This window comes from Gambusia affinis, linkage group LG02, assembly GCF_019740435.1.
Source record: "Gambusia affinis linkage group LG02, SWU_Gaff_1.0, whole genome shotgun sequence".
In the NCBI taxonomy this organism is placed as follows: domain Eukaryota; kingdom Metazoa; phylum Chordata; class Actinopteri; order Cyprinodontiformes; family Poeciliidae; genus Gambusia; species Gambusia affinis.
Genome location: NC_057869.1, coordinates 16,330,089 through 16,386,898, shown reverse-complemented (window position 1 = coordinate 16,386,898; position 56,810 = coordinate 16,330,089). Strand labels below are relative to the sequence as shown.

General features: G+C 37.5%; 1 long non-coding RNA gene across 3 annotated transcripts; it reads right to left on the bottom strand.

Moving 5' to 3' along the window:
- Positions 1 to 529: 529 nt before the first annotated feature.
- On the bottom strand, positions 530 to 54,469 carry LOC122843924. Of its 3 annotated transcripts, none has more exons than XR_006372797.1 (9): positions 54,080 to 54,469; positions 53,134 to 53,299; positions 46,949 to 47,007; positions 25,440 to 25,540; positions 21,255 to 21,544; positions 20,716 to 20,895; positions 19,883 to 19,972; positions 1,641 to 1,712; positions 530 to 1,106 (listed from the first exon to the last, which is right to left on the bottom strand). It is a non-coding gene; the product is annotated as an uncharacterized LOC122843924 (long non-coding RNA). The 3 variants fall into 3 exon arrangements; XR_006372799.1 differs by having other exon boundaries at positions 530 to 1,006; XR_006372798.1 differs by having other exon boundaries at positions 19,883 to 19,969.
- Between the last annotated feature and the right edge of the window lie 2,341 nt (positions 54,470 to 56,810).

The window sequence follows — 56,810 nt, the reverse complement described above, 5'->3', positions numbered from 1 at the left end:
GTTTTAAAATTTAATTTATGTTTTCAACAATCTTCTCCTGCAGGTCTGCTGCTGGTAGAAAGCAACACTTACGAACTTGTTGGGAAAACTGTGCAACATTACATAGTTGAACACTTTTATTGTAAAAATTAAGGGGGTAACTTTGTTTTACTCATGTCAGTTTTAAAACAACAAAGATACATTTGCAGAGAAGCAAATGGCAAGAAATGGGGGAGCGTTGTGGCATCCAGTCCTGCTTTCAAAGGTCCATTGTCTTATCCCAAACCAGCACTTTGTGTGTACTGTTCTACCAAGCTTGATCTACTTCCCCATGGAGTGCATAGTTACTAACAGCTCATCCACTATTGCTTAGGGGTCTTATTTTGTTCTAGAAGAAAGACTTTATACTGTCAAACTCAGACATCCCAAGTGATTGAAGGCCGATGGGCATGGAACTCTCAGAGCTGCCCTCAGAGCTGCAGCGATGCCTGCTTGTGGTGGGTGGAGTGGAAGAACAAAGGCAGACTTGTTAAGGGTTTGATACCTTTATTATTCTTTTATTTTGCAGAAATTCCCTTTCTATCTGGCCAGACTCATTAAGATTTTGGCTGTTTTGACTTGTGGGCATTTTACTTTAGGAGTAGTTGCTGGGTGCTGCTTAAGCATATCTTCTTTTGTAGATGTCAACATACAGAAATGCAATAATCACAATAAAGATCAATATATAAAAGATAAAAGTACAACAAAGTGCTTTAAAGTACTCCGACAGCAATTAGAAAAAACTAAAAGCCTACACAGAACAATTAGCAATGACTGTGATTTTACAGCCTTTATGCACTGTTCATTGTATGTATTTTTTATATCACACCGCTTGAACATGTTTTAGTTCTCTTCACTGATGACTGAAGGTTGTTATAATACTAAAAGTAGAATCTTCTCAATCGGAGTAATTTCCAAAATGTTAGAAATGTCTGTAAAGGGCAGGCTCCCCTCAGGGATAAGATCTTCAGAAGAAAGTCTTCCAACTCTGCAACCATAATAGCAGATGAAAAACAAAGGCTATGAGATTTTGATTCATCTGCTGCCTCTCTCCTCTTGTAATCAGCATTCCTCTTGTAGTCAAATACCTGCAAAAGAACAAGAAACATTCCAGTAACTGGATGATCAAAGATCACAAAAGGATGTTAGAAACAAAAGATGTTCATCGGTATTTACAGATTATGAAGGCCGGGACTCTGTTTTCTTTTACTTGCTGTTGTCGAAACTCAATCTTGCAATTTAAGCAGTACTACCAGTTTTTGTTCTGGTTGTAAGTGGATCCTCTCCCTCCAATTTTTTTTTTTATTATTAAATATGTAATTTTAACAACTTTCTTGAAATACCACAAATCAAAAGAAAAGTCACATTGTCTTAACCACTGCAGAAAAACTTTTCTCAGTCTGTTGTAAATATTGTGCAAAATTTAAGTTAATGAATCCACTTATTTGCAAAACATAATTAGTGAAGTGAAAATCCTTCAAAGACAGGTTAAAGTACTGTATTATGACTTGGTGTGTTTACAGAGGTTCAATATCATTTTAGTCAATTTTTAGAGGAATACAAACTGTTTAACAATTATTCATGCCTGGTACAGTCTTTCTCATTGCACACAAACACATCACCTGAAATTTCCAGCAGGTGTCGTGTCACTGAGGCCTGGTCGATATTCAGACACTTCAGGGAGGAAACACTGACTGTCAACAGGGGAAAAAAAGGAAAATCACAAAAATGAATAATCTTGCCAAAGTCCCTTGACTGCAGAAGGTTGTTAGGCTCCTTTTTTGTCCAAACATTCCCTTATTACATGATTGGTTGATGGCGTTTTCATTTGGAAAACAGGTCTGTAAGGAGACAGAAATTTTAACAGAATGCAAATTTGCTCTGCTTATTCTGGCTAAGCTTCAACAGCGTCCCAATCCCACTTAAGCTTCTTGTTGACCGCGTCTGCCAGCTTGCTGTACACAATTGGCTCCTCAACCATTCTGACTGCATTGTTAATGTCTAGCCTATTGTATGGCTCAGTTCCACCGGAAAGAAAACATCACACGTGCAAAATTATTCCACAACTTAGGTAATTAGCTGAAGAAACAAACCCGATTGTGAACTGCAATATGCCTCGGTAACATTAGAACTTTTAAGCATCACGAGAGCAAGGATTTGAATGCCAAGAGAAATGAGCTTATCAAATAAAGCTTGAAAATGTGCAGTGAATGAAATGAGTCAATCATTTTAATGTGGGATGGAAGCCCTGGGGAGAATAAATAAGCAATAGTCACATCATGCAGGGAGAACAAATGAGCATGGTACACAATTAGGCAGGGTCACATTCTGCCAGAGCTGTGAGCGTGGGATGAGCTAATAAGCTGTGTGAGGGAGTCTGTCGGCTTGTGTAAATGTACAGGAAGATAAACAGGAAGCACAAGATAAAAACGGGGGATCCGCAGCCCTCAATATTCGGATGCACAAACCAAGACAGCCAGACACACAGGCTGTAAGTCAGGTGGGACACATAGATAAAAGTCCGAGGGGCTGGTGCAGAGGAGGTGGGCTAACAGTCGACTTGCCATCGGGGGCAAGCAGACATGCAGACAGACAGATCAGCGAGAAAGTATAACAACCAAGCAAACAAAAAGACAAGCAGTGCCTCAGAAGGATGGAGGCACAAAGCTTTCAAAGGCGACTTATAGTTATTAACTATTCAATCACATAAAGGAGAGCTGAAGGCGTGAAAGGTTGCGGACCGAAGCACTTTTGCTTCAGTGCATTAAGAGCCTGGTCCGGCACTCGGGGCTGCGTGAAAGAGAAATGGATTGCCTCCCAGGAAGATGACTGCTCAAAGGGGTATGCTTTTTCTCCTTAATAACAGCAATCTGCTGTGAAAATCTAATCCCAAGTACCATTTACACCGAATCTCGATAACTTCTGCTCGAAAAAGCATACAATATGAATTTTTCAGACCCCGATATACAAATAAACATAACAAGCTCAGCCATCAATCAAGAGACAACCTCAAAGCAACAGAACAACAATAGCAAATTGCTAATGAATACGGTGCTGCTCGACTTTCACAATTTAAAATAGCATAGATATTTTAAACTGGCTGAAACGAAAATACAATTCCTCGCAAGAACATTAAATACATTTGCTCAGTCAGAAATGGGTGTAAATAACCCATATGGTCATGAAAATTAAAGTAAATAAAATAAAAATCTATGGTGATAATGTGAGTGACATTCTGAAAACGGCAAGCGCAGCATGAAAACTGACCATGAGATGAATTAATAGCTTCATCTTTCCCATAACAGTCAGATATGGATGCCGCCCTTAAGCTCTGTCCTCTGCCTTTTGCTGCCTTAATTCCCCCTCCTCAGTGGTGGATAAGAGGGATCAGAAATGCATCCATATGCATGGACAACTATCTGCAGAAGGGATGTAAGGTCTCAGCCTGGCCAGCTTTTTGGAAAGTACTGGTAATGACACTTAATGAAAGCTGGGAGTCGGACGCTGAGGGCAATAGGCTGGCTGCGTTATTTCCCCAGCCCCCGCCACGCATCCAAACCAGACCGGGCCTTTAGATATTATAAATAAGCAAACATGCTGCGTGAAAATAGATGTGCTGTTTTCCTAGCTTCTCTTTTTGTATTCCACCCATCATTTATCCGTGCATAATTCCTTGTGTCTCTAGTTTGCTTCTAAGGCCAATGCTCCAATTACTGCTCCCCGAAGATTTTCAAAATGTTGCAAAACATTAGCTAAACATTGTTCCAGTACCCGTAATCGGATGGGTTTCCAGCTGGATTTATCTAATGTGGAACACTGGCTTATAAAGAATGTGGGAGGTTTCGCTACATTTTACTACTCTCCTTATATTACTAAATATGGCTTATGGCCCCTCTGCAATGAAAACACTAACTTGCTCATTCTAGCCCAAGTTACGGTGTCATCTTCTTAATTGGTCTGAATGGCATACAAAGACATGTGCCTCCTGTGATGCAGGTGATCCAGCTGAGGGTGAGATGAGAAGGGTGTTTGTGTTTAAAGGAGTTGTGAGGTTCAAAGTAAACAGAAGGAATGAGGGGATAGAGAGGCTCTTCTTAGCACAAGCCCCTAATCAGTACAGTCAACACACGGCAGATTGGGTTCACAGCTTTCTCTTCGTACTCTTACGCCGCTTCTGTCCTTCCATCACCAAAACCGAATCCCTTCAATCAGCTCCAATTTCCCTGCTTTCAATTTAAGAGGATGTGGGATAAGAATGTATGGCAACAAAATGCCAGGTAACACAAGCTGGGCTTACTCTGAGGCAAGGAGATTCTGGCTGAGGAAAATTACTTTTTTTTTTGGCCGTAAGATATGATTCCATCAATACGCAACCCTTTCAAAAGCAACACATTGAATTCATATTTTATTTAGAAAGAGTTGAAAGTTTCTGTTCTGCCGTAGGTCGGGAGATGTGTCCTGTGGGCTGTCAGTGACCAGTAACAGAGACCCTTATGGAGAGTCCTAGGGTCTTCAGTGTGGAAAGTTTGTAAACTCTGGAGGACCAAACTGCCCCAGGGAGTAGATACATTTTTCTCCAGTGCCTTTCATTGTCCTTTGATTATAGATTCTCTTTGTCAGTCTCAACATTTCCCAGCAGAAAAGTGTCTTCAGTGTTAACAAGCTTTTGCCATCAGTCATTAATGGAGCACACAGGTTGGCTGCAGCCGAGCAGACTAAAGAGAAGGTCATTGTGGGTGAAGAACAAGAAATGTGCTAAATGTGTTTGTATGTAAAGGAGAACCTCTGCTCTAGCAGGGATGTTGTACCACTCCTTCATTAGCGACAGGATCCAGAGGTTTCACTAGAGAGGATGGTGGCATTTCAAACACCGTTTTGGCTTTCCAAGACTCCTGGGCTGCTGATTTTACAGCCACAAAACATTGACCATTAGTCAAACAAACACATCAAATGCTATACTAATCCCAGGGCAAGAAAGAAATTCTCCACCATGACAGACAATAGAGTCCTCAGAGTTATGAAGCATCTTTGTTTTTCAGTGTCTGTGATGTGTTGCTGAGTGTTTCTATTGACCTGTGTTTTAGATGAGCCACTCCAGGAACATTCCTACTCTGCCTGAAAGCTTTCTTCTTTGTCACTGAGGTCTCTGGAGTCGGCCAAAGTAAAAACAGGGAACATGTAGTCACAGACGGATTGTACAGGCTTGCTGTCTCTCTTTTGGGAGAGGAGCAAAGCCAGGAGTGTCACAGTAACGAGATGATGGACTCCATACCTTGACTGAATTTCAGCCCTTCGAGCAACTTTTTTTCTCAAAAAAGAAGAAAATTATTCTTTGGTACTAGTAAAACATCAAAATAATCTAAAACATATACTGTTCTCATTCTCTGTTTCATTAAACAGCAGTTGGACTGTAGAAATCTGTTGGATAACTTTTCATGTTTTACAACTGCATTATAACTGCACTTTCCAAAACAAAAAGGAAACAAGTACTGACAAGTTATCATTCTGTGACCAGCAAGATATCAAGATTGTTTAAAAATATTCAATATTCTTGAATTTGTAAGTCAAAATATCCTTAGATACAGTGATTGAAAACACTGCACATTTTTTCCCACATCAAAATGTGAGGAAAATTATGAAATTTATTATTGAGCTACAGAAAGTGAGGAAAGGGTTAATAATAGATGGTTTGAAAATTGTAGTGTCTGCATTTGTGCTTCATAAACTTGACAGAAAATGCTTGAAAATGTAGCTTCTCTTTGAATATCTGGGCTAATATTTAGATGGAAATATGTCGAATAGTGGGGACATTATGATGATGGGAAAGAAATAAAATTGTCAGGAAAATGTGAATTATTCCAATCAATATCTAGAGCTGTAATATCAAAATGAGATTTTCCTGATGTCATATAGTGAGCAACTCTTCCAGCCTAGGGCAAAATGAACAACAATTTCACAAATTGTCTGTTTTTCTTGGTTTTACCTCAGAAACAGCATGTTTGATGTCCTGCCACGAGTTCTTTGCTGTATTAAAGTCCAGAGACGGGAATGGTCACTTTTTAACATGCTCGTTTGGTTCCGAGATGCTGCTTGTCTACCGGTGTGTTTTGGGTTGATCTTTTGTTGAAACACAAATTTCAAGGGCATTTACTTTTTGGCATGAGACAACATGACCTCTTCAGGTATTCTGATATATTCAGACTTATCCATGACCCCTGGTACGTGAATTGGCCTGACACCATAGTGTGAGAAACATTCCCATAACATAATGGTTCATGTATTGTGGTTTGAATTCAGCTGGTATGCTGTCTGATAAACTGTCTACACCTGCAACATTGCTTCCATTGGTCCAAAAAAGGGTCACCATTTCTCTTCAAACCATTCAATGTTTTCTGGAAAATTGTAATGTTTTCAGCACATTAGGTTATTTTTTCAATGATAGGATTTAACATGGGCTTATTGCCAATAGCTTGGCTAAACTTTGATCAATTTGAATAGACGTTTTCAGTTTTCTTCTATGCGTTTCTGGTTTTGATTTTCACTTATGAGTTTTGAGATCCATTAAGCACAGCCTCCTTTTAGTTTTCTGCAATACTTCACTTTTGCAACCACCTGCTTATTTAAAGTAAGCAGCTCCTCAGAAAAATGTGTAGCGTTTACTTAGATTTTTAAAGGAATGCACTGCCTTTGTCTTAAAATAAGAACAACCAGTTTGACTTCTGTTGTCAAAATAAGCTCTTAAATTTTAAATGGAACCAATATGAACAGGCAAAAGGTTCTGTGTCAGCTAATTCTGTGTCAACTATACAAAATAACGAACACGTCATGACTGTTGTGTCTGTTTTCTATTACACCTGTTTTAATATAGTTGTGCAGAAATAACATTTCTGCCGAAAACAGTGGTTCAGGTAGTGATGATGTACAACTTAAATGATACAGTATTGTGACATCAAATCTTTTTAGTCACAGTTCAGTGTTGAGCACTGTAATAAACTAAACTAAGCAAAAATATTCATTGACGTTTATACCTAAAATAAAGCTGGAAGAGATGTGAATGACATGGTGACAACTCTATGTTTTTATCATATACCTTTTTTGTTTCCTTCAAGCTCAGACTTGAGACCAATGATCTCAATTTGATGAGCTCGAGCTTTGGAAAAAACTGCACACTGAAACTGTGCATTAAAATCTCCTGTGCATCACAGAGTAACAGTCACTACCACACTCAAGCCATTATTTTATTTTCAATTTTTAAGAGTTTGGTGCTAAGAGGGAATAATGTGTAGTTTATGATGTAGATTAAAGTGGTCTGTTTGAGAGAGTAAAACAACCTTGGGGGCACAGCTGTTGCTGTGAGACATGATCATAGCCTTTATTAAAATAAAATAACCCTCCCACACTGCCACCAATGTCTACACCATCCATGGTCTCATTGTATGCTGAACACACACAACAGCCAGTAAGGAAATAAAACCTAATGAAAAAAAACATATGAGCAAAACAAAAAGCAAAAAAGCTAAGCTAAAAATAAAACACATTTGCAAATAATTGGGACTTCAGAGATTTATGTGGAATCATATTGGTTAGATCGGAGATATTGTGTAAAAACAACTTTTGAGCTTAATATATATTTTTAATGCCATCAAAAACATACCTGGAGGATTACTTTGATTATTTCATGTATGTTTGAGAAATCCTTTGAATTCCCGTGGCAACCATTCGGGGTGCCTAAACGCTTGCTCGTACAATGGGCCGCCTACTTACCAACAGCTCCTCCTGGAGCTGCAGTCTCTCGCCAAGTTTCTGCCTCACAGAGCAGAACTCCCAAACACGTTTCACTCGCCGCTCAAAGAATCTAATCTTTTATAACTAAAGCCTCAGCCTAAAAGTTAAAAAGTGATACACTTTTCCAAATTACACAGTCTGGAATAATTTTGTCAAAGCGCAGCACAAAAACATGAAAGTCAGAGAAGTTTTAGAATAAATAAATGGAAATCCAAAGTTATTGTGTCTTTTATAAGTCACATTTGTCTCTTACTCATTGATTAACTCACAAACTTTTATGGGAGACAGAATTACAAGGACGATAAATAGTCTGTGCTTGTATTGCACTTTATCAAGCCCAGAGGACACCAAATTCACCCATTCATGTGCATATTCAGACACTTATGGTGGTAAGCTACTACATTGTAGCCACAACCGGCCTGGGCCAGCCTATCACCTACTGAATAACACCTTACGTATTCTGCTGAATATGCCCTCCTTGAAAGTACAAGTTCCAAAAACTCTTAGTGCCAATAAGAAAACTTGTGGTTGAAATACATAATGAAAATATTTCTCTGTGGTAAGTGGATACAGTCATATTCAATAAGTTTGAGTATGTGTTCCAGTGAGGCTCATTTGGCAGATTAAAAACTCCTTCTGGAAATGCCAACCTTTAAGTAGGTAGTAACCATAATTTTCATTGAGTTGACATTACTGTATTTATTTACTTTATTGGTCTGATGTAATACTCTAAACTTTAATATTGTGTTTTCATTTAGTAAGTAAAAAGTCATCATAAATATTACAAATATTTTTGAGCGTGTGTAATCTATAAATTTTGTTTCACTTATTAAATTACTGAAATAAGCAATTCAGTAAATTTATTTGTGGGTCTGTAAGATGATCATCTTACATACCAATCTGTATGACACAAGTGTATCTTTTCATATCTTATCAGAATTCTTATCGTATTTAACCACTTTACCATTGAATCTAATTTCATATTATTTTATAGATAACTCATTGCATGCTAGGTTGATTACAATCAAAAATATTCTTTTAGCTTATAGAGCACACGCCATTAAAGACCATAACAAAACATTTGTGGTTAAGAGGTTGAACCATAAGTTGAACTTTATTGTATTATAATTTAAGCTATCAGTCACTGGGGACTTTTGTCAGAGCCGATGCGCCTTTTTAATTCAGTATTGTGAGCAGGAGATGCAAGACAACACTAAAATGTCATTTATCTGAGGGCTGTCACCTTCTTAATACTTATTGGAAGAGCCATTAGTTCTCAAACAACGCCCAGTTTTTCCTCAGAGGATGAAGGTAGTCATTTTTAAGAATGATAATGCATTTCCATCTTCATTTTTCTTTTTAATAATACTGTTTGCATACAGGTCTTCAGACTTGTTATGTTTTGTATATTTCAAAAGGGAATCCATCTTGCTGTCGAGATTATACGCTGGCACACGCTTACTTCACAGATTTACTTAAAAAATATTTGCTATATAATTTGTAAAGACAGTCCATACTCATTGTGGGTCTCTATTTCCCTGAAAGCTTCAGCCCCACAGCCATTTTCTACTCGTCAGAGAGGGTGGCTGTGAGTACACCACTGCCATCACAATGACCTTTCCACAAGCCCGGGGAGCAAGCAATGCAGAGGAGAGGCAATAAAAGTAATGAAAGAAGCAAAGGCAATTAAAGTGGTGTGTGAGGGGAGCATGGCGGAGATGAGCCTAACTGGAGGCAGCCCTGGAATGCTGTATAGCTCCATATCCCCCATAATCCCTGTGTGATCGCAGATCAGCCCCAGTCTGCTCCCAGTCTGATCATCCACCTGCAGCATCCACCAGCTAAGCCATTAAAAAAAAGCTCGACCATGCACATACTTTACACACAAACACACACACACACACACACACATTAAAGTGATCAGAAAAACACAGGAAATTTAATTACAATAGATGCCACACAATATCCACTGCAAAACAAAGGGAGGAAACAGCTAAAAATATATTATCAAACACATTCAGGCAGAAACACTAACATGCCATCTCTCACACATATTCGACACTCGAATAGTAAATGAGTGCTCTTTCCAGCCCACCGCAGTGCAATTCCTCCATGCAGCCAGCAAGAATCATTAATGCCCTTCTTCTGATGCTCCCACACAACCAACAGCAATTATTTCTAAAAGCAAAAGTGAAAACAGAAATCACAAAAAACATACATGGCACATAATCATTATCATTATTATTTTGTCAGGTTGGTTGTGTGGGGTATAGAGAAGGGGGAAGAATCTTGGACTTCATCTTCTCTAGCGCAGTTTACTTTCCACAAAACGACAATAATGCTTTTCCTAAACCAATTAAGAGGCTGCAGCATTGTTGTTTCCATGTGACATTGACAGTCCTTAAGAAAGCTGATGGTAGGCTTTACAGTTCAGCCTGAAATCTGCTCTTGACTCAAGAGTCAGCCAGCAGTGCAGTCTAAGAGACACATGTCTAAGCAATCATACAAATGCTGTCACTCATGTCAGTAAAGGAAATGGCACTGCAGAGCAAAGATCGAGTAGAAATATGTACATAAGGACGTGCAAACTGGAACAAAGATCTAACAAACAAAAGACGAAACAAGCACTTAGGCTTCCCAATTGTCTAAATTAACAATACTTGCCACTCAGGCTGGTGGAGAAAGACTTCATTATCTAATCAGCTTTTGGAAAGCACAGAAGGTCACAGCTTTATGAAACAAAACAAGTTACAATTTAACCAATAAAATCTGTATAGAAATTTTCAATCATGTCAACATGACTGTTTTTCTGGTTACTGTTAGGAATATTGTATCTGCAGTTCATAATCAAACACACTTAGTGTTTTTACAATATTTTAATTACATAACATAATATATTGCAGAAAGTGTTTACACCATGTAGTTACATGGTTTACTGTGTAGCATTCAGTAGTCCTTGCAGTAAGGGAACTCTATGAAATAGATATTTTAGATCTACAGTATTTTGAGCTGCACTGTTCAGTTACTTAATGAAGAACATAGAGAGTAATCAAATAATTTATATGTTTTCGTGTGAGGTTCCCCATCCATCTACTAACTCAGAGCACACAAAGTACCACTGTATTATACCAAACATAAAAACATTCACCTTTCACCCAATAACACCCCAAATAACTACTGGTGTGTGACAGTACTATTCAAAGCATTACTTATTATGTTAGTTCAGTTGAATTGACTTAACATAACACCAAGTTAAACCAAATGCTACTTCAAGGCTTTTTACAAGACAAACAAGCTCATTTCAAATTTAGATTTATATACAGACAAATGAACTAAATTGACTCAAATCTTTCTTTTTACACATTGAACTAGTGGCTAATTAATCAAATATAACCCAATCAGTTTATGTATGTCATGCTGCAGAGAATATAAAGCAAGTAATCAAGCTTTGCACAATAATGCAAGAAATAAATATAAAGAAGCAAGAAATGAGAAAAAAATAATCAACTACCATATGGGCATTTGATGTGGGCCAGAACATCAAACTGTTGTAAAGCTGCTTAGGCATCAGTCATTACCTTAAAACTGGTTTTAATAACTTTTGTACACATGGTAAGCAATGGGCAAATTTTGAGTGTAAATGAGTATTGGAAAATAAAGTATGTTTCATAACCAGAATCTGTATTAGGAACAAAAAATCTGGATTGGCATTTCCATGCTGTGATCAAAATATACGTTGTGCCCCTCTGTTCACTGTGACAATCTAAACAAAAACCATCACTGTCATAGGAAAATGTACTAATTTTCTTAGCCTTAATGTTCTCAGTAGAGTTGTATTTGGAGCCTGCAGTACTGTTTCCAAGTGCTGCTTAAAGCATGATCCTGGCCAAATGTCTAGCCAAGTGAATTAACTGGTCCACTATTTCAGTCTTTGTTGCTAATGAGTGGCTTAATTATCATTTCAGTTTCAAGCTGAGTCTTTTCCTGCTGGCTTCTTCTGCCAGCTGGTCATTTGGACAAAATGAGACATCACATAGACAGCTAGTCAACCCACAACTCCTCCTGGTCACAGACAATTAAATATGGACTATATGCTAAATGGATCTTCTTTTAATACAAAATAAAAAGTCCAGGGAATATTTGCACAAGTGCATATCCTTTTGTTTCTGACTAACTGGCAAAAAGCTACACCATAAACAAAAGATATTTCTAGTCACAAAAAAAAAGTCAGGCAATGACAAAACAAAACATCTTCAAGGTATACATCTAATAGAAATTAATTGTTGGTTCTTATTCTGTGAAGCATAGTCCTAATAGCGTTGTATGTTTAGATTGGCACTTAAATGGACCAAAAATTGACCAAACTGCAAAGATACTCTATGATGCTAAAGCTGAGGTACACATATGTTAACAGCTGAACTTTGCTCTGGTTAAAAAGTACAATTCTTTGTTAAATATTTTTAAAACAAAGTTGTGAAAAGCTGATTTGGTAATGTAAACTTCAAGACATTGCCTGTAGTCCGATATTCAGAAACAATGTAACCCATTCTTACACACAAATTGTTTTCAAATGTTGAGGTTGTAGAGCTCCTTTCTAGGCACTTTGATGTTAATTGCTGCATCAATACTTTTCGCAAAATTCCATGTATTACAATTGTTCTTTTCTTGGTAATGTTTTAACCAAGACAATGTGATAATTAGTTTGAATTTAATACAACATGATTCAATCCTTTAAGTGTTCACTAGTTTGCATTCACCTTCTGTCGATAGGCGCAGCTGTTTTAGATTCTTCTCCAGACGCATCTAAAATCATATTTTATGTGAAATACAGTTAGTTTGAACTTATTTTTTGACTAATATTTTAGGCTAACAGCTGACTTGAGCTTTCATTAAAGGAACTTAAACTTGAGAGAAAATACTTTTATTTTCCATAAGATAAACCCCGGTAGCTCATAACTGTTCTGGCTACATTTGTCCAACGTCTGAGGAAACAGTAATGGAGAGTGGAATCTCCTCACTTCCTGTAATCAGTTCTTTCATCTAAATGGAGCTGCATGTGTGTTGGAGTCATCTGCGGTTTAAGAGTTCGTTCACCTTTCGTTGACTTTTTGTGACAAATTTAAGGACACAGACAAAAGATACAACTTTTTCGCAAGAGCAAATTGGGATTAAGGAGATTAATTTGAGCAGAAAAGTTTTTCCATCAGATTTATCTAATTTTCTGAAAGATGTTAAATGTGGTGTGATTGAATCGGATAACAGATGAATGGTTGGTAAATTGCAACGCTTCGGGCTCCTGTCCCTTTGGTTGGTGTTAAATCATAGACCATCGAATTTCACCACTGGTGAAGATGTGACTCATTTCTCTTGGCTTCCTCTGGGGTTAAAAAAATAATTACGAGATTGAAAACACAAATTCAGACAAAATTAATTCAATTTGTGAGCATGGCTGGAGGGTAACTGAGTGCTGTATAAACGGCTGCAGCTTGACTTCAATCAGAAGACAAGCATGGAGGGACAATCACCATTCAGAAATGTCTAAAAGACTTTGTAAGTCAAACAGTTTAAATGTTCTAGTTCTTTCAGAACATATGGCTTTGTTCACAAACTCATAGTGTTAAATACTAGTAACTAAAACTCAAGCAAGTTTGTATTTTGCAATATCTAAAGAACAACTAATTACAGAAGATAAATAACAGGCTTATTATTTTAGAAATCCTACCAGAAGCCAAATATTATATTTAAATATGATAAGAATGAGAGAAACATTATACAAAATACTTTTTCTTTTCTTCATCCTTTGGATTATATATTATTGAAAACAAAAAACTCAACATTTTAAAGTTAAGTTGCCTGCATGTCTGAAAAAGTAAATATTGACACAAAACAGAAAAGTTACACAATTTCAACACAAAAGCATTTGTAATGGAGAATGTCAGAGAAGTTAAATATATTCAGGAATTTCATAAATACATTTTGACCTTACTGAGATATGTCAAGACTTCTCTGAGGTTATTGAGCCTTTTTCCTTCTTTTATTCTGTTGACCTGGTGATCGAGCATCTTGGCCTATTTCTGCTGAACAAGGTATGCTAACATGCTGCATCCATTTGTACAGAAAGAGTCCGTGAACATTTCAATACAGAGAACAAACTATTATATAAAATTATATAAGAAACATAAACATAAAATATTTAACTAAATTTAAAACAAATGTAGAATTCTCAGGCCGTTACACAAATAAAAGGCGCTGTGATCCAAATATGAAGCTGTAAAGCCAAAACTGCAATAATAGAGTGCTGAAGATAAAAAGATTTGAGTCCAGATAAGATTCAAGCAGATAAAACATGCTCAATGAAACCAGCAGTGTGTTTACAGAGCAGCACATTGAGACACTTACTTCCATCAATATATTGATGTTTTGTAATAGGCTCTAAATGACTCAGGCTAGTGACTGCTGGCCAACAAACCTTAATGCTGCTGTTTCTGCAGCTCATTGCAGCACAAATGTGGAAAGACAACCTGAGAGTGCTCTCATAAACTTCTGCTTTATCAAGTTTTAATCACAGAGATATGATACAGCTAACTGTCAGTGACACTTTCTCTGTTTTCTATGACATTTACCTAAACCTATATTATTCATTTCATAACAAAATATAATTACATAAAAAATATAACCATATATAACTTACTTTTTTAAAAAATCAGAAAACAAACTTTTCATTTTATATATGAACATTGTAAATACAACCTCTCTGATCGCTGAAAGATCTGACAAATCATCTAAAAAAAATTAAAAACAGTTGAAAGGACAGTCAGTGGCATCTGTTAGTCTAGAGAGGATTACAAAGCCTTTCCTAAGACTTTGGGACACCAGTGAACAAAAGAAGAGCTACAATCTACAGATGGAGAACACCTAGAGTAGTGGTGAACTTCCCAGCAGTGGCCAGTCAACCAAAATAACTCTAAGAAAGCATCACCAATTCAACCAAGTCGTCACAAAACAGCCTAGAAAAACATCTAAAGTGCTGTAGATCTCCGTTAAGGTCAATCTGCAAAATTTAACAATTAAAAAGAGACTAACTAACATAAAGTCCCGTCTCATGTTAGCTAAAACATGAATTGATGATCCCCCAGACAGAAAACATATTCTGTGGACTAAACTCACATAGCATTTGCTAAACAGACCATGATACTGACAGATAGAGTCATAAAATTTGTTGTCCATCAGAAAATCCTGCAGGAGAATGTCCAGCTGTGAGTGCAGGACCTTAAGTCTAGTAACACTTCGTAATGCAACAGAGCGATGATCCGAAGCAGATTAGGAAAGACTCGTAAAACCCAAACAAACAATTTTTGAGCAACCTAACTAAAGTCTGGACATAAATTCAATTCAGATTAACTTTTTAAACTTTCCCTGCTTATTTTAAAATACTAGTATAACTTGTTGGGCAATCTAGTATATTTAAGCATAAATAAAAAATAAATAAATAAATCTGTAGGGGAATTACTGTATTTCTGAAATTGTGTCTGAGCTTAGGAATGAGAGAGAAATCTACTAGAATTCATGTAATTTCTTTATCATGTGCTGTCAAGGCTAAAGCAGCAGCAGCTGACTCCAAACTTTACATTTGGATTTCAGACTGTCTTTTCTTTTTCTTCTGCACCCAAAGTTGTTTTTTTTTTTCACATTATAGGGAAAAAGTACAATAGCAACGTTCAATTCAACTGGCAGCATATTCCCAAAATCAACATCCCAAAATCAAACCCCTCTCTTAATTGTTTGTCATTATATGATATTGACAAGAATCCAACTTGCCTTCGATTTTATCCAAGGCAAATTGGATAAAATCTCCTTTATTACAACCAACTGTGCGAAGGCTTTGAAATTTAGCTTAGAAGCGATCTAAAAATCTTAACTGATGTTTTTATGTTTTTTTCTTCGAGGTGCTAATGAATAACAGTAGAGCAAACAACAAGTTCAGAGTCAAAGAAGAAGGCTCTAAAGCACAGAAAGAAAAGTTTCCTTAGGTGAATTAACTAATCAACTATCAAAGGACATGCAAATTTAGAGTCCCATTTCAATTCATTAACTAAGAACAATATAACAATCCTAAAAACTCATGGAGACCAGTTCTATGGCAGAAAAAAAGCTGTGCATGTACAGATTTACTTTGAACACATGCATGCTCATCCATTCCCTCACTTGCACAACCACTTTACTGGTCTCAATGTCTACTGGTCTCATTTATAGAGTCACCTATGTGAAAATAAAGTTGGTTCTCAGATATGCAATTGATATGCAGTAACTCTGCATATCAATGCAGTAATTCTACAGAAGCATGCTGTGTCACAGGCTCCGATAGTGTTTGGATGCGTGTCAGATGCTGCTGGTGGTGAAGGATACTGTGGGAAAAGCCTGGAGGTTTTCCAATGCTCACCTCTCTCCTCCATTGACAAGTGAGGTGTAGTAACAGCTAATCGATGGCTAGTGAATTCCCTGCGTGCCCCCCTCGCCCGTCTGATCAATATTCCTGGCAATTAGAATCCCCTATCTGCATGGCTAAAGGGACCTTGGGGTGGCTTGCCAGCCCACAAACACCCAATTTAGTCCTCACCCTATCACTTAATTACTAAATCCGCACTAATGCCTATTGGCAGGTGGCGCGTTTACTCACAGCAGTCCCAGAGGCTGAGTGAACATCAGACCTTTGGCAATGTGCTGGTTAAGATGCTCCTGTCCCACTTTAGCAGGCCAGTTAAACACCTGATTGCACAAGAGGACTCTGACCTGGAATGATCTGCCTATTGAGCCACAGCCCCACACGCCCACAAAGCTGCTGAGAAATGCAGGAAATGGGATGGGAGAGAGACAACTGAAGACTCAAACAGCCAAGAAAAAACTGGTCAACTCAGACATTTAAAAACTTTTATCATTAAATCAACAGTCCAATGACTATTATTTATGCTGGTGATCAATTGAACAGGACAGCAAACTGACAAACTTTGCTAAATGATCTAAATGTTGGCATCTCCACTCTTATTCATAAAGGGTCAACTGGACTTTTGACATAAATACAAAAGATTTGCATTCAGTCAATTACAGTACAACAATCTTTGTTGCAGTATAACAACAGGAGCCATCCTGAAATTTGTGGTCTCCACCTGACAAATCCAAAGGGTCATAATAAATAAAGACCAAAGTTCAAGTATTTCCCCAAGTGCTGTGAAAAAGGATAAATGCTTACTTTCGAAACAGTTTGTATTATTGTTGCTTGGATTTGTTTATTGCACAAAGAGCAGAAGTTGAGGTGATTAAAGTTCAAAGGACACTTGTGAGTCCCCCTTTTAGAGGTTTTAAGGTGAACGTCTCACAAACAGGGCACCAGAGTAGATCACAATATACACAACCTTGACACTGTCTTTCATATTTCTCCACCAAACTAATATGATTTCAATCATCATCTTTCCTTTTCATTCCATGATTTAATCCATTTTGAACCACATTAGATGAAGAGTGACTGATGGGATGTGAGAGTAAGGCAAAAACAACAGAAAATAAATTGAGATATTATAGTTTGACAGAAAATAATAAAAGACTTAAGACATCATACCTTAAATACACTGAATTTGGGTAATAAGCATTTAGAACTGCAGTCATTTCTACTTACTGTATGATAATTTCTCCGACTGAATGCAGATATCTTACATCGTTCCAGGCCATTCAGTTAGTCTGAATGGTAGCCTGCTGGGCCTTTACATGTTATATTGATGACATAATGCAATCAAGCTGCATGATACTGTTTTCTCTATATAGATTTCTAGATTTTCAACAGATTTGTCTATGCTCAGTGTAGTAATCCATATATTCGACTACAGTGGAGAGAAATGCATCAGAGTGCATGTGAGTGAGTGAGCCGACTGCTCATTTAATTTGCAGAAAACTGGTATTGGTTCCATTTGCTGTGAGCTCCATTTCAGTGGTATGGCTGTGAGCTGCCTCCAGGTCTCACTCAACTGTGGAAAACCATCTCTAACCACAACTGTTATCTCTGTCTGACTATATTGGCCACTGATGGGACCAGTGCCTGCAGTCAACTGTCTGTCTGCTAAAATCTAAAATCTCTTAAAAAGAATTGCTCAGCAAAGACACATACAGCTGCAAAATGTTCTTAAGAGTCACTACAGTAAGTGTCACTTACTAAACAATTAACTTTCTGCAATCAGCAGCATAAATGCCTGACAAATCTTTTCTGAGATGGAAGGATCTCACCATGATGTATATTCCACTCCTGGATGCCTTGGGCTGGGAGTGAGCCAGGTGAAGTGAGCACATGCACGCACGCACACACACACACACACACACACACACACACACACACGCACACACGCACACGCACACACACAAGGCATTGTCACTGTCCTGTCACATCACCATGGAAATGCCCCGAGGTTAAATAAGGATAGGTGCTCCAAGCTTTACATATTGTCTTGAAGGACAGAGCACAGAAGTGCCTGCCTTTTTCCAGCCTCCAGCTATCTGGACACCTGCTGCACTGCACTCACTCAGTGGCATGCCGCTAATTTGGGATTTCCTCAAAGATGACATATGTATCAGGCAGAGCAGGAAATGTCCTGGGTCGGTAGGGATCGACTCCCTGACAGGTGTCACCTCCAGTCTGTGCAGGCCTGCCTCAGATGTGTTAACTATTCAATTAACCAGCACATCGCACTGAGTGGGTGCCACCACCTAATTACCTCTGAGACCTTGGCTGTGAATGGAGTAAAATACGTTCATCTGTGCGCCTGCATGACAGGTCACACGTCACAACCACCTTGACATTCACATAGAAAGAGTGTTTTTTTTTTTTTTTGGTGACTGAGACAAAGAGAGAGCAGTAAAAAGGCTCATTGTGTTCTATTCCATGGTTAGTTACATCTCTGCCTCATCCTAAACCCGACTCTGGGTGCAAACCAAATGCAGTGAAAACAAAATCCTACTGCTGGGAGTAAAATATGACTCAAAATATTAAATGAAAACAAAAACAGTATCATTTAGCAACGCTTGAAAATGACTCCCCGCCATGGAGCCTCTTCATCTTACACCATTAAAATAATGAGGTGTCACCGTGCTCCAGCTGCATAGCTACGATGTTGACACCCATCAAGACAAATCTATATTTCATGGCCACTTGCGGATGTATAAATAGTCAAATGAGGTGCACTAACCATCTATAAAACGGCACTAAAAGGTTGCCAGAAGATGACGAGTGTCATGAGCCAGTTGCTCAGGTAATCAATCTGGTGTGAGAAGAGAAGACAGGGAGGAAGAGGAGAAGAGTGGGCTTCAGTGCAAGGCTGGAGGGAAAGGCACAAGGCAGCACAAGAAGCCGGGCACTAAATCACACATCTACGGTGCAGTCGCCCCACTGACACACAACCACTTCAGCTGACATCAGGCTACCTCGACAGGCTGATGGATCACCGCACCACACTCCATTAAAGGCAAACAGGCCCGACGAGCCCTGACATAACAAACAATTAGTCACTGCTGTGGGTACAGATTTTAAATGCAAGGGCCTTTCTCAGTGGGCACCTTTATTTGGCTATAGGGAAATGTTAGGTTCACAGTTCTGTTGATTACAACAAAGTCTACCTGCAGATTTTATAACTGCTTACCATATTAGACAACCACAAAATATCCCATGAGATTAATCTCAAAATCAAAGGATGAGCATAATGTTGTATTTCTAGAATTAGAAACCAAAGATTTTCTCTCTGGATGTTCTGAAAGCATCAAATATCTTTTTCAACTCCAACAAAGCAGATTATCTTAAACCAAATAGATTTTATCATTGCCAAAAGCTTACATAATAAATAACTAATCAAATGTGCTTTGTAAAACATTTTTGTATATAAAAAATAAGCAGCAGATACTTAGTGGGACAGGTTCTATGATTGCAATGCTCAAAATTATTCCAATTTGACGTTTTAGCACTAATGAAGACTTCAAAATAAAACTCAGAAGAAGAATTTGCAACAGCTTTACGAAAAGCAAAAAAACTTTCTGAAGGTTGTACCTTAGTCAGCTGCACTCCAAAAGGCTTGAATATGGCTGAGAGGAACAGGAGCCGATCAGTCCAGAGCTGTGCACACTGTATCTTGCTCTGCTAAAGACAGGAGCATTAACGTTATGAGGTTAGCAGTGCATTGACAACCTGCAACCTGGATGATCTGCAATATTTCAGATCAAGTTTCCATCTTCTTGGCTTTGTTGTCAGGTTAGAATATTGTTTTCTTTCGCACATTTGATCTCAAAAGCTTTTGTTGTGGGTCCAAGGAAAATCAAATCTACATGCTCCCTTTCTACAAAACAGAAGAGTGTACATTGAACTTTTGGTTCAACAAACAATTGCTGTCTGCCTGTTAACACACATCTTTCAACACTTCAAACTCTCTACTTATTCAGCCATGTAGCTACAAATTTTCAGCCAATCCAAAGGATCCTAGAAGTCTAGAGAGCTGCAGAAACAGGTTTTCTTTTTTAAACAAAATAATTTTATTGTGTAAGTAAAAGTTTGCAATTACCAAGAGGAAGATGGCATTGGGTCATGATTTGCCCAATTGTTTTGCTCACCTGAAACAACAATTTTTAAGGGAAAATGTACAGTGTAAAAGATGGGGGCAGCGGGTTAATCAACACAAATACAAGATTACAGCTGGCAGACAGCTGAACAAATTTATGAAGGTAAAGAAAAAGCTAATATGCTTTAGTCTGTGCAAAAGAAAAATGATGTTGCTTGGTTTACAAAAATGGAAAGAGACACTTCTGACCTATAGAAACAGAAGGCTACTGTCACTTGAGATGGATAAATAATGGAGCTCAACGTCGGCTTCGTGTATTGCCCTTCACCTTGCAGACCTCGCTTGAATATTCAGGTGGATCACTGGCTCCTTTCTCCTTAATAAGAACTAAAGCATGCTCGTAGTCAGGCAGGGCCGCCACTTCATGTCCATGGAGAGATTGTTGATTAGCATCAATGTCTCCTGTCTGTCTCCTACCAGCCTCCACACAGCTTTTCTACCTGAATCACTTGAAAAGAAAGAGTAAGTCCACTTTATTTAGTTGGCATAGTAAAATAAAGATGTATTGCTCTGAAGTTTGCAATCTGAGTGAGAGTGATGTATTTTCCTTTATCAGTGACCTAATAGACTGTATTTTAAATAACCGAATGACCCTAATCTCAAAACAAAGTGTGATATTATTGACCCCTAATCGTTCCAGCATTCCTGGAGCTCAGTGTCAATTCACTTTCTGTAAGACAAAGACATCATTAGCAGACATACCCAGGTGTTGCATGTGGAAATCTGAGGTTGTCTAATAATTTGTGTGTGAGCAGGACAAAACACAAATATTGGTGGGAATTCAGAGACAGAAAGATGTGTACTTACCCAGCATCTTCCAACAGCTCCACTGGCAATTTAATGACAACAGCCCTAGTATACATTAGATTATTAGACTCCAGAGTGCAATATCCCAGGCTGGATAATATTACTTTTCCTCTGGCTGATGATGCATTACAAAAACAGGGAATGGTGTAACAGATGTCTCTTAGGGTAAAAATAATAAATCACGCTGGCTCGCAACACGGTTAAGAAAAAAATGGCACCAAAAACACCCGCATGCCCATGAAACAATTCAGTGATTCATCTACTCTCTTCATTCCTGCTGAGCTGCAAGCCTGCAGAGGAAATGAGACAGAGAAGTGGGAGAAAGCGATTAGTTTGCATTTAAATTGAAAACATCATTAAGGCCATAGTCCTAATTGTGTTGTTTTAAAACCAGTAAAATCTAATAATGACTTCATTAGTGAGTAACCGTAATGGTAAGTCTGAGGGTAAAGGGAGAATAAGGACTGAATATGCAGAGAGTCTGTGTGTGTAAAGTGGAAGATGTGACGAGACAGAGGAAAGAGTAAACCAACAAAGGCTGAATCACCATTTCTATACAAAGCTAACTGCACACAAAAGGATGCACCACCAAGGGCTAAACAAGGTAAATAGAATATGAGCAAAACTCAGTTGGTTTTTAAGAAGTGTGTGTGTTTGTGTGTATGGATCCATGGCTAAATATGTATTTCCTGTCATGCAGGAGGGGACTGTTGGAAAAGGGAAGCTCTAATCCATAATACGGCAGCTCCCTGCATGGCTGCATACGTTGCTGCATACATTACTGCATCAATCAGTGCTAAGCTGCAGTGTAATTTTCTGACTCCCCATTTCTCTCCCCACCCCATCACAAAGACAACACCCCATGGCTATTTCTGATGAGATTCAGAGCTGAGGAGAGGGAGGGAGGGAGGGAGAGGAGGGTGAAGGGTGTTTATGGAGTAACCTATCTCCTCCCCTCTTTTCTCCTCTCTTCTCCTCCCGTCTTCTCCATCCAGCCCCCTGATTAATTTTCAACTAGATTGCTGGGCAAGCAGTACTATTAGCATAAAATTTCCATGGATTAAGCCCACCTATAAATCCCCCTTACCAAGCTGCTTGTCAAACACAAAATTTCAGATCTCATTTTGTTTCTAATATCATTTTCGTATGGGGCGGGGGTGGGTGATGGGGATAAGGGTTGAGGATGAGGGGAGAGGGAAGGAGGCTGCTACCAAGGTGGTGCGACAAATCAGTGGACTGTTATTCCAAAGATAAACTGAGTCATCAATCAAAATTAAAGAGCCCGCTGGGTTTGAAATGGCATTTTGTCCAAGCAAGCGGGCGTGAACGCATGTGTGTAAGCCTGCTTGCATGTAAGTATGCAGTGACTCCAACAGTTAAGGTCAATGCTGATGGGTGGATGGCATTGGTGACTTGACCTCATCTGACAAAAACGACATGATCTTAAGCTAATCTGTCATGTTCTGGTGATTTATGTGATTGTTCGATATTTTGTTTTTCACTTTTCTATCACATCACAAATCTCCACCTCTTTCCAAATTAGTTTGAATGTAGTTACCGTACATTAAAATCCAACATTGTTAGCGGTGCCCTTCTCCACAGCCACGAACTAACATTAATTATGAAAAATAAGTAAGGAGAGCTGGGAGGAGGTTATTTAATAAGGATACAGAATCAATGCATTTTGATCAATCCAAGTTAATTAGAAAGTATATATTGAGAAACAATCAAGGTGCATAAACAATATTAAAATAAATGAAGTGTGGCCTAATTAAATGATACAAATATTCATTCTGTGGCAGTGCTGCATTTGCTGACATCTTGAAGAATAGAGTACGACACACCTGACCAGCCTCATGGGACCCACTTCTACTGCATTTTTAGTATAGTTCATTAGTTCTAATACAAATACACAGACATTTCTCTGAAATAGCACACTGAGGTAGAAAACAACCCTTGTCCAGACAAGCATTTTCACACCAATAAATGCTCTTGTATGTGCAAGAAATGCAGATCTTCTGAAAATGCTTCTGCATTGGGCATGGAAGTGGCATGCATGTGGCAGGGAAAATGCATGATGTAGATTTTAGAAATACAAAACACTGTACACATCCTTTATGAGATGTTCCAGCGCTTGTCTGGGGTCTTTGAGTTATACTTCAAGGTCAACACGCAAATCTTTTGACATTTTTGTTCTTAAGAGCGCATATTTTAAGTCTTCAATTCTTGAACTGACAGTGGAAAAACAAGTCTACACACAGAGGCCTTCTCACCTTAAAAAAGTGGAAACTACTTAGCAAACAGAAATGATAAAAATATCAACGGAAACACGCAAAAAATGTAAAAAAGCCTTTGATTCCTGTAATGCCAATAGTAGTTTCTCCATCACTTATTGAGAATGGTATTAACATACTATTTATAAATAAAACAAAAATAGGTATATAATATCTTTGTTAAATTTCTATTAATGAGAGCTTTTTTTATTATCTGTTGAGAGATGTTTGCGTCATTTCCTGTCAAAAACAAGCTTCTTGGTTGAATGAACATTTTTAATCAAAATCTGCCAGGGTTCAAATCATTTTAGGCTTAACTGTATGACAGCAGTAGCTAAGAGACACTCATCAGAGATTTGTCTCCGAAAGAGACACTGAAAAAGGTTAATCATCTGAGGCCTGTTTGAACTTCAGTTTTAGTTCTGCTTGCTTAGTTACCATGCATAAGAGGATTAAACAAAGTATGAAAAGTATAATTTAGGAATAGTGAACATTCTTTTAATAAGATATTTGAAATTGGAACAAAATATTTCAAAGTTCTTCAAAACACCATCACCATTTGTGATGACAACAAACAGAAGTTGTCTCTGATAACAATGACGCTGACAGGTTTTAAACACATTTGCACTTCTTTTATATACCGCGCCTCATTAAATTAAGTGAATTCAGCTGTAAACAACAGAGAAATAGAAACTGGCCTTTTTTTTGTCTGAGGCAAAAACATAATGCAAATGGTGTTTTATGAATACACAACATTACAAATTATGTTTCCAAACCTATTTCTATGTAATAAATGTGCTTCTGCCATTTATTTGTCCACACCTGTATAATTCTGAATTTTCAGAAAGGTTTTTTAATCTTGGAACAAAGCAGACATTAGCAAGCAGTGTCTCCCAAAAGAATAAGTGAAAAATCTAAACATGATTTTTTATTAATTTTTTTTACCACATGGCAATATGTGATGTACTGGTATTGATTGCATTACATTTTAAGTAGAAGAAGATTGAAAACTTTCAGGAAAATCTGTATTTTGTTGAAAACAATTAATCTGATTAGTATTTGAACCATTATAACTGAAATTGAAGTTGATTCATTTGCCAGTGCCTTTAGAATGACATTAGTTGCAATTTTGGTACTAAATTAGTAAAAGTAAATTAAACTGAATTTGTACTTTGATATTTCTTCTTTACATAGAAAATAGGGTGACAACTGTCAAAACATATAAATCTTACTTATGGTGTAAGATTTCTACAGAATGAATATTTGTATCATTTCATTATATATATATATATATATATATATATATATATATATATATATATATATATATCTATATATATATATATATATATCTATATATATATATATATATATATATATATATATATATATATATATATATATATAAATGTGTTGTTAGAAGGGAAAAATTGTTTATTCAAAGTAAAATATTTATATGGAAAAGGCTGCTAAGATTTTGTATGAGAATTTAAGAAGTTTGTTTCATACTAAAATGAACTAAAATGAAAATGAACTAAAACGGCCTGATGAAAATAGATGCAGAAAACAATGCCAATAAAGGCAGTGAACATCAATTTGTATTTCCTCACATCTGCAGATGAATATTGAAGATTAGTTTTTTTTATACAAATATTTTACCTGCACAATGACTTAATTTTATCAGGAAAATGCCCATATGACAAGACAGGTCCTGAAAAATCTTCTTACAGCTGTTGACACTTCATTATAGTGCTTGTAGTGAATGTAAAAACTTAAACAAGAACAAATAAAATGTCCCCTCAAAATATCCATTATCTTAGCAAATTTAGATATTGAAGAACTTAGAAACAGAAACAGGGAGTTCAAGGGTGTTCAAATATGAATGTATGAGACATGAATGAACTTACTCTACCTTTACTGCAGATGTTTCTCTCAGGTCAGTTTCTGATCATTTTGTTGTTTTCTCGCCTCTAGCGCTAAGTCAGACTCCAGTCCTGTCTGCACTGCTATCCTCTAAACAAAGAAAAAGAAAAAAACAGAAACTTATCAAAATGTTGTCAAAATGAAGGCCTAGAATGTAAATCATAGAGACACACCAACACACACACCTCTGTGTGTGTGTTGGTGTGCACACGCTGACGTGTGCACACCACACATTTTTCTTTAGCACAAAAACCTAATTACAAATTATTTTCTGTTAGCTACTTGTGACATGAGGCTCATGCTTGCTCAGACACAGAAACACAACAATTTAATGTTCAGTGATTTGTTATCACTTCTCAGAAATAATTATTAAATGTTTGCGGAACTGTGAAATTAAACAAAATCCCAGACCATACAATTAAACAAAATACAGCAAACACAATACTGTGAAGAAGTCACAGGAGCACGAACCTGAGTAACGGCAGCCACAGTTTTTATTATGCTCTCCTTTAATCTGAACCGCTGCCTTTGATTAAACCTGTGGAGTGCTCTCTGGGTGTTCACAACTTTCTTGACCACTTCTTCATCAGTTTTATGTTACCGTCATCTGGAGTCTCATGGTGTTTTCTATGTTTTAACCTGTTTTTAGCTTTCACTAATTTTTCTTCCTTTTGGTTTGCTGACCTCTCTGGATGAGTAAAAGTGACTCTTGTGAGTCCAAAGGAGCAATTACTAACAAGCATGATGTGCAACCCCCCTCCTCTTCTCCCCCTTGCGTTGGGAGGGGATAGAGAGAGGCCAAAAGCCCTTCAGCAAAAATGAATTTTCCAATTTCAGTTAGTTCTTCCATGAATAAATAAACAAATGAATAATTGAAGGGAGCAACATAAATAAATAACATCACAAACATTTCGCCGGTACTCATAAGTATTCTGCAGATAACTTGGGCTGCATGCTAATGATAAAAACAGTACATGTAGCAGGTTGAGATGCATTATTCACCACTCTCCTTTCACCTAAATTAAATAAATAAAAATCTTTCTCGCAACTCAAAACATCCTTTCAGCATTGAAGTGACAGGCCTCTCCCATTTATAAACACACAAGGACACCACAGAAAACAAATAACTGACCAGCCAGATGCTACGGGAAATAAATAAAAGAGAAAGGACCTGGCTGCCATGGAAAGGGACTCCAAAACCTCAGTAAGTCATTGAAAAGGAAAACATCTAAAAAGTGAGAAAGAAGCAGACCTTTATGAGGCCCAAAAGAGATTAATTCTCCCCTTTAACATTTGCTTTAACAGCGGTTCAACACAAAAACAGTCTAGAGTCTTTTCTGCTTGGGTCAATCAATATAAAAAATGAGAGGGATGTGAAGGTCATCATTTCTACCATAAAAGGCTCTGTACCTGCTCTGAATATTAAATCTGTCCACTCTAGCTGACAAATAATTAGAGGGCAAAAGTTTTTTACATTTTAATCCTGGTGGTCTATTCTGAGTAGAGATGTAAGTGGCTCCAATAGAAGAAGATTAAAGTGGGGGTCATCAACAACAACATAATCTGAGGTAACAATGTTTACAACAGCAGTGAGATGTTGGGCTCTTTCTGCCCACAGCCTTCAGCATCTACAACTCTTTGAAGGAAGCTGAATAATATGAGTTACAACCACACTGAACGTCCTGATTAAAGCAAATGGGCCATGTTAGAAAGTTATAGCAGAACTTTGTGACACACTGAGAAATCTTTGCTACTAGCTAATTAAGGTTTGTTGAATGAAAGACACGAGTCGGCTGAGGATTTCGTCTACCTCTAAATTTAGGATCACTCATTAGATTCATTCAAGCCCATGTTTTTATGATCAAACATTTATCTGAATTTGATAACTATAAAATAATCAGAAGCAGGTAATGATGATCCAATAAAGTCAGATTTATGTACCATGCTAAAATACTAGCTTGATGTATGTCAATACAGAGTACCTCTTTCTGGACTAAACCTGTATCTTCTCAAGATAACTTGTAACTAGTTATCTCCAAGTTATCTCACTAGGAGATAACTTTTTTATTTTGTTGTTTTTCTGGTGTGCAGCTAGTTCAAGCTTCTGTACGAACAAGAACACAGTTTTCGAGGAGCTCTGCTTTTTATCAGTGATGATAGTTATTTCTATTTTATTGATGTATAAAGTCTGTTATGGTAGTCTATAAAAATATCATCCATGACAAACAATAACAATTGGGTAATTTAGATGAGGTATAATCTAAACGCTTAATCTACCAATATGAGTGCAAAACAAACAATAAAACGCTTTATATTCAGGTTACCAGTCTTGAGTCATTCCTTCTCAGGGTCATCTAATGCATATAAATACTGAACAAGAAATAAAACCCTGGTTACTAATCTCCTTGTACTACAATAAAGAACTAAGCACCAGCAAACATGGAAGTAAGTTGCCCTTTATCCACACTGTGGTTTAATTGAAAAAAGCTCATTAAGGGCTACTGTTAACATGCTTTCCAAGCACAAACTGTTAATTAAAAACACAAGAATAACATGCATTTTAACACCATAGGAGGGAGAAAAAAAACTCATTTGCTTTGTGGCTCTACTGATTTGCAGTCTTTGGTGAAGCTGATGTTAATTAGAACCCTGTGACCTGATGTGATGATGGCCTGACCACACAGCAACTTCCCTCTTTCAATCCCCTGGCTGCATTCATCCACCAAGTAACCCCATAGTTCATGTAAAACCATCACACACAGTCTATAGGCTGTACAGTACGCATCTCTGTTTCCTAAAATGTAATGGATCTGAGCCCCCTATACACATGGTTGGGATTTTTTTTTATTTTAAGAACACCAACAGCAGCTTCTTATGCTGTATACCAGATCCATCTGTAAGTCCATCTTTCACAGTTATGCTGCCATGTAAAAGAAAGAGGGATAGTGATTTTGAGTGCAATATTATAAATATATAATCTGGATCAGTCAAAGGATAAATAGAGTAGCGATAGCATTATTTATGTATCTTACACCTGTCTGAAAAAGATTGCAGAGTAGAGCTTGAAGATGTATTTCCCCAAAGTTATGCAGAAGAGTCTGATATATGTAAATGCTGTTGCCCGAAAGTCACACTTTGCTCCCATGATACTTTAACAAGAAGTCTGTAGGAGCTTTGATACGTTTTTACTGAAAGACCGTCAAAGAAAGGAGCCATTTTTATGAAGTCACAAACTCACACAATGACAGGATCAGCCCATAAAAGTCCATGTGAAAGAAATGAGCAAGTGTTTGCCGGGTGTGAAAATATACTGCAGCATGCACCTCTGCAGACCCTTCTATTAATCAACCTGTCCACACTTTGTTTTGAGAGTAATCTCACCCAACCACCAGAGAAGCACTCAGCAGTAAGTGGCGCTTGGCTGTGGTTTGAAGGCCGAGCTTTATTACTATCCCAAGGCAGAGCAGAACTGTGCTGTAAAAACACATCATTTCAGAACTCAGCACTTGACTTTGGCAACGCGCCTCATGTATTGGGGAATACAGAGGTGATCTGAAAACTTGCCAGCAAGGTTTGTCTATCAAATCAGTTTCTAATATTAATTCTGAAACCTCCAATATATTCTGATCAAGACATTTAGAGCAGTTGCCTCGAGAAACTGGGTTTTCTAGGTACTACTCTTCCATTCTGTATGATCATAAAATATGTCCTTTTTTTGAATAGAAATTCATTGGTGGCCCAAAAATATTAAAAACAATACGTATAACTCTATCGATATTGTCACAATTTATAATTATTTTTTTAACCCTGCAATGTTTGGAATTAGATCGTGCAGTCAAAAGATGAATGTGAATATCCACACATGAGCTTTATTGAAAAGGAAAAGCCAAACAAAGAATAAAATGCCCATCATACCACACTGTGAAATCCACTTAACAGGATTCTTGCCACCCACAGTGAACCAGTGAAGACCCAGGGGATCTTCACTGGTTTTAGTTATATTCTTCTGATGGCAAAAAATAGTCCCATAGTTTTAACTTCAAAAAAATTTAAAGTTTTTTCTATTAGTTTTTTTTGTATTATAGTTGTAATTTATGCAACTTACTCATCACTGGATGTTTTTAAATTATTAATAATAAAGATGAAGAAATTTTGAATCTAGAATATTCTTATTCAAAGTGAGAGGAAACATCAATAGGATGCATTTTACTGTTTCACTTTGATTAGTAACGCCAATCATACATACTTGGAAGAGTCAATGGGACAAATGACCAAAACCCTTTCTAATAAAATCCTGATTATTTTTTTGGAGTACTGTGAAACCTTGTTGCTTTTCCTTGGTTTATTTGTTGCAAGTAGACATTAGCTCCTCCAAGCTATTTTTTAGCTATAGTAAAAGTCACATTAAACTTCAACTAAACCAACTGCCTCATCTCCTTTTTGAACTGCTCCAGAATACCTCCTTGAATATTTCAATGATAGAACAGAGAGGATGACCTGAAATTTCAAGCAGACGTACATAAAGTGCTGAAATATTGAAGGAGACAGCAGTGTTTGGATGGGCAGTGATATAGTGGAATCAAGTTTGGATGCAGGAGAGACTTTTAAGCTAAGGTTCCTATAGATCTGTTCAGTTTGAAAGCCATAACAAGCGTATTAAACTTTTCTAACTTTTAAAGGCCTACGGTAAGGATGTGTCTTTATTGATGTGCAAATATAAGTTGGCTTCTATGGCAAACACAATGTAAACCTGAGCTGACATTTAAAGATAAATAATTAAAATTCAAGAAAGTGTGTGTATATGTTGTGGATGCAGAGCAATGCAGGTGTGAGCCAATGACTGCTCTTAAATAGGTGACCTACATGCTATAAAGAGGACATTTCTTTGGACTACTGTCTAAAGAATGTGTGTGAATCCAACATTCTTCCTTCAAGGGCATGAAGATTGAATGTTTTCCTCCTCTACAAGTGATGAAAAGAGCTTTTGACCCAGGTCTTATGGGTAACATATTGGGCACAGCTGCAGCTCTTCGAAAGCTGGGGATTTTTTCTCTCTCTCAAAAGACAGAGGTCAGCAGGTCACGGCATAAAGGCCCACAGCATTTCCAGCCTTTTCCAGCTTTGCTCTTTGAGCTCAATCAAAAGGCCTGAACTGTTTCCAAAGGTACGCATGAACACTTGTATGTAGTAGCAAATTCATCAATTGCCACGAAGCAAAAGACAACATCTGCAACATCTTCAGTTAATTGGTTCTTTCTCAAAAGGAAAAAGAAAGTCATTTTTTGAAAACCAAAATGCAAAATGAACATGGCAAACAAAACTAGAGTCAGATTCAAAAAAGCTTAAAAGACTATATTTGGGTAGTAGCAGCCTTTGCTCCCTTGCTTTTTTAAGAAGACCATGGTGTTGTGCAGGACTGATTATGTTCTGTTATGAGTTCTTTTTTTGAGTTTCCTTTGGGTACAGTAGTACTGTTTTGGGAGCACTTTTATTCCAAAAATTAAAGAAGGTGCTAAATATGGTTTTCAGATGTTATACATGATGTGTGCAGATATTCTAGACTGTTCTTTATTTATAACTTCACTACATTTGATTTCCTATCATCAATGGCTAAAATCTATCTGAAAATGTTGACATTCTGTACCGTTTCACATATAGTAGAAGACATTCCCTCTTGTACAGTCCTTTGCTGATCCCTTTCACACATGCTGACATAATTCAAAGCAAACCTGTACAATACTTGATGTTATTGATTTTAAGTCCTGTTCATATGGAATTTTAAATTCTTTCTCCTTTTTAACAATAGCTTCATGACAGCCACTCTTTATAAATGTTATTTTTGTCTGATTTTTTAAATTTGTTTGATCACTTAAAAAGTGAGACAAAAATACAAAACAGCAAAATAAGGAAAAGTCTGAGGGGACTATTTATTTTATTTTATTTTTTGTATCAGTGTGAAAGTTAGGTGGAGGAAATCAGAAATGAAAAGAACATGAGGATAAATGCATGCAGACTTCCCATGTGTACATCTCTATGTGTTGTTAATACAATGACCACTTAAATTTTTCTGCATTTACCAATATTCTTCTCACATGTACCTCAAAAATCGGTACTTTGTTCTGCCTCCTAGCTTTCTCCAGCTCAACACCTAGACAGAAACTACAGAGCAGAGGTGAAGCGTGTGGAGGATTGGAAGAGTCTGTTTTTAAAGGTGTCAGCACACCTAATTTCTGCATAATTCATGTCACACCTCAGAGATGATCCATTTGCAGGTTACGCCAAGAGAGTTGTGCAATAAGCTGAAGAGATGCAGCTCTAGAGGACATTTGCAAACTAACATGTCTCACACACGTTCATATACATGAAATATCCTACACTCCAAGAGCCAGAGAATAGGGTGGGATTTTCCTTTTGGGGCAGCATCCTGTGTGGCTACGTTTTAAACCATTTTCACTGAAGCGACTTCTGGGGTTTTGACATTGAGGTGCCCAAAGAGAGAGCCAAATCTGTGACGAAAAATGAAAAGAGAAATAGGGCAAAGGATAAAGAGAGATAGAAAGTGGAGCACAGGGAAGAAGCAGTTCATGCTACCACAACCCTCCACACTTCAAGACGCTGATTTATAATTTTAATATCTCTAATTTCCACAGCGGCACCCGTTTTCCAAATGTCATTTTCCAATTTATGTCAAACCATGTGACCATTTTTCTTAATACAGCTTATGACAACCTCTGTGGCAAAGCGGATATGCAATTCAGATTGAGTGTCTTACAGGCCTAGTGGCAGACACACTAGGGTGTTTATATGTTTATCTTTATCAGTGTCTGCTCAGTCTTTTGGGGGGGGGGAGGCGAAACACTGGGAGCATTTTATTCCAGGAAAAATTGGGTTTGCTGCAAAATATGTGCCCTCTGGGAATAAAGCCATAATTTAGTCATAAATCTAATAATTACAGTTAACATAATAAGAATTATGATAGTGAAAATGATAACGTATTAAAATATGAATAGGAGGCTAAAATTAAATGTGGGGTAGTATTAAGACTATTACATGAATATTGATGTTCATTAAAACAGAACGTATCTTTTTCGCATAACACTCAGTCTTGATGCAATGATCTTCAGCTGCTCCAAACTTCGGCCCAGATGGAGCAACCAGTCATTACTGGTAACTCTAATTTGCAGAAGTCTTCTTGTATGGCTTTAAGGGTAAGATGATAAAATACCGAAGCTAGTGACATCAGAGTGGCTTACATAGTAATTTTGCCTTACAATAACAATATTTTAGTGCTTGAAGCCCATAATTATCAGATTTTTTTCCAAACCGTCCATGTGCTTCAACCATTAATATAAGGAAATTGAAAAGAAAAAAGCACAAACACAAAGCTACATTTATAAATGCACTATATCAATCACAAGAAGGAATACATTGCATACTTTTTGTATTTTTTACTCCAGTTCATGTGTTGTATGACTACACTGGGAATGCTGTTGACTTAAAAAACACAGCCGTTCTGTGTGAGAATTTCCGTATTTTGCACTTTTCTTCAAGTAAACATTTCATGTAACTTTCCACTATAGCTCTCCTATCCATCTGTTCATGTGTTTATCTTTACCAGATAAACATTATATCTCATCATTAAGATGTTTATGGTACCTTAATTGGTAAGGTGAAATGAACCACACCATCATCGTATGAAAGGTCGTTATTATAGTAATCAAAAGCTGAGATGTATAATTGCTATCAATTTGAAGGAGTTATACAATCTAAACTGCTCTGTTTTAGTTGTATAATTGTAAATTTTGCCAATGTTAATGTTGAGAAATACAATGATTTAACTTGGAGTAAATATCCCAAGTAGCAACTGTCTTTATAAAAAGCAAAGTCAGCTGATCAGAATATTCATTTAGGTTGGACGGTGCATCATCAAGGTGCAACACCACATCTGTTTATATCTGTTTTTATGGTGTCCGAGAATAAAATACAACTTGCCTGTCCTAGATCACCCCAACCAAGAAAAGCTCCAAAAACCACAAACATGCAGGTAACTGAATGTGATGGCATACTGCTCTTAAGAACTGACTAAAGTAATCTAAAGCGTCTCACCTTTATCCCTGGTCTCCCCTCTGAGCCAAACACTTATCGACTCTCTGAGTAGCAGAGCCCGCTAGTGCATGTTCCCAACTATTGAAAGAAAGGGTAAAAATAACAGGAACAAGTTGTCGGAAATGAAATTTCAATTCATCCAGTCCCTTTATACACTGGTGCGAGAGCCTGTCGTTGAGAGGGGGGGATCAATAGTGTTTAGACAGCGGGGCAGATTTTCTAAGCGTCGGATCAATAGGAAGGAGAGAGGAAAAAATACCCTGGCTTTTCTCTGGCTGTTGTAGTAAATAGGAACAAATCAGTGGCCTTAGGCTAAATGGATTGACCAGCTGTTTCCGAGTTCTGTGTTGTAAATAAAGATCCATTCTGAGGTGTGTAACTGAGGCCCAAAGGCACAAGTGCTGCTTTTCAGGTTGGACTTCCATAAGATGTGCTGTGCCACACAAATGTCCTCATCAAAGGTGAACTGTGACAGAAACAGGGAGCAGGAATGCAAATGTTCTAGTGAACCTATTTTGTGGGTGTGTAGGATGGTAGGGTTCTATCAGAAATACAAAAAGGGATTACACCATTTACATGCCAATAGTTTTTATCAAATCCCTTGTCTGAATGCTTTTGTTGAGGAATGAGAAAAAAAATAAAAACTTCAACCAGACTGCATATTTTTGTGTATGTATGTTGAGCTCATTTATAAAAGACTGATCCCAAATACACCTTTCAATTACATAAAATGTAATTGAAGTTGCAACACAGAGCAGAATAAAACACCACATTTATCGGTGCCAGCCATCGCAAAACGGTGCACAGCAATCTTAGAATTTTAGCTGAGTAATGTAAATCACTGCATGAAGAATAACATTCGTTCATGAGGTAGGCAACTATAGCAATCAGAGTATAAGATCCTGGCAGGATGACTGATGGTCTGCTTGCTTTGCCTCACCTCTGGACTTATTAAAGAAAAACACCACAGGCGAGGCAGTCATAGAACTCATTGGTCAACCACAGTGGCAAGAGTGATAGGTGAAATTCATCACAGAAAACCCTTCATACCAAACAAAACAAACACTGGAGAACACAGTGACAAGAGAGTGCAGGGTCATTATAGTGCTGGTAGCCTCCAAACATTGGGACAAGAGACTTCATAGGATGCTGGTTTATGGAAAAAGACAGCTGCTGACTGTGGCTCCAGGGCTGACAAGGAAAATTTGAAGTGCGTAAGGGAAATCTGAGGATTTTATCATTCCCTGAGATCCTGTCATGGGCAAAGATAGCAAAAATTGCTTTCTCATCATAGCCTTTGCTTCTGGCATTCAGAGTAATTGCTAAACAGAAAGTATAGAGCTCCTTTGGTGTGTATAAACAAGTAACACTATCTACTGTTTCGAGAGATAATGTAACAGCATTTTATGCGGATAAAACATAGAACAGCATGCTAGTTTTCATGCAATAACTGCAGAAATTCCATAAACAATGCATATCTGCTCTTACAAAGCATAACCTCTGCAAGAACAAAAACAGCTAGACATGTCAGATGACTCATTTGAGAGCCATTTCATAATGTAATTGGAGCATTGTGTGTGCATGTTTGTGAGTGCTGCATCTCACTGATTAAGAGGTGACCTTACATTGTGCATTTACCGCATCTCGAACTGAGCAGCAGAGGTTAGAGCATAACTCGTTGGCTTCCTGAACACATTACCTTAATGATGCCATTCCTCACGCCTCCATTTCAACACATTTAGAGACAGAGCAGTTGCAGCTTCTATTGAGACAATCAAATGTCTCCGCCAGCTATTTATGCAAAAAAGGGTAACCTGATTTAACGACACTAACATTCCTCCCATCCCAAACACATAAAATATATAGACAATGCCATCATGTTGGAAGAGTCATTAAAAATTTAGATAACACTTTTCTGTTTAGTACTGATGAACATTCACCAAAATGTGACTTCTTACAACAATTTTGGACTAAAAAATTACAATGTGGCTGAACAATATATAACGTATATTTAAAAAGTCTGATGGGGCAGAGACCATTTTCTTACTCTTGACATGTCCTTTTTTATCCAATGGACTGTGTCTTTAATGGGGCATGTCCCACTAGACTATCTGTTCTATATGAAAGTCTGTGTAATAGTATTTTTCCACCATTTTGAGATATTTGGGGTGTTCTTGAGAGGAGACAAAGGCTACTGAGAGTGTTTATGCTTCTGGTGAGTACAGTAGAATCTAATGTGTAATGCAGGGCACTTTAGCATTAAGACGCCTGGGGCTATTCTTTAAGTGGTCTTTACTTTGAAAACACAGGTACCCTCCAGGGGATGAGGAGTGGTTTGTTGCATGCATGTGTCTGTGCATGAGGAGTCAGTTGGCTAGGAGGGAAGGGGAAAAAAGAGAGCAGAATCATTCCAAGGGCCATGCAATGCACTGAATTATATATCCATACATCATCAGCCCATGTCAGACTTTGATTCAGTGCGGTGGTCTTACAGAAACCACTGTGCTATCATGTTTAATAATGCAAGCTGGGATTAGGTGCTTACTCTCTTCTGGTAAATGTGGGCAAATGAGTTAATTCCACTGATGCCCTCTAAGCCCCCGCAGGACTCACATAGATCTAAACATTAAGCTTAGATTTCTTGTTCTTTTTCTGCATGCAGCAAAACAGTTTTAATGCCTCAATTTAAGCCAAAGCAATGTAAGAAAAATTGGTTGCTGCTATGTAAGAATTGAACATGACTTTTGATGTTTAACAATCTAATAAGTTATTGTGGGAGCAAATACATTCTTTGCTTAGCTTCCTGCTGCTTCCTGCTGTATAACAAAAGAAATATTTTTCATAAATGTAATAAAACATGAGGAAGATCTCTCACTGTAATTATAGTGGGAGACAAGGAACCTTGGCAACCATGGGAGCGCTCAAGACAGCACAGTGTAACATAAATATACAGTTGTCATGTATATACAGTACAAGTATGCCATTTTCTGACAGCGTTCTTGATGAAAACCAGCTAAGATGAGAGAAAAAGAAAAGAAAATACAATTTTGTTTGCACTTCAGAGAGTTAATGGTGTCAGTGAATGTAACAGTGAGGCCTCATAGCCATTTTTAAAGGCATTAAACCACTTAGCATATCTCAGCTGGTCCCAATGGCAGTGGCCTTGGTAATGAGGAGCAGTTGGTACAACAGTCATTAGGCCTTGCTTTCTCCGCCTTCAGGAATCTTTTATTTCCATAAAACCTTTTATCCATTTCTGTCTGTGCTGCTCTACAGTCTCAAGCCAACCCATGCAACGCCATTAACGACTACAGCAGTATTGTAAATGTCATTACATAGTTTGTATCATCAATACTTCTAAAAACAGAACATCAATAGGAATAGAGGCAGGGCTGATACAATATGTTTCTGGTAGTTTCACTTTCTTGTAGGTCTAATTAAGCTGGGTTTTACAGAAAGGCAGAGCAAAAAATGAGAATGGAAGGAGAGGGTGACCCAATTAAATCTACACTGAAACTTAGAACTACTCTCCAGAACGGCTCAGTATCCATGAAATAAGAGAAACATATGAAAACAATGAGAACAAAGCTTATTAGTTCCTAAAAGAAGCATGCATTAACATTCTCAAATTATTTTTTCCTCCATATCTTCCTGACTATCCCATAAATATATATATATATATATATATATATATATATATATATGATCCAATGACAAGTGAAAATGTGCGAGTGCTGAGAAGATATGAAGAGTTGCCATGGTGATATAGCATGGAATCTGACTGTACAGTTTATCCATGGTCATGTGACTGATATGTGGAGTGCTGCTGTGCTCGAGGCATGTAGACCACAGGCCACTTAACCTCAGTTGCTGGTAGCGATCACAGGATGATTGAGCTGAATTTGTTGGCGGTTTCTGTCTGTAGGTCAAGCTAGATGTGTATTTGGTTGGTGCTGCTCCAATCAGAGCCCAGGCATTCTCAAATCTTCTACTTTTTAATAAGGACGACAAAGACTCAGAAGACTATATGACATTCATACATAGCTACAACATCTACTTTCCATAAAGACATTCTTTAATGACATAGAAGGAAGAAGGAAATAACAGTGAAGTCGTTCTTTCAGTAGAAACAGTCAACATTAATGCGATTAGCACATATGTCAAAGACTGCTGATAAAGGTTCTGGTTTGCAGTACTGCTCAAATGAAGAGGTTCTAAAATGCTTTGAACGTTGTCTTGCCTTTGGACAGTCTATTAAGAGAGTGTCAGTAGGAATGTTTTTTAAAAACCAATGCCCCATCTTCTGATTAAAAGGGTCGGGCACTGAAGCAAAATCAACTTTCTTTATTGTTATATCATGTTATAACACATATACCCAAAATCTTGTGTTTCTTGAGTTCATCAGACAAACTACTTCTCAGTCCAAAGAACTGCCGGAAATGAAACCATGGAGAAGCATTATTGTGACAACTTGATGAATAGGAAATGTTGGAAATGGTAGAAGATTCTTAAAGACATAAAGGCCAATTGCAAGGCGTCATATATGCGCAGTAAAATTTGTTGCGTTTTTTTAAATTTATATATATAGCATTTTCATAACTACTGAGAATAACTCAGTTACTTGATTGTGCATTTGGAAAATAAGCAATATCCCCCTTTAAGACTTTAAAAATTTCTAAAGAAAAACCTTCTTGGAATCTAACATGACAACCTGGTTTAAAGGTTACAGTATCACTTCAAATTAGTTTATTTATATATCAGTCCAGCAGAATCTCTCAGCAAAAGCAATACAAATTCAATTGGACCAGAAAGGTTATATTTTTGATTTTTTGCATTTGTCTAAATAACAATATCCACTGGGTTACACTTAAAATTATTTAATTATGTGAATGAATCACATTTGTATCTATTACTGGTCAACCACAAAGGTTATTATGATTGCCATTTTAATGACAAGTGAATGCGCTTCTCTAATATTTCAACTTAAGATAATCAGACGTAAAATGCAACACAGAGAAAATCAGGGGTGCCAATGATTGTACAACCAGAATGAAAAATGTGGACAAAAGGAAGCAGATAAAGGAATAAGACCAAACAAACTAAAAAAAAAAACAAAAAAAAAAAACATCCCAGTAGAACAATTATGAATCTAATCAGAGGTTTCTGGATGAAGGTACAGCTCTCGTCTCTCACCAACATTTGCATCATAACAGGGTGTGCAATATTAATTTCTGAGTTTACTGCCTATTTGGAAGTGCAGACTATGAAAACCATTAAGAGCCCAAACAGGAAAGCAATTTGCTGTCACATGGATTTGCCTCTATTAAAAAGAAACATCTTGTTAACCATTTGGAATTAGACTCATTTGGCAAAAGGCAGCCTGCTGTTGCTCTCTGGCAAAATAAGTAATTGTGCTATTTCTTTATTCTACCCCTCTCTTTCTTTGATTTGTGCAAGCAAAGTGGGGAATGGTGGATAGAGGGAGTGACTGGATGCAAAGGTAATTAAAGTTGCTGGCTATCTATTTGGTTAATGTAGGGATCAAGCCTGTCAAGAGCCTTGGAGGCAAAGAGCAAGATGAGAAACATCTATTTTTTCACCAAGTCTTCCAGCCTCCAGGCTGACCCAACCTAATCCATACATCACCTATTCCAGTCTGGCAGTGCACATATTAAAACAAAAACAATCCTTTCACAAAACCTGGAATTAATTCAATAAGCTTATCTGACTTCAATTAGGTTCCAAAATCTTGTTATAACATCTCATGCTACTGAACTGTGACTAAGAACACAGAACCTGCAAAACAGAGAAAGACAAACCATCCTGACAAACTTGTCAACTTTTCGTTGTGATATTGTTTGGCTTTTAGTTAATTTTGTTACAATTTCTCTGCAAAGAGTTGTTTGTTTTTCCTCCACACTTCTAAAAGTCACTCTTTGAGTTCATTGTGTAATGCAATTCTGAGTCCAAATTGAAGAGCCTTTAGATATCCCAAAATCCAGGAGAAGCCAACTATCACCACATACCGTATTTGAAGTGATCATATTTTTGCAGAAGGAACAGCAGTTTCAGATGAACTGATTTTTCCTCCACCTGTAAGAGCAAAAGGTTCAGAGAAACTATACAGCCTCATCTGTCGCACATTTGCAACATACATTTTCCTGATTTACATCTAACATTCTTGTTCAGCTTTTTGGACGTTCACTTAGTTTTCTGAAATTGTGAAATTCTGTTAGAGTAACATTTCTGCTTTTTCTATATATTTTTTTAAATCACCTATTAAATAAAATTTTCCTGCTTTTTATCTCCTGCGCCTGCTCTGGGGTATAACTTTAGATACAACTGAAACAACTCTAGAAAACTCTGAAATCTTAAGTGCTTGGAATAATCAAGAGCACAGTTACAGACTCTGTATGGTACTGGCTAGATCACTTGGGTATAGGATAGATTCTTCTTGTGTAAGGTTTTCATACAGGGCAGTTGAAACCATAAAGACTTGTTGCATTGCTGCTTTCAACATGAGCTCAGTTAACACTTTCCTCAATCAAAGCCTGATGCCACTGGTAGTCTCTAAAGTGTTTCAAAGAATCATCACTAGAGGTTTCTTTTCATTAAAGTACAGTGACTGTTTTAATTTCAAAATTACAATTAGATATCATGATTCAAAATTAGGCCTTGAAAGCACATTTTTTAAAAAAGGAATGAGTAATATCCAGGGATGCAACTACGTATTTTCTGCGATATAAGCAGAATGGTACCTATGTTAGATTCTCTCTCATGTTATTATGATACTTCCACTTTCCTGTCTGCATTTTGGTCCGATCCTTGTGCCGGCCATGACAGATATGGCACTTGCTTACTAGATATAAGGAAAGCACTACTGATATGCTTACAGTACTTCACTTTAGGAAATCCAATGTATTCTTTTAAAGTCAACTCGTACACTGAACTTCTGGATAAGTAATATTTCCTGTGGATTGTCATGACCTTATGATCACCAGCTCGGTGGGTTTTCCTTCTAACATAATCTAAGCTCACCTAACTCCGTCAATGGACTGTGGAAAAAAAGGAATTTATTGGGTGGCGTGTAAGGTGTTTTATCGTTGGACCAGGAGGGCCCATTTACCGTGAACTGCATGCTCAGTCTTGACCACAGGTATTGATTGCCAGCAATGGTCATGGCGTGGCTGACTAGTTAAAGCCATGCATGTGCCCTCAGTGGGAGATGAAAATGAGGCCTTTGTGTGTAATGATCTGTGTATGAGCAGGGAGAAGAGGCCGCAGAGACGGAGAGGAAAAGAAATGAAACGATTCCCTTTCTCTTTCATGAGAGGAACTGCACTGAGCCATGCTTGGCTACTTAATGTGAGATTTTTTTTTGTTGTTTTTTTTTGAGGGGAAAATTAAAAAGAGAGAGAACAGAACGAGATGGCAATCGGAGGAAAGGGAGCTAAATGCCTGAATATGCAGGCAGTGAATGAGAGCATCCTGATGCTGAGAGCTGAATGTGAAGCAGTCTACTGGGGATAGACTATGATATGATCTGTCTAGAAACTGGCAAGCCCAGGTCTCTGCCACAACACTCTATGTGAGTTGGCCACAAAACAATGGTCCCTAACAAGAAAGACGGAAATGATGAATAAGACAGAAGTATGTTTTTGTTTTCGAAGCTGCAGCTGCAATTTTTTTTCCCTCTTCAATAAGAAGTTAAGAGTCACGACTTACAAATGTGCCGTGAACAAAGGGCTTGAGTCCACATACACCGTCCACCAGTCCCCAACCCCAGTCACTATATGTTAACAGGGCAAGCTTCACTACATCACTGCTTTACAGTAAAATTGCGAGTCACAAATAAGCAACACAATTCCACTGTGAATACCACTTCTATTCATGGTCTGAATTTGTGAGTAGTCTGCAAGATGTGCGAATTGGACAATCACGCATTGTCAAAATCGTTTGGAAATGGGCTGAGTTCAAGAATAGAGTGGCACTTCTTTTACAACAGCTGAATGAAACAGCTTAAACAGCAGTGGTGGTGGGTGTGAAAATGCCAATCACTGGGAACAACAGATAGGGCACTGTATTCTCAGAAGGAAGTCATGTAAGGCAGAAAAAAAAAACATTTCTTCAAATCTGGAAGTAAACAGTCCAAATTCTCAAAAGATCTGCATTTAGTTTAATTACAGTGCAGGACAAGACGTTATTTAAAGACAGTCTGAACTTGAACGTAGCAGGTGAAGTGTTACATGACCTCATCCCCAAAGCCTCTGACTTCCAACCTGCAGGGACAAGTGTCTGTTCATTTTGCCACAAAGGCCTCATTAACACAAACCCTTTGCCATCATTAAGACATTTGCAGTAAAATTAATTGAAAGACAGATTAAAAATAAATTAAGAAAAATGTGTTGCAGAATGCCTACGTGCACTTCATAAATCACCCTGGCAAAGCCAGGAGCTGCCTCCCCATAATTAACTGCAGACTATTTATTTTATCCTGACGGTATAAATTAGAATTCAGACGCACAGATTATATTAGGGGTGTCTGCCATGCGGAACTGCTGAGGAGTGTGCAGAATATTTTAAGGATACAAAGAGGAGAACAGAGAGAGTATGGGAGAGAGAGAGATATGTAGAAAGGCAAACAATATGTAAATGCACACCAAGCAGAAAGATTACATTTGTGTCCCCGTAGTGAAAGTATTTATTCAGGCATAAAGAAAGAGGAGACAACACAATTAAGAGCGACAATCAAGTGTGTGATTAAATGAAACTACAACGCTTGATTAAATGAACCGTTCCATCAACTCCTCATCATTAAGAACAAGATTCAAATTCTGCTGCAGGTTTAAGCAGTGTTGTTGGCATGAAGCCTGTGACAAGTAATAGACTGGTGACATAACACTGCCCAGGAAATTTCTGCTCATTTTCCCCTGTTGTTTCTTGCTACCGGATCACAACTTGGGCATTTCACATGCAAATGCAGACAGAACCTCTCCTGCCAATCAGCCTCAGACACCCCCCACAGACACACTTGTGTTCTCCCAGCATCTCTCTTGCTATCTTTGAACCTTTCAGTGTTACAGTCAGCGTTGGCCACACACTGCCTCCTCGTGGGCACATTGCCCATACTGGCACAGAGCCAGAGCTGCTCTGCCACACTTGACGGGCAAAACACACCCTCCCTCTCAACTTGCTCAAATTCCCCATGCATTCTTTTATCTGAATGCCTGCGGCCGTCTCCTCCGTCTTTTTTCTGCACCGCAGCTGAGATCAACACTTTGAAAGTATGCCCTCCAACCAGCCTCAGAAAAATGCTAGCACTCAGAGCACTAGCACTGCAAAGGAACAAATGAAGCCTATTTGAATTCCTGGCTATTATGCAATCAAACATGACACTAAGTTACCTTTAAACAATGTTACGTCAATGCACTGGATCAGGTATCCGGTGTAAAGATGGATAATATTAGCCACTGAGTGAAAGTCAAATTTTATTGCAAAAAAAGAGCCAGAATTTGAGCCAGGTTTGAGTTGTTTATCCAAGTATTGATGAGACGATATAGTTCAAAACTCCCAGCAAAGTGAACATTAACCACACGAAAATGCTATAATATAATGTGCAGTGGAGCAGCTCACTGCCGACAAACACAAGTAAAGCTTCACTATTACACCTTATTGTGAATAAAACCCTGAAAACCAATATTTATTTGTAGTCTATTGCATTTCTAAGTACACTTAAAATAGTGGAATGGTTATCATGGAGTACATCTTTCTAAAGACAACATCAGGTTATCACAAACAGTCCATCCTGCTTCCATGTGAAGCCTGCAGTGATTTAACTAAGATCACTGCAATTTCCCATCTCTCCACCATTTTTTTTTTCCATTTGATCACTAATATTTTTAAATATTAGTGACTATCACTACTGTATTGTGTTAACTGGGGCTTTATCAGAAGATATTATGAACAAGGACAAAATTAGGCAGTGTATCTTTAAGAGTTAATTTTCCTTGCTTGTTCTGTGAAGCATGTCCCACTGTGACAGCCTCACAGAGGGAGACTTGTGTACTATGCTGCTCCCAACACAGACTCCATTTAAAGCCGACCGTTTCACAGGGTTAGATCTACCTCCCTTCGGAGTGTAATTTCGGTTTCAGTGTTTGTTTCATATTTCTGTATTTTGAGCTTCAAAATTCCTGCTGTATTTTTGTTATGCCTGAGTAGTGGAGGGTGGCGAGCATGTGGAGGTAAGAGGAGGCAGTGTGAAGGATAAGACACGATCAAAGTGCCATATTTAATGGATTTTATTTTAGAAAGTACATATAATTTATAATTTATGAAAGATCAGCATATCGGTTGTCAACACTGCTGCTAAATCAACACTCACCAAACTTTACCTGGCCAATGCTAGCAAAGCTTGTACCTCAAATAAAAAAGAAAGTTAATTTTTAACAGTCATGGCACGAAGAACGACCAGTCTGCCTCAGATGTATAATTTGGTTTCCTTGGTGAGTAAAAAGCCTTGGAGGTGTGCATACACAGCAGTCATGTTTGTTAAGATACATGGCTAGTGCTGGCCTTTCTTTACTAGCACGGGGCGGGGGGAACACAGTAAATCACCATAAAATAAAATAAAAAATATATATACTTATTACATTCTGCACACTGCATACATTCGCTTCCTTTACATATTGCACAGGCCCAGCGCAAATGTGCAGTGCTGCACATGGGCAAAAACATGGTATGAAAAATGACAGCAGGGAGGGGTAACTGCAGACTGGAATATAATGGTGTGCTGGAGCGAAGGAGAAATAATCATACCTAGTGAAGGGGGAGAAAACGAGGGAGGGAGGAGGAAGAAGAAGATGAGTCTGTGCCCTGTAGCAAGGAAACGGAGCTCCACTGCTTGGCTGCTGGACTAACATTGCCCAAGAATTTCTTTCAGATAGGTGCAACACTATGAAGCATCTGTTCTCTACAAAAAAAAAGGACAAAAAATAAAACACTACCTTCACACTCTAGAGGCACAGATAGTATGGATGCTCTGAATTGCTAGGTTTTCTACCTTATTTCATGTGTGTGTTTTTGTTGCAGAAGTAAATATTTAACCCTAAAATCAAATTGCTGATCCAAATTCTGCGGTGACACTGATATTTTAGCTGCTTTCTGTTCTCCAACTACTTATGATTAGTCCAAAAATCCTCAAGCAGTTCCCTCTTTTGCCGTTAGGTGTCTCTCTTTCACTTCACATCGCTGAAACGCTCTCTCTCTTTCACTTGCTCTCTCTCTTTCTCGCGCTTTCTATGTCAGTCTCTCTCTCTCACCAAAAAAGGGATCCTCCACTCCTGAACTCCCATCTACACATAATATATACACCACCATTTGAAAATGGCAGCTTTTTGAAAATTCACCTTGATTATCAGACATTAAAAGTGACTTCTCCAGAGCTGAGTGTCTGGCTAGGGGGATGGCTGCAGACAGCAGAACAATGCAGCAGGCTTGGTATTAATGCCTGGTTGTGGTGTGCAGGGAGGGGAGAGGAGCCAGCCCTTTGTTCTCTCCTACAGCCAATTATTTTTTACGTGTGCCTCTTTTCACAACAACAAGAGAGAATTTAATTTTAATGCACTCTCTGGAAAGAAGGGGGGAAAAAAACATCTACAGTACGAGAGGGGACTAGTGTCAGCAGTTAAGTGTATATGCACACATTTCTGTATGAGGCAGAGATGGATGACAGGGGAAACAAGAATGACATCTACCCAAACACACACAGGCGCTAGAAACTTCTCATGCGATATGCTAAAACATCAACAGTCTTAGTCCGAAATTCATACCAAAACATAACGGCGCGCTACCTCACCCTGTGAAACAAAGAAGAGAAAAAAATAGACAGCCACCTAAAACCGCGTAAGCATAACACTCCTCATACACTGCTCATTTTAGCATGTTCATTTCCAGAACATGATGACAAAAAAGCAGTCTGAAAATAGCAAGAATTCCTGATCAAGAGTCATAAACAATAAAACCCTAGGATTGCTGTTAGTAGGTATGCGTTCAAATATTTTTCTAATTGGAAGGGCACTTTATCTTGCTGTCAGAGAGGCAGTAAAAACCAGTGGTGTTCCCAGACGGAGAGGAACAAAGCTTGCTGGCCTTTTATTAGTACTAGAGCTCTGATATATGCCTCTGCTCGAGGCTTTCATCAGAAACCTGGACCTAAACACATAAGCAGACACACGCATACACATGAAGCAGTGTTACCAACTGGCTGCAGGGAAAAGCCAAAGTAACCATTGTCGAACATTTCAGTTGCTGCCTTTTTCCCCTGCACACATATTTCAGCAAACACCAGAAAATTACAACAAAAAAAAAAATTGCCAGCACGAACAGAAAATAATTTTCAAGGTTTACAGGTTAAAGCAATGATAAAACATTGGGGGGAAAAAATACACATGACTTCAAATCCAGTAACAACAAAAGCAATATATAATGAAAATAAAAACTTCAGTACAACCAGACAGAGGGAAATGCTGCAGAAACCAGGCAATGTGCAATTTTTAGGTCACAGGAGAATAAAAACACACACACACACACACAAAATACAGTAAACATAAATATACCAGCACAAACACTTATATATCCGTCATGCAGAGCTTTTTATTTTTAAAACTTCACTTTAAAAATACTAAAATCACACTAGCAAGCTCAAAGAGAACCATGTTCACATGTACATGCACACTCACACTATGCACACTCACAAGCAACCAGAGTGGCTTCACAACAGCTAAATTAAATTTCAGTCCTTGGGCAGACAACTAAACTCCTTGTGTCCGGCACCTACTCCCCAGCAGGGTAAAACCAATTCTCTGGAGATGGTGAAATTAAAGGGCAGATTCCTGCCTGTTTATGGTTCTCACTCTCTTCGTCTCTCAATCAAATGTTTTATTGGCAATCATTTGGTCCTAAAAGTCATGGTCTTGTGTGTCAGATGGCAGGGTGACAACAGCTGCTGGAAAGACAAGACCCCACTCCCAATTATTTACACCTGCATGAGAGGGCAGTAAAAAGCTCTAATTAACTGTGAATAAGGGTTGCACAGACCTTCTGCTTCTGATCGATCACACACACACACTTTTATACTGTTGAAATATATTTAAAATTACCAGTAAAAGTTGTTATTGTAATATGTTATATGAACACAAGAAACATGACTGTCAATTTGTTCTAAAGGCAGAAGGTGTCTGGAGCTGGCTTGTGGAGAAAAATTTTTTAAAACTATTACTGTTGCCCCATTAATGCAATGATTAAAAAACATAATACACTGTGCACTACTTCGGCAACATCATACATCAGTGTTTTGATTTTGCTTTGAGGTCTGTGCAGCTGTAACTATACCTGCTGAGGGAAGCCATGTTGGGTATTTTGTCATACAGTGGGAGGGTCTTCACTTTGGTCTAGAGACAGAAAGAAAGAATGACAATTTAAAAAACATGCAGCATATCCATTTTACAAAACTGTATTTCTTTGCTTTTGTTGTTGTCCCATTGTAGGTAATTTCAGTCACAGAAAACTCTTTATATTGATTATATTCTATCACCTTGTAAATATTTGTTTTGGTATATTTTGCAGCCAAGTGGCTTACAGATGTGAAAAGTCACCTTAAATATAGCAATCTAATTTGAATTGAACACATACAATTTAACAAACTAAAATTAAGCTTTTACAAGTTATATTATTTTTTAACATTAAATTGAAATTTTCAGGCTTGAAAAAAATCCTATACGTTTGGTAAGCATTCTATGCATGCCTTCTCCATTCCTCTATATTGTGTCAGTGAAGCATCGTTTTCTCCCCTGCAACCCCCACCCCTCTCTGCTGCTCTCTCCTCTGGTGTCTGGCAGCAGTAATCTGTTCCTGAGCTAGCGCTGCTGGGATTAGGTAGTTGACTGAAGGTAGGATGTATGCATCATTAAAGCGGCGAACACAGTGTTGCAGGAGGAGAGACAAAGTCAACAAAGGTGACATGGAGACAGAGGACATGGAAATCAGAAACACACGTGCCTACACACACACACGTCTACACGCAATTGCACATCTGCATAAATAAAACAAATAGGAAGAAATAGAACACCAAATCTTTACTATATGCTTTTAGAAACATGTGTCAACCTGCATCAGTAGGCATCAAAGGAATCTTCCTGTCATTTAGATATAATTTTCTTAACCTAAAATGAAAAAGAATAATGTATTGTTGCTGTAATTTATGTCTTGGAGAGGGGGCAATGCATTAAGCAAGAGGTACTAATGCATAAAACACTATATATACTATAGATAGATAGCACCAGCAATGGCTTTGAAAAATTTGCAATGTCAAATTAGCAGTGCTGCTTGTTTACAATGTACCAAATGTACCTTATTTTCCTCATCTAGTTGAACTTGCTCATTGTTATTCTTCAAAAAAACAAAAGTGCTGATAAAAGTATGTTTCCAGAAATATATTTTTCTACACTGTGAATTTTGTGATTCACAGATTTTATCATTCTAGTATTATTTAAAGAAACATTTTTAAACCTCAAACAGCAAAACACCCATAACATGCAATCGTTGAGGGAAATATGCATTTCTCATTTCTGTAATAAGGTAGATTGCAACATAATGTGGGTAACAGTCAGTCCTATAACATGGATAATTGCCACCTTTAGTAACACATAATTTATTTTATACTTAAAAAAATTAAGGTTTCTATTAATTACCAAGATGACAATATACAAAGGATGTAATAAATAGTTGGGATATTCTAAAACAGCTGCATGAATGTACATAGTAAAGCCTCCAAAGGAAATCTAAACTCAAATTGACCAGATAGTAGTGTGCTTGAAGTGACTGGGTAAAAAAAAAAACATGTTTACCAAGCATGACTAAGGGTACATATTCACACCAGGAAAGTCCTTTGGTCAGCTTGTTTGGTTTGGACTGAAAGCGGGCTTTTAATTTTTTTTCCCATTTGGTGTGGTTTGCATTTTAGCAAGTGGACTGTAAACAAAGCTACGCAGGTGACATTCATTGCTCCCATTCGACAGAAATGACAGGGGGTGGGACAGAAACAAATGAAGCAAAACAAAACAACAAAAAAATAACTCTGAAAGTTCTGCTTGCTGCAAGTCTGTTAGGCATATTTGTGGTGTTATTACAACTGCAACACAATTTTGAATGTCAAGAGCAGATCATACGATGCAGATGTTGCAAAGTGATATTAACTTTGTAAAGGCAACTGCAAATTCAGCTGCCAGCTGAATGAGTTGATCAAATATTTCAGTAGATGGAGAAGCAGCATTACCAGTAATGAAGGACTCGTTTTTACCACAACAATCAGCAACGGTGGCTCAGTAAGTCCAAGCAGCCATAAGTTTCCTGTAGTTGGTCTGAATCAAGGCCAGCCTGTCTTCACACCAGAAGCAAACCGTATCAGAATTGTTTGTAAGCAGACCGAGACCACCTAAAAGAAAAAATGCGTCTTGATCTGGTTCTTTGGTTTGAACCAGGATTCACACCTGCATAAAAGGTCAAACCAAAGGGGAAAACAAAATGCGGTTTGTTTAAAGTGGACCAAATGTGTCAGGTGTGTATACACCCTAAAATCTGACCTCTCAGAAACATATATTCTTCTTCTTTTTCATCTCAATGTTCATCCCTTGGTTGATAGAAATTTTGACTGGCTCTACAGCAACCTCTCATAATCTATCTGGACATGCTTGCGGTTCTAGGAGGTTTGGTAACTATTTTCTTAAGATTGTATCACAAGAAAGTACCAGGCAATCTATGTTTTCTGACTACATAAATTATTATTTAAGACTAAAAAGACCAAACTAATCTGTTACCCAAAGTGTACTGTTGTAGACTTTGGGCAACTGTTACTCATTAATGTGCTCCATTTGCTTAAGCATTTCACACAGTGATGGATTCCGCAAGACATAAATATCAACCATGACTTCTACACCTAAAAACAAGACAGGTAAGTCTTTTAGCTTCTTTTAAAATATCCTTTAAAATTTGACAAAATTGAGGGACTCAATTTCCATCAGTCTGCATTCTTATCTATGATGTGTTCAGATTTATTGGAGTTGAGAGGTCTCATTATCAATGCCTCTCCATATAAAAAGGGAAACTCTTGGGTAGGTATATTTGATATTTTTTTAAGCATTCACAGAACCATCTTCAAAAATGTGAGAAATTCCACCTAAGCCACATTACATTTTTAAGAAAATGTCAGAAAGTAAGAGAACATGACATTCCTATGATAAAGACATCCAGTTCTTAAACTGTCTGGCTCTAAATCTAGCTTACAAAAAAAGGACGTGTTCAAATTATACAGAATAGTGCTTAACTTTTCTGTGGAGACTATAATCTTGTCAATTTAAATTTCTGCACCTGAAATTATTGCAAGATTACAAGCTGTAGATGAAACATCTGCTGCCTAGAAAAAGAATGTCTACTAATATATCTTACATGTATAAGTTAGTTGTTTTTCATTTAATTACTCTATTTGAAAAGCACTTTGGTAATAAATAAATGTAAACATTTTAAGCAAAACAAAAAAACAAAGAAAAAAGTTGACATTTTCTGTAATCAAGGTTTTTCAAGAATCAAGATACACCGATCTCACTTGATCAAACTTTATCATCAGCAATCCACCCACAGAAAGAAAATATTTAATTTCTCTTCTCTCCCTTATACAATATGTCTCGAGTAGATTGCCACCTTGATTACATCACTGCAAGACCCTCATGCAAAAAGTGGTGGCAAATTTAACTTGTTGAGCTAAAATAAAGCTATTATGGCTTTCATGGATTGTAGTCTGATTGCAAAACATGTGCTCTTATTGATGACTCATCATGTGGTAAGTTATTCATTTTCATCTAGGATACGTAGGCTTTAGAAGTCACAGCTTTACATCATTAACATTCCCTTTTTATGTGAAAAACTTGCTCTCTCAATGTTTTGGAATGAATAGTAACAGTTTCTTTAAAAACATATATGTGATAGCCCTGCAAAAGCCTGTGATGAATCCATTACTTATAATTATTACACTTTTGTTTTGTCCTGACTTTTCTTTCTTTACCATTACACTTTGTTCCTAAATCTGGGAGTTTTAGCCTATCAACCACCAAAAACATACATTTGGTAAGAGGAGTAAGTGCTGCTAGATGAATACATGACACTTGTAATACAGCATTCAAAAATTACATCTGATCAGTTATTTGTGAGTGTGATACTCAACACACAGTCAATGCAATTGAAATTTGATATACAGCTCCACTTGCTGCATAATGAAAATTGCTTGTTTAGATTTTAGGGGTTCTTTTTGTTTCGCTGCAATAAATGGGACTGAGTCACTATTCAGTCCGTATTATAACAAAGAATGTAGAGCCACAATTAATTAGGTAATTATGAAAAATCACTGGCAACTAGATAATAGAATGTAATAATATTTTTTGTCATATGCAAGTTAGACTGTTCAACAAAGTCTTATTTGAATTGACTGATAATGCTCGATTTATGAATTGGCTTTGTAAGAGAAGCTATCTGCTATATCACTGAGACAATGGTAAGTGAAGGAATTTTTACTGAAATTACTGCAACCCAAACATAAACAGCTGTGCTACCAGAGCTGTACCACTTACTGCAACCAAGGTAAGCAGAATGTCATCTCTGAGCACACAACACCTCAAACATTGATGCTACAACAGCATAAGACCATACCTGCACACAAAGAAGTTCCCCATATCACTTAAAACCGAAGGTAAAATTCACAAAGATTCACTCAAATTTGACACTGGACCCGGCAACATAGCCATACAGAGTTATTATGGATGCCAATAAAATACATAATACCATTAAAAGGGGTGGTGTTATATATTTTGTAGGCACATAGTGCCATTCTGTAGCATCCAGTAACTATGCTACGTTCAATCGTTATAAAAAAGCTGTATAGATATCAAACATAACTTAAAAGAAATTTCACAACGTCATCACATCAATGCTTTTCTATTAATCCTTTTATAAATGTTCTTAGAAATGTTGAACAGAGAAGGGGTTGGTATGATGATGTCAACAGACTCGAAGTTCCGCTAGCTGTTTGCTAATAGTCCAGTGGAACTGAGCAGGGGAGGTGAGGGAGTGGGATGATGCTTTGTGAGGCGGAAACTCAGCAGGAGGCTACAGCTTTGAGGAGAGGCAGCACTTTGTGAAAGCAAGCATTTAGGCACCCACAGATGGCAGCCTCAGGAGACTAGAGGATTCCTCAAACATGCATGAAAGAATCAAACCAACACTCCAGGTATGTTTTGGTAAGGGTATAACATTGTAAGAACAATGTTACAATGATATAAAGCTCAATGAAGTTGGAACATTCAGATGACACATTCACAATTTGGCAAACGCAAGATGAAAGCATGAATCCATCCTGCTTGTTATAAACATATTTTTATTATTTAAAAACAAGTTCACTGTTCTCCATTGGACTAGAGTTTCATCACATCTCCGGCAAATAGACATTGTGGCTGTGGTAGAGCATGATATGGCTTCATAAATGGACATCTGTACAATAAATAAATATGGATGAGCAGTGAGCAAATCTGCAGGTCCAACATCTCTGAGGCATGTTGATAGCAACTTGTTGAATATTTTCCAAAAGGAATTGGGGCAGTTCTGAAGTAAATTGGGTCTAACCTATTACTAGAAAGGTGTAAGTATTTATCAGTAACTGATTTTTTTTTCTTTTTTTTGACCAAACCATTCAGACAATCTCTGTTACTACTTTCTACAGATAAAAAGAACAGTCTTTAGGGTTTTGGCATAAACAGCAAATTGCCTGATAGCTAAAGACTAAAATCTAACTTATATTTTTGCTTCTAATATAGAATATTAAGTCCAAACATTTACTTCAAGCCATGTATTATTTATAAATGCATTTTCAAAATATAGACCAACACTTCAATGTTGTGCATTACATAAAATAACTGCATTTGAATGTCATTTGTTTCACTTTTATGCTTTGCACTTCCATGTCTTTAGGAAAATTAAAGCTATTATATACAGCGATTTTTGAAAGGGATTATAAACACTACAGCATTTTATGTTTTTATCATTGACTTTTCTATACAGTCATATCCATGCTGGAATAGCACATGAACAAAAAATCTCTCTGCTCTGAACCTTAGCAACAGGTGACATATCCACCATTGATCTGTCAATTGTCAGAGTGGGTGGTTATTTTTCACTGTGAAAACACATTGAACCTTTTTTTAACCGCCAAACATCAAACATTAATCACTTGTAAGAGTTCTATGAACATTTAGCCTGTACATTTAACATAGAAAAAAAAAGTCCTTATTGCACTAACTGGCACCACTGTGGCCTCTTTGTTTTGATAATTTTCTTTCTCTTTCTCTGAGTCATTACATTATAATAAGATGTACTGTTGATGTTGCTGTCCTGCTCTGAATTTACTAATCTTCAGTAGATGGGACTGAATTTGAGGCCTTCTGAAATAGTTGCATGCTTAGCAGTAAACACTGTACCTGACACTGGAGCTCCTGGGCCTAGTTGAGCTCTTAACCTGTTTCAGGTGTTCTGGCATACAGCTGGTCCTTTAAAGTTCCATCCACTTTTCCAGCTGGTCAGGCAGCAACTGAGAGATATTTACTCCAGGATGTCCAAATGTGGAACCACAAAGGAGGCAGGGTGCTGAGAAGAGGAGAAAATCAATCTGGCACATACCCTTTCTGGCCAGCAAACTCGCTTACTCTTTGCTGAAGCTACTATGTGCAATAGATCCCTGTGTTTCTAAGAAGATACTATAAAGTAAGGAAATCTACAGTGTCCTGTCCTTCAGAGGCAGGCCTAATGTATTCATCTACAGACTGGAAATGGAAATAGCAGAACAGACACATATACTTAGAAAAAATATTACATATAGATACAAATAACTGAAAGCTGAAATGAATTATTGATTGTCCTAACTGGTGCATATATATATATATATATATATATATATATATATATATATATATATATATATATATATATATATATATATATATATATATATATATATATATATATATATATATATATATATACACACACACACACTGGTGTCAACTACATATACAACAAGGAGGGAAAGTACTTTTTATGGATTTTTTTTATAGTGCTTGATAGAACTGAAAAATATATCTACATATTTAAACTAATTCCCTAAAGTTTAAATTACGATTTTCCTCTGTGCTTTAACACTAATCTACACCAGAAAAGTAGAATAGTTACTTGCAATTCTTGACGAGTCTAAAAGACATCCAATTATATTAAAGAGGGCCAATAATTAATACAAATCACCGGAGGTAAATCACCAGAGAGGAAGGGTTGGAGGGGAAGAGAGCAAGCGAAAGACAGAGAAAGAGAGAGAGGAAAAGGAGAGAGGTTGGGTGAAAGGAAAGGAGGATAGCATGCAAAAGACGAACAGACCAAGCTCCAGGTTCAGTTGGACGAAGGCTTTGTCTGGTGAGCCCGATGCTGCTGCAGGTGTCATGGAGACAAAATGGAGTCACGGACCGCTAACAGGACCAAAACTCTTTAACCATCTGTATTTGGACTGGCAAATACTCCATAAAAACATGAAACAAGAAGAAAAAAGGCAATTTCTGTGGTGCTCAAAACAATGTTGTAATTTCAGCGTCCATCTTTACCTCCCGCAGTGTGTCACACAGAAGAACCTGGTTGTAAGTCCTAATTTAAAAATTCAGTTTATGCAGAAATCCATTTTACGGAATCGCTTAAAACGTGTCTCATCCGTTAGCAGTCTCTTTCTTGTGTGCGATCCACACCGATAACCCTGGTCTAGCTTTCTTTCCCTCACAATCGCTCCCTCTCTCTCCATTCTCCCCTCCTAAACTGATCAATACTTCATTTAAATCATGGCATTAGCCCACCACTACTGAAGGGAAAACGTAAGAATAAATACAAATAGGTAATGTTATACAGTATGTGATGAATTGTGTTAAAAAGTTCATTTCTTTCAAATATAATGTAAGAAACAAAGAATTTATATAAGTGTGAAAGGTTTCAGTGCTGTTTGGATTTGAGCTCCTAAGCTTCACACTGATCAATACACATTTAAATGGAGGCTGAAGAACGCTTTCACAATGTCTCATCTCATCAGAAAAAAGCAAACATACTATCCCAATTATCATCTCAAATGACTAGCTTTAGGGACACAAGCTGGATGCTGATAGAAGCAATATTTCATATTTATTCAGCAGAAATTTTACATTAGCACCCCAGTGTATAATTGTCTAATATATATGCACACTCATGCTTTTATCTATTCGCATAATTCACAATGAACAAAATCAATACTGTGCTATCCTCATAAAGTGTGTCTGCATTAGATCAAACAATAAGCCGTTCAGAAAACTTACAACAAGTCTTGGTAATTTCCCGCGGCTCCCTGAAATGGCAGGCTGAAGTAGATGGCTATTATTTCTGTTCATCATTAAACCCGGATATTTACCTGAGTGGCCATTGAGTAACGGGCCTGGCTTGAACGAAGTACCTCTGCTGTTTTCTGGATGGTGTCATTCCTCGGGGATGGCTGGAAAAAGCTGATCAGATCAGAATTTCTCCATTGCGAACATGGACGAACATAAGCGAGAATGCAGGAGAAGAGAGAATGGGCAGGAATAGGCTGTGAGCCCAACACTAGGAGGGTAGTGGGTGGAAATGGAGCTGAAGTCGATCACCCGGGGGAACATCACTTACATATAGTCTGGCGCCATTGTTGACCAATGAGCAATTAAGCAGACAGACTAAAATTATTGATCAAGGGTTCAGACTCTTTTCTGTGGGCTAACTAGCCTGCCTCAGGTTGTGTGACAGCTGCTACAGCTGTGGACTGCGACAGGGGAAGTAGGAGGAAGGGCAGAGCTGGGCTTTTTCTCCTCAGGCCCTGATTTAGGCAATGGATATCATCATTTAGGCAGCTATCGATTGCTACAGGCTTGATAAACCATCATATTGAGCAGTCACACACAAGCAGAAAGGCACTTAGAAGAATTCAAACATCCAATCAAAATATATTATGGGAAGCAAACAGTTACTCTTATTGATACTTTGAACGGTAGTTCATTATTCAGTGTTCGGAATAATGGGAAACAAATAAAGACAGATGCTAACAATACATGCAGTCTCAACATGCAAAAATTATGTCTATAGATTTTGTTTAGCATAGAATAACCACAGTGCTAAAGTAATAATACCAAAATGGAATATTTAGCTTGTTTTCTCAAAGATACCTATTTTTTTAAGTCACTAAAAACAAATAGGTGAGCGCCACCTCTTGGATTGAAACAGCAATGTCGAAATTAGTAAATAAGCTAATGAATAAGGTTAGGCAATAAGGATTTAAACTTTAACACATTTCATGGTATTTATTGTGGTAAAACATATATAAGAATGAATAATGTGTCATCTCAAACTCAGTCAGCCTTGTCATGATGAGAAAGACAAATGTCACAATAAATCACTGCTAATCATCAATTACTAATAATAAATCAAATCCTTTGGACGGCATTTCACTATGTTTTATGCTCACACCAAATACAGATATTAGTAACTAACTAAGGCATTAACTACAGTGGAGTCATTCCAATATAAGTACAAGTATGTTACAATCAAAATTGTTATAATATCAAATAATAATATTAGAATATTATGTTGTTTGTGCAGCCTTAATGTAGTCATTGTTACATGTAACATGAAATTTACTTGGGATTCAATCAGCGCATTTAAAAAGAAAATGGAAAAACTGTTATAACTAGCATGAAACAATAAATGGTATAATTCCCTCATTTCATTATTATTTTCTATACAATGTGGCAGAGAAACAGCAGGGGGGGACCAAGGTGACTTCAAATATAATATTGGTAAAAGTAATGTAATTGAAATATTTTTCTACTTCAAGTATGTGTGTTGTGTAGCTTTAAAACTGCCATCAGGAAGAGACTAGGTAAAATATATCTGAAGAAAATGTTTTCCAATATCTGATGTGGAGAGTGCAACATCTTCTGCCATAATTTGTTAGGGTAGAAGCAGCAAAGCAAGAAAGTTTACCAAGTTCAACACTTATTTTTAAAAAAAGGGTGGGTCTCTTTGAAGATCTGTGCTGAAACCTCCAGAGTAAATTGTGCAAAGAAGCATG